Here is a 72,089-nt window from a genome sequence, read left to right on the forward strand (position 1 = left end):
CTACTTCATAACTGTAATTTTGCAGTGGGAGGAGTAGTGCCACATCATTGGTGTCAGTGGAAGGAGTAGTGCCCCATCACTGATGTCAGTGGGATGAATAGTGCCCCATCGTTGGTATCAGTGGGAGGAATAGTGCCCCATCACTGGTGTCAGTGGGAGGAATAGTGCCCCATCACTGGTGTCAGTGGGAGGAATAGTGCCCCATCACTGGTGTCAGTGGGAGGAATAGTGCCCCATCACTGGTGTCAGTGGGAGGAATAGTGCCCCATCACTGGTGTCAGTGGGAGGAATAGTGCCCCATCGTTGGTATCAGTGGGAGGAATAGTGCCCCATCGTTGGTGTCAGTGGGAGGAATAGTGCCCCATCGTTGGTGTCAGTGGGAGGAATTGTGCCCCATCGTTGGTATCAGTGGGAGGAATAGTGCCCCATCGTTGGTATCAGTGGGAGGAATAGTGCCCCATCGTTGGTATCAGTGGGAGGAATAGTGCCCCATCGTTGGTGTCAGTGGGAGGAATAGTGCCCCATCATTGGTGTCAGTGGGAGGAATAGTGCCCCATCATTGGTGTCAGTGGGAGGAATAGTGCCCCATCATTGCTGTCAGTGGGAGGAATAGTGCCCCATCATTGGTGTCAGTGGGGGGAGTAGTGCCCCATCATTGGTGTCAGTGGGGGGAGTAGTGCCCCATCATTGGTGTCAATGGGGGGAGTAGTGCCCCATCACTGGTGTCAGTGGGGGGAGTAGTGCCCCATCACTGGTGTCAGTGGGGGGAGTAGTGCCCCATCACTGGTGTCAGTGGGGGGAGTAGTGCCCCATCACTGGTGTCAGTGGGAGTAGTGCCCCATCACTGGTGTCAGTGGGAGGAATAGTGCCACATCATTGGTGTCAGTGGGAGGAATAGTGCCCCATCATTGGTGTCAGTGGGAGGAATAGTGCCCCATCATTGGTGTCAGTGGGAGGAATAGTGTCCCATCATTGGTGTCAGTGGGAGGAATAGTGCCCCATCATTGATGTCAGTGTGGTGGAGGGGAGAATAGTGCCCCATCATTGGGGTCAGGGGGGGGGGAAATAGTGTCCCATCGTTGGTGTCAGTGGGGGGAGGAATAGTGCCCCATCATTGGTGTCAGTGGGGGGAGGAATATTGCCCCATCATTGATGTCAGTGTGGTGGAGGGGAGAATAGTGCCCCATCATTGGGGTCGGGGGGGGGAAATAGTGTCCCATCGTTGGTGTCAGTGGGGGGAGGAATAGTGCCCCATCATTGGTGTCAGTGGGGGGAGGAATATTGCCCCATCATTGATGTCAGTGTGGTGGAGGGGAGAATAGTGCCCCATCATTGGGGTCAGGGGGGGGGGAAATAGTGTCCCATCGTTGGTGTCAGTGGGGGGAGGAATAGTGCCCCATCGTTGGTGTCAGTGGGGGGAGGAATAGTGCCCCATCGTTGGTGTCAGTGGGGGGAGGAATAGTGCCCCATCGTTGGTATCAGTGGGGGGAGGAATAGTGCCCCATCGTTGGTATTAGTGACAGCCTGGGCTCGCTCTCTCACTTACCTGTCAGCTGTCTTCCTTCTCTGGCCGCTCTCCTCTTCACTCGCTCCGGCAGCTCCCTCGATCTTCTTTGATGTACGCGCGCTGCCGCTCGGCTCCTCCTCTCCAAGCTCCACCTCCTCGCCGGTGATTGGCCGCCTGTGTGCCTCTCCTGAGCTACAGTTCCGGTGGCCAATCAGCGGCGAGGAGGCGGAGCTGCTGAGCGATCCCGGCGGTGTGGCCAGGTGAAAGGAGCAGCGTATCATCCCGCCCACACATCGCCGGAGAGAGGAGCGGTGTCTCGGTTCCTAAGACCATCGGAAATATGTGTTTTCCGATGGTCTTAGGCGACCCCTGGGAAATGGTCGTTCGACCCCCAAAGGGGTCGCGACCCCCAGGTTGAGAACCGCTGCCGTACAGGGACCCATGACAGACTCTGGACTTGGCAGCAGCATGAGGAGGCGGTATATAGGGGCCCATGGCAGATTAGGGGCCTGGCAGCAGCTATGGGAGGCCCGTAATCTGTCAGCACCCTATGTCAAAAAATTCAACACACCAGCAGTGTGTGAGGAGACCTGAAAGTGGCACATGGCATGAGACACTGTGGACCTGGCAGCAGCATGAGGAGGCGGTACAGGGGCCCATGGCAGATTAGGGGCCTGGCAGCAGCTATGGGAGGCCCGTAATCTGCCAGCACCCTATGTCAAAAAATTCAACACACCAGCAGTGTGAGGAGACCTGAAAGTGGCACATGGCAGAGTGTGGCGATGGAGACAGCAGCAATGGGAGGCCGTACAGGGACCCATGACAGACTCTGGACTTGGCAGCAGCATGAGGAGGCGGTATATAGGGGCCCATGGCAGATTAGGGGCCTGGCAGCAGCTATGGGAGGCCCGTAATCTGCCAGCACCCTATGTCAAAAAATTCAACACACCAGCAGTGTGTGAGGAGACCTGAAAGTGGCACATGGCAGAGTGTGGCGATGGAGACAGCAGCAATGGGAGGCCGTACAGGGACCCATGACAGACTCTGGACTTGGCAGCAGCATGAGGAGGCGGTATATAGGGGCCCATGGCAGATTAGGGGCCTGGCAGCAGCTATGGGAGGCCCGTAATCTGCCAGCACCCTATGTCCAAAAATTCAACACTCCAGCAGTGTGAGGAGACCTGAAAGTGGCACATGGCAGAGTGTGGCGATGGAGACAGCAGCAATGGGAGGCCGTACAGGGACCCATGACAGACTCTGGACTTGGCAGCAGCATGAGGAGGCGGTATATAGGGGCCCATGGCAGATTAGGGGCCTGGCAGCAGCTATGGGAGGCCCGTAATCTGCCAGCACCCTATGTCAAAAAATTCAACACACCAGCAGTGTGAGGAGACCTGAAAGTGGCACATGGCATGAGAGACTGTGGACCTTGCAGCAGCATGAGGAGGCGGTATAGGGGCCCATGGCAGATTAGGGGCCTGGCAGCAGTTATGGGAGGCCCGTAATCTGCCAGCACCCTATGTCAAAAAATTGAACACACCAGCAGTGTGTGAGGAGACCTGAAAGTGGCACATGGCAGAGTGTGGCGATGGAGACAGCAGCAATGGGAGGCCGTACAGGAACCCATGACAGACTCTGGACCTGGCAGCAGCATGAGGAGGCGGTATATAGGGGCCCATGGCAGATTAGGGGCCTGGCAGCAGCTATGGGAGGCCCGTAATCTGCCAGCACCCTATGTCAAAAAATTCAACACACCAGCAGTGTGTGAGGAGACCTGAAAGTGGCACATGGCAGAGTGTGGCGATGGAGACAACCCACCGACTGTTTTGCTCGCTGCCAAGCTGCCACCCTCTTCTCCTGATGATGCGGAAGCAATAGCCTGATGACGACGAGGCTGCCAAGTGCGATCAGCCTCATCATCATCAATTAGGGTCTCCGCCTCACTACTAGCCCCCTCGGCTGCGTGTGGGTCAGGAGACAGACCTGTCTCTACACCGGCTACCGAGCCACTCTCCTTGCCACTACTTCTTCGCCTGGCTGCTGAAGAGGCGGATGTCTCCCCCCCTTCCTGACCGCCCTCTGTTAGCTCTTCTTCACTGTACTGGATGACACCGGGAGCACTAGCCTCTGGCTGCGAATAGTGCTGCCTCGACCCCTTCCTCTGCTGCCTCGTCTGCTCGCTCCTAAAACATTGCCTCCTCTGCCACTCCTCTGCATGTTGTCTGACATACTCTTTAATTAAACGATTCTGTGTCCCTGAGTAACAATTCTGTGTCCCTGAGTAACGTTTCTGTGGCCCTAAGTAACAGTTCTGTGGCCCTAAGTAACAGTTCTGTGGCCCTCAGTAACAATTCTGTGTCCCTCAGTAATAATTCTGTGTCCCTCAGTAACAATTCTGTGTCCCTCAGTAACAATTCTGTGTCCCTCAGTAACAATTCTGTGTCTGTCCCTGAGTAACAATTCTGTGTCTGTCCCTGAGTAACAATTCTGTGTCCCTGAGTAACGTTTCTGTGGCCCTAAGTAACATTTCTGTGGCCCTCAGTAACAATTCTGTCTGTCCCTGAGTAACAATTCTGTGTCTGTCCCTGAGTAACAATTCTGTGTCCCTCAGTAACAATTCTGTGTCCCTCAGTAACAATTCTGTGTCCCTGAGTAACAATTCTGTGTCCCTCAGTAACAATTCTGTGTCCCTCAGTAACAATTCTGTGTCCCTCAGTAACAATTCTGTGTCTGTCCCTGAGTAACAATTCTGTGTCCCTCAGTAACAATTCTGTGTCTGTCCCTGAGTAACAATTCTGTGTCCCTCAGTAACAATTCTGTGTCCCTCAGTAACAATTCTGTGTCCCTGAGTAACAATTCTGTGTCCCTCAGTAACAATTCTGTGTCCCTCAGTAACAATTCTGTGTCTGTCCCTGAGTAACAATTCTGTGTCTGTCCCTGAGTAACGTTTCTGTGGCCCTAAGTAACGGTTCTGTGGCCCTCAGTAACAATTCTGTGTCCCTCAGTAACAATTCTGTGTCTGTCCCTGAGTAACAATTCTGTGTCTGTCCCTGAGTAACAATTCTGTGTCCCTGAGTAACGTTTCTGTGGCCCTAAGTAACATTTCTGTGGCCCTCAGTAACAATTCTGTCTGTCCCTGAGTAACAATTCTGTGTCCCTCAGTAACAATTCTGTGTCCCTCAGCCACAATTATGTGTCCCTGAGTAACAATTCTGTGTCCCTCAGTAACAATTCTGTGTCCCTCAGTAACAATTCTGTGTCCCTGAGTAACAATTCTGTGTCTGTCCCTGAGTAACGTTTCTGTGGCCCTAAGTAACGGTTCTGTGGCCCTCAGTAACAATTCTGTGTCCCTGAGTAACAATTCTGTGTCTGTCCCTGAGTAACAATTCTGTGGCCCTAAGTAACGGTTCTGTGGCCCTCAGTAACAATTCTGTGTCCCTGAGTAACAATTCTGTGGCCCTAAGTAACGGTTCTGTGGCCCTCAGTAACAATTCTGTGTCCCTCAGTAACAATTCTGTGTCTGTCCCTGAGTAACAATTCTGTGGCCCTAAGTAACGGTTCTGTGGCCCTCAGTAACAATTCTGTGTCCCTGAGTAACGTTTCTGTGGCCCTAAGTAACGGTTCTGTGGCCCTCAGTAACAATTCTGTGTCCCTCAGTAACAATTCTGTGTCTGTCCCTGAGTAACAATTCTGTGGCCCTAAGTAACGGTTCTGTGGCCCTCAGTAACAATTCTGTGTCCCTCAGTAACAATTCTGTGTCTGTCCCTGAGTAACAATTCTGTGGCCCTAAGTAACAATTCTGTGTCCCTGAGTAACAATTCTGTGGCCCTAAGTAACAGTTCTGTGGCCCTCAGTAACAATTCTGTGTCCCTGAGTAACAATTCTGTGTCTGTCCCTGAGTAACAATTCTGTGGCCCTAAGTAACGGTTCTGTGGCCCTCAGTAACAATTCTGTGTCCCTGAGTAACAATTCTGTGGCCCTAAGTAACGGTTCTGTGGCCCTCAGTAACAATTCTGTGTCCCTCAGTAACAATTCTGTGTCTGTCCCTGAGTAACAATTCTGTGGCCCTAAGTAACGGTTCTGTGACCCTCAGTAACAATTCTGTGTCCCTGAGTAACGTTTCTGTGGCCCTAAGTAACGGTACTGTGGCCCTCAGTAACAATTCTGTGTCCCTGAGTAACAATTCTGTGTCTGTCCCTGAGTAACAATTCTGTGGCCATAAGTAACGGTTCTGTGGCCCTCAGTAACAATTCTGTGTCCCTCAGTAACAATTCTGTGTCTGTCCCTGAGTAACAATTCTGTGGCCCTCAGTAACAATTCTGTGTCCCTGAGTAACAATTCTGTGGCCCTAAGTAACAGTTCTGTGGCCCTCAGTAACAATTCTGTGTCCCTCAGTAACAATTCTGTGTCTGTCCCTGAGTAACAATTCTGTGGCCCTAACTAACGTTTCTGTGGCCCTAAGTAACAGTTCTGTGGCCCTCAGTAACAATTCTGTGTCCCTGAGTAACGTTTCTGTGGCCCTAAGTAGCAATTCTGTGGCCCTCAGTAACAATTCTGTGTCTGTCCCTGAGTAACAATTCTGTGGCCCTAAGTAACGGTTCTGTGGCCCTCAATAACAATTCTGTGTCCCTGAGTAACGTTTCTGTGGCCCTAAGTAACAATTCTGTGGCCCTCAGTAACAATTCTGTGTCTGTCCCTGAGTAACAATTCTGTGGCCCTAAGTAACGGTTCTGTGGCCCTCAGTAACAATTCTGTGTCCCTCAGTAACAATTCTGTGTCCCTCAGTAACAATTCTGTTGCCCTCAGTAACAATTCTGTGTCTGTCCCTGAGTAACAATTCTGTGGCCCTAAGTAACGGTTCTGTGGCCCTCAGTAACAATTCTGTGTCCCTCAGTAACAATTCTGTGGCCCTAAGTAACGGTTCTGTGGCCCTCAGTAACAATTCTGTGTATCTGAGTAACAATTCTGTGGCCCTAAGTAACAGTTCTGTGGCCCTCAGTAACAATTCTGTGTCCCTCAGTAACAATTCTGTGTCTGTCCGAGTAACAATTCTGTGGCCCTAACTAACGTTTCTGTGGCCCTAAGTAACAGTTCTGTGGCCCTCAGTAACAATTCTGTGTCCCTGAGTAACGTTTCTGTGGCCCTAAGTAACAATTCTGTGGCCCTCAGTAACAATTCTGTGTCTGTCCCTGAGTAACAATTCTGTGGCCCTAACTAACGTTTCTGTGGCCCTAAGTAACAGTTCTGTGGCCCTCAGTAACAATTCTGTGTCTGTCCCTGAGTATCAATTCTGTGGCCCTAACTAACATTTCTGTGGCCCTAAGTAACAATTCTCTGGCACTCAGTAACAATTCTGTCTGTCCCTGAGTAACAATTCTGTGGCCCTAACTAACGTTTCTGTGGCCCTAAGTAACAGTTCTGTGGCCCTCAGTAACAATTCTGTGTCTGTCCCTGAGTAACAATTCTGTGGCCCTAACTAACGTTTCTGTGGCCCTAAGTAACAATTCTCTGGCACTCAGTAACAATTCTGTCTGTCCCTGAGTAACAATTCTGTGGCCCTAACTAACGTTTCTGTGGCCCTAAGTAACAGTTCTCTGGCCCTCAGTAACAATTCTGTGTCTGTCCCTGAGTAACAATTCTGTGGCCCTAACTAACGTTTCTGTGGCCCTAAGTAACAATTCTCTGGCACTCAGTAACAATTCTGTCTGTCCCTGAGTAACAATTCTGTGGCCCTAATAACGTTTCTGTGGCCCTAAGTAACAGTTCTGTGGCCCTCAGTAACAATTCTGTGTCTGTCCCTGAGTAACAATTCTGTGGCCCTAACTAACGTTTCTGTGGCCCTAAGTAACAATTCTCTGGCACTCAGTAACAATTCTGTCTGTCCCTGAGTAACAATTCTGTGGCCCTAATAACGTTTCTGTGGCCCTAAGTAACAGTTCTCTGGCCCTCAGTAACAATTCTGTGTCTGTCCCTGAGTAACAATTCTGTGGCCCTAACTAACGTTTCTGTGGCCCTAAGTAACAATTCTCTGGCACTCAGTAACAATTCTGTCTGTCCCTGAGTAACAATTCTGTGGCCCTAATAACGTTTCTGTGGCCCTAAGTAACAGTTCTGTGGCCCTCAGTAACAATTCTGTGTCTGTCCCTGAGTAACAATTCTGTGGCCCTAACTAACGTTTCTGTGGCCCTAAGTAACAATTCTCTGGCACTCAGTAACAATTCTGTCTGTCCCTGAGTAACAATTCTGTGGCCCTAACTAGCGTTTCTTTGGCCCTAAGTAACGATTCTTTAGCCCTCATTAACAATTCTGTGTCCCTGAGTAATGCTTCTCTGTCCCTAAGTAACGTTTCTCTGTCCCCAAGTAACGTTTCTGTGGCCCTAACTCTGTCCCTAATACAGAGCGGTCTGCCTCTCTTGAATGACTGGAGGCAAATGAAGAATTCTAAAATGGCCGCTATTTATAGCTCGACCATTACACAGTGCTGGCTGGCTGGCTGCTGATTGGCTAATGCGATCACATGTCATTAAGGAATGCATTATGGGTCAGCGCGCCTTGTCTGCGCGCCTTCCCAGACATCCCCGCTCCGTCGCCGCACATGTCCGCCGCCATTTTAGGAAAAATTTTCCAATATTCGACTCGAATTCCACTTCGCCTACTTCGATTCGCTCATCTCTAATTGCTATCAATGGAAAAAAGAGGGCCTTGTTGGTGTCAGTGGGATAAATAGTACCCCATGATTGATAACAGTGGGAGGAATAGTGCCCTGTCATTGATCCTAGTGGGAGGAATAGTACCCCATCATTGGTATCAGTGGGAGGAATAGTGCCTCTTTGTAGGTATCAGCGGGATAAATAGCACCCTATCATTGATAATAATGGGAGGAATAGTGCCCTGTCATTGATACTAGTGGGAGGAATAGTGCCCATCATTGGTGTCAAAGTAAGTAGTGCCTCGTTGTAGGTATTAGTGAGAGGGATAGTGCCTCGTCATTGATACTAGTGGGAGAAATAGTGCCCCATCATTGGTGTCAGAGTAAGAAATAGTGCCTTGTTGTTGGTGTTAGTGGGAGGAACAGTGCCCCCTGTCATTGATACTAGTGGGAGAAATAGTGCCCCATCATTGGTTTTAGTGGAAGGAATAGTGCCCTATCATTGGTATTAGTGGGAGGAATAGTGCCCTGTCATTGAAACTAGTGGGAGGAATAGTGCCCCATCATTGGTTTAGCGGAAGGAGTAGTGCCTCATTGTTGGTATTATTGGGAGGAATAGTGCCCTATCATTGGTATTAGTGGGAGGAATAGTGCCCCATCATTGGTATTAGTTGGAGGAATAATGCCCCATCATTAGTGTCAGTGGCAGGAATTATTGCCCACTATTGGTGGAAGTGGAAGGAATAGTGCCCGAAGGGCTGGATTAAGGCTAGCAAAGGGCCCCATCTGGCCCCCGGGCAACAGTGTGGGGACCACTGCCTTAAATTATCTATTTAAAATCAGGTGTATAACTAGAATATATTCTTTTTATGGGTAAAGTGAAGCTTGAACACATTTTTTCTGCTTTGAAGAAAAGAAGAAAGGCTAGAACCTAGAATGTTAGGCTGAAGAGGGGATAACCTGTGTAAAGGTAAGCCAGTAAGGAAGGAGTTGCAATAATCAAAGCAGGATATAGCCAAGGCATGGATAAGTAGTTTGGTGGTGTCGTTAGTCAGGAAGGAGCAAATTCTAGAAATGTTGCGGAGGTCGAGGCAGCAGTGTAGCACCACCCCTTGAGGGCTGCTGGATTTGAATTTGATCCCTCTATGCTCTGCACGGCCAGGTAACACGCGTTTTCCACATCTTACACACTGGAGCCAATATACAGTCTTTGAGCTTGGCTGTATGATTTTATTAAGGTGTTAAACTTGGTTGGGGTATATGGGATGCCTGAGGTACTGCAGAACTTGAGGACAACTCCTTAGCAACCTTGTACAAAAAAAATGCAGATAACAACAGTCTCTTCTTTGAAGAGCACTGAAGGCTCCTTGGTGTACCTCATCAGACCCCGGATGATTCCTCCTTTTCACCCAGCTGCCTGAAGGTATACCTTGTCAAGGGGGCCCAAGAGCTGCCAATTTAGAACAGTCTCAGATAAGGAGGTAGTTGAGTCTTGCACCTGACTTCCCTCTCCCCTTATCTGGCCCAGGGTGTGCAAGGCAAGAGTATTCACACTGTCCTTTCCTGTCAGCTCTGTGGGTTTATGGCTGCCTTCAGGCCTTTCAGTGGGCTGACTCCTTTCCTGCTGCTCAGGATGTCCCCCCAAGGAGATGGTGGCACAGTGTAGGTCCTCTTTTCCAGTGACCTGCCTGTAGGTAGGCCCCCTCCATGGAGCCCCCTTCCAGACTCCACACTCCAACCAACTTCAATCCATCTTCCACCCGACACTAACTACTACCCTCTAAGCTCTGTGATATTTGAAGGTTGCCTTGGTCACCATGCACAGCCTCCTGCCAGAGGATTGGCCAAGGTCCCTCAAACATGCAGATCTGGTCCTCCTCCCTTCCTCTCCCCTATTTCAGAAAGTTCTCAAGTTTCTAGAAAGGTTGGAGGGCTCCAGAAGCCCTGATCTGTTAGAACCTCCCAGCCTTTCCTGAGGTGACCTCACTACCTCACTCTCAGGCTGACTCATCCTAGGCTGCTACTCAGCCTCTATCTAAAAAAAAATAAAACAACAAACCCATCTAGCTTACAGCAGGATTTAGCCAGTGATTGGATGTAGGGCCCTAAATGCCAGATCACGTACATGTACATGATCTGGCACAGAAGAGCCACCAGCCCACAGTATGTCTGCATTGGCCAGTCGACAACTTATTTAATATTATTAATACCTTTTTCATTTTATAATTTTCTATAACTGTCAAAAAATTCAATGTAATATGGCAACTGGAGTCATTCTGCACTTTGGTGTTGTGTGTAATGCCCTCAGAAATGTAATTTTCTACATCTATGATCGGTCCACTAATTTTCTCAGATGTCTGCACTAGAATACAAGTAAAGTTCTTGGCATCTACTGCAACAGAAATGTCATATTTAGTGAGCTACTCCCTAAGGCTTTGTTTACTAAAGGGTAGCAGGCACTGAGGCTTTCCTCATTAGGGACACCAAGAGTGATAAGGTGGTGATTTTTTTTTAATTTAAATATTTATTCATTTTCCATATAAAATACATGTTCCATCATTACTCTCATATAACATACAAAACCATCATTTATATCCCTTTCTATCATTATTCCCATTACCCCCCCCCCCTATTTAATACCTCCACCCACCCTGAAACCTGCCCCTCCCCCCCCCAAAAAAAGAAATAATAAAACCACCCACTCTGCATTTCTCCATTACATCTTTTCCTAAATAAGGGGTACTTTCACATATCCCACTCTACTGCTTCATGTATTTCACCTTGGGAACAAAATCTTCCCATTTTCCCCACCTCCTATAATATAACCCAATCTTGTCTTCTTGCATATAATACAGTTTCTCCATTCTACATATCTGATTTACTCTTTCCGCCCAATCCTCTTCTCTCGGCACCTCTGAGCTATGCCAAAATTTAGGTATCAGACCCTTTGCCGCATTTAGGTAATACCATATACCCGAGTCCTTGTATTTGTTCACTGATAGCTCTGTACTATGTAATAGACACAACTCCGGATCCATTCCTATCTTTATCCCAGAGATTATCCCAATTAAGCGAACCATTGTCTCCCAAAAACCTTGAATCTTTGGGCACTCCCACCATATGTGATATAACGTACCTATCTTTCCACACCCTCGCCAACACTCTAGTGTATTCCCACCACTCATTTTGTATTCTATGTTCGGTGAAATGTGCCATCTTGTTAAACACTTATAATTTACCTCCACCTCTCTCATGCTTACGTTCTCGTGTGTTAATCTATATATTTTTCTCTGTTTGTCTTCATCTATCTCTATTCCCAAATCTCTTTCCCATTTTGTTATATACATTGGCTTTGTGTGTGTGTCTAACTCAGTGAGAATCTTATAAACTCTTGCCGTGCCCCGTTTCCCATCTCCACGTGATTCCAACAACCTCTCAAACATATTCCAATCCTTTCTCAATCTCAAAGGTTTCGGAAGACTCCCAACAAAGTGTTTTAATTTGTGATATCTCCACTCATCTATCTTAATAAAAAGTTCCCTTTTGTCGTTTTTCAAGTCCTTAAGTGCTCTCAATTCCTGCCCTTCCATAATATCCCTCAGTTGAATATCCTCCTTTTTAAACCATTTTCCTGTGCTCTCCTCCCTACCTGGAGGAAAATACTCCGTGTTCCTCAGTGACATTAATTGTGAATTAAAATCCCACTTCATAAGCTTGTGCAAATTATCCCAAATCCTTAAAACATTTAATGTATAAACACTCGTGATATCTTTTAATCCTCTATATTGTGCTGGTGCCCATATGATTTTACTCAAGTTAACTCCGCTTAATTCATTTTCAATTTTAACCCACCTTTTCCCCTCTGGATTGTGTGTCCAGTCATAAATTCTTGCAAGAACTGCTGCTCTATAATACCTCTTGATATCTGGCACTCCCAATCCTCCCTTCTCTTTATTTCTACTCAGCAAATCATAAGATATTCTAGGTTTTTTATTTTTCCATATATATCTTGTTAACATCTTTTTAATTACCTTAAAAAAACCTCCGGAAGTTTAATTGGGATCATCTGGAATTTATACAGGATTTTAGGAACAATTACCATTTTTATCAGATTTATGCGCCCTATCCAAGACGGGTTACCTCCTCCCAATTTCTTTAATACCTCCTTAATCTCATTTAAAAGTGAGATATAATTTAACTTATACAAGTTCGTATATGAAGCAGTGAGTTTAACCCCTAAATATTTTATCTCTCTATCTTTCCATATAAAAGGGAATTCTTTTTGTATCTTTTCTTTTTCACTATTTGGAAGATTTACATTTAAAATCTCAGTTTTTGTTGGGTTAATTTTCAAATTTGATAACTCCCCATAATCCTTTAAGCTCTTCATTAAATTTGGGAGTGTTATCCTAGGATTTCCCACATAGAACAACAGATCGTCCGCAAAAGCAGCCACTTTATATTCAATTCCTCCTATCTGTATTCCTTTTATGTCCATATTTTTCCTTATTGTTGCCAGTAAAGGTTCCAATGACAATACATACAACAATGGGAACAGTGGACATCCCTGTCTTGTTCCATTTGACATCCCAATAGGTTCCGACTTCTCTCCGTTAACCAAAATAACCGCGGAGGGCTCTCTATACAATTTTCCTACCCACTCTCTCATTCTAACTCCCAATCCTAGAGTCTCCAGAGTGTGCATCATAAAGCTCCAATCTACTCTATCGAATGCCTTTTCAGCGTTGATTGAAAGCACCACCGCCGGAGTTTTCCCCTTCCTAGCTTTCTGGATAAGCAACAAAGTTCTCAACCCATTGTCTCTACCCTCCCTCCCTGGTACAAATCCCACCTGGTCCCCCTGGAACCATTCTGGCATTAAATCTTTCAACCTATTTGCTAAAACCTTTGCATATAACTTAGTGTCTATGTTCAAAAGTGAGATTGGTCTATAGCTAGAGCACTGAGAAGCATCCTTCCCTTCCTTTTGAATAAGCACCACATGGGCCTGTAAAGATTCTCGCTTCATCTCCATCTCCCCACCTAGAGCGTTCATATATTTCTTCAATTTCGGTATTAACAATTCACTATATTTTTTATAGTACCTTACAGTATAACCATCTGGGCCTGGGCTTTTTCCTGTCATGGTACTTTTTAATGCTATTTTTATTTCCTCCTGCGTAATTTCTAAATCGAGGGAATTCAGTTGATCTTCACTTAACTTCGATAGTCCAACGTTTTTAGATATATCCTTCTTTTTTCTCTACTTGCATTTCCACTTTTGTTTATTGAATCCTGGGAAGTAATATTATACAGCTTGATATAATATTCCTTAAACACTTTGGCTATCTCTTTAGTAGAATGAACAGTTTCTCCCTTGGGGTTTCTTATTTTTTCTATATAATTCCTGTTTTCTTTTTCCTCAAGGCTCTCATTAAATATTTTCCTGGTCTATCTCCCCATCTATACCTCTCACTAGCCACTTTATTAAAAACTCTTCTCCTCTCCTCTCCTCTTCCATCAGTATCTTTAGTTCTTCTTTCTTTTTTGTTATCTTCTGTCTTATCTCTTTTGTTATTCTATTTTTATGTATCTGCTCCAGGTCAAATATTTCTTTTAACAGCCCAGTAAGTTTCTCTGTTCTTTCCCTTTTCTTTTTTGCCCCGGACGCAATCAGTATACCTCTTATGTAGGCCTTGCGGGACTCCCATACTGTGGCCACCAACACTTCCCCTGTTTCATTCTCCTGAAAAAATCTTTCAATCTCTTCCCTAATCTTCTGATCGATCTCCTGATCCAGGAGAAGAGCCTCATTCAACTTCCATTCAATACCACCTGTCCGCCGCCTCCCCCACCCTAATTTCAATGTAACAGGGGCATGGTCTGAGAGAGACATTGCCTCTAACTCTACTTTAGCCACCATCTCAATAAGTTGATGGTCCACCAATATATAGTCCAATCTCGAGTACATCTCGTGTGCATTAGAGAAGTATAGTCTCTCTCCTTTCCATGTATTATTCTCCAAATATCCACCAGTTGGCACTCGTGCATCACCTTCTTTAAAGTTCTCAGAGACCTACCTCCCTCTCGCTGCACAGGAGAGGTCGTATCCATTTGTGGATCCATACAAAAATTCAAGTCCCCTGCCACTATCAAGCACCCCTTTTTAAAGGCCATCCATTTTCTCAAAACACCTTTCAAATATAACTCCGGTCTCTTATTTGGGCAATAAATATTCGCAATTGTACATTCCATTTCTTGCAACCTACCTCTCAAAAACAAACATCTCCCCTCAGGATCTATTACTCTTTCCTCCAGCTCAAGCCTTATGTTTTTTGCAAACCCTATTGCTACTCCCTTTGCTCTCTTAATTGGGGAATCTGCGTGAAACCATGTTGGATAGTTTCTAGAATTCAACTTAATATTTGACTTAATCTCGAGATGTGTCTCCTGCAAAAAGACCACAGAAGCTTCTCTATGTTGCAACTCCTTGAATAGCTTAAATCTTTTCCCAGGACAATTCAACCCATTTATATTAAATGTTATAAACTGTAGCTCTTCCATATTTCTTGTATCTCTTTTTTTCTCCTCAATTTCCTCTTTTCCACCCTCAATTCCCTTATACTTCCCTTCCTTATGCAGAGTGTTAATTTTAATACCCCCTCCCCATTCCCTCCTACCCACCCTCCACTATTACTCCCTTCCCACCCACCCAATACCCCCCATTTTGCTACCCAACCCATTTTTAGGCCTCTAAGTTGCCTATTAATCTTTTGTGGGTCTATACCCACCATTGATTTAAACCTTGGGGTTGAACTCCTCCCATGAATGGCTCTCCCTCCCTTCAACCCCCCCCCCCCCAATTACCCTCCATCTATCTGTTTATTTCTATTAACTTTGACTTTCACGGTGCATTTGAGAAGAAAAAAAAACACTCCCCTCTATCTCCTCCCTACCTCCCCCCTCCAACAGTCTGCCAATCCTCCTTTCCCCCCAATACCTATTTCTCCCTCTTCTTCCCCCCCGGTAATCACTGTTCTATGCAATTCCAGTCTATTACACAAGTCTCTCAAGTCCTCTGGAAATCTCAAATAAGCTGTGACACCATTCTTCCATCCGATTAAACACTCTGGGTTACCCCATCTATAGTGTACATTCCGTTCTCTCATCTGCTCTAACAGGGGTTTCAAGGATCTCCTTCTCCACAGAGTTTCATACGATAAGTCCGAAAAAATGTGAATGTTTATTTCTCCATACTTAATAATTGTTCTTCCTTTAATCCTTCTCCAAATCTTTTCCTTATCCCCATACTTGTACAACTGAGCAACCACATCTCTTGGTTTTTCCTTCTCATTTCCTTGGTGAAGCTTTCCTGTTCTATATTCTCCATCCAGTTTGACTAACTCTGTTTCAGGTCTGTCCATAAAAATTTCTTCAGGACAGAGTAAGGTAGGAAGCATCAACCAAGTTTGTTACAATTCTTGCAATGTACGAGAGGGGTATGTTGTTCCCTCAACAAAAGTGGAGTTATATTTTAAGCTTTCAGTTGATCTGGTTGCACTGTGCTAAGGATTTGTTCCCCAGTATGACAGTTCCGGAATCTTGCGACTTACCATGCAGGAACCCAGTGTTGTATTGTAGGAGTCACATATTTTCCCATACTTGGACGAGTGGGGAAATTCACTTGCCTCTGGTGTTGTTCTTTAACAGTATCAACTTCTCTTTCCTTAGTATGTGAAGATCTCCAAGAGAAATTCACACTCTTGCTTGGACAACTAAAAGAGCTGCAAACAGGTGAGAAGAAATAAAGTGGAAAAAATTTTGATGGGCACCTTTAGAACCCGATGTACCAAACAGTTTTTTAAGAACTTAATTTTCCCCCTCAGGAACCAATCAGATTTGAGTCTGAGCTGAGATACTGAATCTGAGTTGGACCATGAAGACGTCTTGTACTTAGTAAAATATTTTGATACGTCGAGCTCTTCATGTTTGGATGACTTTAATTTTGTTGCATATAACCATTTTACTTCTCATGGGAATTTCAGATTAATCCGTAAGTGAAGTCTTAAATAGGTACAGGCATCACTGGATACGTCAGATTGTAGTATGTAGTAATGTGTTGGGCAATGGCTTGACTAAAAGCAAGGTATAGCAACAGATTGACTTAGGTACCAGCCCGTTACCATGTTATATTTTGCTCACAATGAAGACACTTGTATGTGGCGGACCTCCTGGGCCCCCGGCTGAGTGCCTCCACCAAACAGTGCCTCCTGCCCTCCAAACCCTTTCTAGCTGACTGATAACTAATACCCCAAGCATCATACACAGACAAGATGAGGTGAAAACCAAAGTTCCAACTTTATTGAACAGAAATACAGGTTTTTATACACTTCACAACTAGTGGCAGTCCCCACATGAACAATAAAAACAAATATTACACATGAGGTAAACATCCCACAATGGTTAGGTAATGAGGTAATGTTGACACAAGACTAATCACATCTGGTAGGAACCTCCAGGAGGCCTAGCAAACAGACAGAAACAATAGGTGACTCACCATGGGAATTCACACCTAGGAGGCACACAATGGGGAAATTACACAATGGGAAAAAACACTTCACACTTCACAATCTTAAAACAGATTACACATAACAGCAGGAGACCCTGGCATCAGGTGGTTTGAGCTGATTATAATCTTCTGCTTGGAGTCTCTGAGTCTAGGAGGGGTTGAAGCAATCAATGCTGGTTTTGGGCACAAAGGCCCCAAATCTGTATCCAGGTCCTCCAGTTCTTAGAGTCAGTATATCTTGGGGAGACATGGGCTTGATTCCAAAGTTATTTACTCCAAAGGTTTCCCAAGGCACACACCTCTCAAAGAATAGAGCCCCTAAAGCCAGGGCCCATAGTCAGCAGGCAAGAGGCTATCCTGCTATCCCCTCCAAAAGCCCCTGTCCTGTTTGGGTCTGTCACATCGTACTTCATAGTAGGCCTTGTGATTACAATTTTTTTTTTCTCTTCTCTTTCTATTGCAGCATTTGTATTTTTCAAAGGAAGAGCAAAAAGCGGTGACAAAATCTTCCTTTCAGATGGTGGTCTAGGCAAATTCCACGATGCTAAAGCAAGGTGCACAAATGCAGGAGGTCACATGGCCAAAGAACGCTGATGAAAATGAAGCCGTACGGTCCATCAGAAACCAATACGATGTTGATGCTTTTCTCGGAATAAATGAACTTGAGGAAAAGGGGATTTACAAATATCCATCCGGTGGGGCGACCTCCTACACCAACTGGAAAGAAAATGAACCCAATAATAATCAAGGCACCCCGGAGAGCTGTGTAGAGCTGCAAGATACAGGAAAATGGAATGACATTGTCTGTAAATCTACACGTCTTCTTATCTGCGAGTTTTCTTCACTGGACATTAAATAACTTCCTTCCTCACTTTAATTTTAAAGGGAGTTTTGAGGTCTTAAAGAAGACCATCATTAAAAAAAAAAAAAAAGAAAAAAAGCTGAAGCATATCTAAACATACAATTAAAGTGTAATCATCAGAAGAAAATAAAGAAAAAAAAATTAAAATGAGAAAATGAATGCAGCCATCACACGTCAGCAGTCTATCAATCATCAATAAACCCTGCCTTCTGATTATAAAGTATAAAAAAAACATACGTTACGTAAAAAAAATAAACAAACACACATACTATATACTGTATAGTATTATGTATTTCCATATTATAAAAAAGTGCAAAGGGAAGTGGTAAACCTTCATAACAAAGCATATTTCACTATTCTAAATGAATTTTAGATTAACAGAGTGATTTTTTTTGTATTGCATTTTAATGCACAATAAAATGTAACTTCAGCAACAACTTTTTTTTTTACATAAATTCTTTCTTTTCATAAGTTTCCGCATAGGCACATATAGTTAGATAAATAATGCACATTTTCATCAGTAACAACTCTATTTTAAACTTTGGTTAGAGTAGGGAAAGGTTGGAAATTCACATTTATAATCCATGTCCACATTGGAGGGATTTTTCTCTGACTTCTAGTTCTGGTGGCCACATGCCAAGGGAAACAATCTCCCCAATACCCTCCCAAAATTTCCAAAACACTTTGGCCAGAGTTGGGCTTCAACACCTTCCACCACCAACACCATCTTTCTTTATCTTTATTTTAGGCATTGGGCAGAGTAGGGAAGGGTAGGAAATTCATGTCCTTAATCAATGTCCAAATTTAAGAGATTTTTTTCACTCACTTCTTGCTCTGGTGGCCACATGCCAAGAGAGACAATCTCCCCAATACCCTCCTAAAATCTCAAACATTTTGGCCAGAGTTGGGCTTCAACACCTTCCACCACCAACACCAACACCAACTTTTTTGTCTTTATTTTAGGCATTGGGTAGAGTAGGGAAGGGTTGGAAATTCATGTTCTTAATCAATGTCCAAACTGAAGAGATTTTTTCCCTCACTTCTTGCTCTGGTGGCCACATGCCAAGGGAAACAATCTCCCCATTATCCTCCTAAAATTTCCAAAACATTTTGGCCAGAATTGGGCTTTAACATCTTCCATCAACAGCACCATCTTTCTTTATCTTTATTTTAGGCATTGGCTAGAGTAGGAAAAGGTTGTAAATTCATGTTTTAATCCATGTACACATTGAAGGGATTTTTCTCTGACTTCTTGTTCTGGTGGACACGTGCCAAAGAAGACAATCTCCCCCTTACCCTCCTAAAATTTTCAAAAATTTTTGGCCAGAGTTGGGCTTCAACACCTTCCACCACCAACACCAACTTTTGTGTCTTTATTTTAGGCATTGGGTAGAGTAGGGAAGGGTTGGACATTCATGTTCTTAATCCATGTACACATTGAAGGGATTTTCCCTCACTTCTTCCTCTGGTGGCCGCATGCTAAGGGAGACAATCTCCCCATTACCCTCCTAAAATTTCCAAAACATTTTGGCCAGAGTTGGGCTTCAACACCTTCCACCACCAACACCATCTTTCTTTATCTTTATTTTAGGCATTGCGTAGAATAGAGAAGGGGTGGAAATTCATGTTCTTAATCCGTGTCTAAATTGGAGGGATTTTTGCCTCACTTCTTGCTCTGGTGGCCACATACCAAGGGAGAAAATGTCCCCATTACCCTCCTAAAATTTCCAAAACATTGTGTGTTTTTTTAACAAATCTTCAGGCCTAAAATGATTTTTTAAACATGTATACAAAAAAAAAAGTTCCTGGCAGCAAAATGGTCCTAAAATGAAGGCCACTCAAAAAGGTCCTGAAACGATGCTGCTTCTCATTCTTGATTCTATGTGTTGTGGGTGCCAATTCAAATCCCCATCTGTTCTCCTTTGTAAACACAAACGTGGGTTTCTAGAGTATTATTGGACCCAAGATCTTTGCATCAAAGGACAGTTTTTTTTAACTCTTTGAATCAATGGGGCTTGTGATTTCTCCTTAAAATATAACTAAAGGCAAAACCTTTTTTATTTTTTGGAGTTTTGGATAGAGTGAAGAGGGATGGGTTTTTATTGCTGTCTATGCCTGGTTAGGAAGATCCACCCTCTATTTGTCTTGTTTACTTTTTTCATTGAAGTTGAAAGTAAAAAAAAATTCCAAATTTGGGGTTGTCCCCAGAAAACTAATAGAGAGGAAATCTTCCAATGGGGTCACTAGTTCTAGTGACCTGAGGGCCCCCCAAGAGATTCCTTTCACTTCCTGTTTTGGCTATGGGACAGGAGGTGAAGGTAAATCTCCCCAATGGGACAAATATGGCAAAAAAAAAAAACACCTTATAGTGGTTATAAAACTCCCTAACTCTCAGGTAAATGGATGCCTCCTTCTAATGTTTGCTAGTAGCCCCAGTCCAGATCCACCATGAGAGAGTCCACCAGTCAGCTTCCAGGCTTCTCAACTAGACCAGCTGAGGCCTCACAAACAGCAAGCACATGGCAGGCTAGCCTAGGAGGGCAGCGTGCCCTCCTGGCTGAACTTCTCCCATCCAGGACAAGATTGCTCCAGAGTGTAGTTATACCCTTACCCAGCAGCCATCTGTGCAAGGGCCCACAAGATTGGCTAAGGCAGTATAAATATTCATGCTATCCATTTACATTACTCTACATCTATGTTCCAGAACTATCTAGGTCACCCTGGAGATACAGAGTGAGAGTAAATAAATCTGCAGCCTGTGGGTCACGGAGCAGAACCTAAACAATCATATGCAGCTGCACTGCCACAGTGAGACGAAGCTAAATTTACATAACACAGAAATACAGCTTCACTGACTACAGTGAGCAAACTAAATCCATCTACTACTAGCACCCATCTAGGAGGGTGCTACATACAGTATATATTTAGGGAATATATACGGCGCGTGATGAATATATTTATATGTGATTAATATGAGATATGAGCAAAAGTATGCATGCCACAAGGGGGGAACCGTTCTGTGTATACCTATTCTACCAAGAAATCAAAGGATTTTCTGTTGCCAACTTTTTTTTAGTATTCTAAAGCCAAATGTTATGCATTATAATCAGGATCTCTCCTTTGTCTCCGAGGGTTGGTGAACTGGTGGGGTCAGTTAATAGGCTAGTGTTGTCTCCATGAGGTCAACAGAATGTTGTCTCCATGAGGCTAATAGAGCTTTGAGGTTCAACAGAATGTTGTCTCCGTGAGGCCAATAGAGCTTTGAGGTTCAATAGAATGTTGTCTCCGTGAGGCCAATAGAGCTTTGAGGTCAACAGAATGTTGTCTAAGTGAGGCCAATAGAGCTTTGAGGCCAACAGAATGTTGTCTCCGTGAGGCCAATAGAGCTTTGAGGTTAACAGAATGTTGTCTCCGTGAGGTCAATAGAGCTTTGAGGTCAATAGAATGTTGTCTCTGTGAGGCCAATAGAACTTTGAGGTCAACAGAATGTTGTCTCTGTGAGGCCAATAGAGCTTTGAGGTATTCTATTCTATTACTTTATTTTCTATTCTATTTTGATATATTCTTTTATTCTCTATTCCTTTATTTTCTATTCTATTTTATTATAGTCTTTTATTTTCTATTCTATTCTGTTTTACTCTATTCTATTCTATTATTTTCTATTCTATTCCCTTATTTTCTATTCTATTCCTTTATTTTCTATTCTATTCTGTTCTGTTATACTATATTCTTTTCTATTTTATTCCTTTATTTTCTATTCTATTTTATTTTAATAATAAAAATAATACTAATAAAAAATATTTCCTATTCTGTTCTGTTCTGTTTTACTCTAATATTTTATATTCCATTATTTTCTTTTGTATTAAATTCTATTACTTTATTTTCTATTCTATTTCATTCTATTCTTGTTTTCACAGTTGATTTCGTTTCTGAATTTAATTCAAATTTCAGATAAAGTTTTGTTTTGTTATTTCGGATTTGTTTAAATTAAATTTGTTATTTTGGATTTGTTTGTATATATGTCTACTTAAAAGCTTGAAGCAGTTTGTTTAATCACCCAACAAACAAACCAATCTATCCGATGTACAGATCCTCTAATGCCTTTCACTTGATCAGGAGCTTACCTCTAGAGTAGCACGCAGGGGCAGACACTTGGGGGACAATTGGGGGTAGGCTCATGGGGGCAACTTAAAAGAAAGGGATCAGCCAGTATTCAATCCCCTGGGATAGGTGATATGCGATATGCTTGTTGACTAGTTATCACCTGTCCGATATACAGTATGTTGCTAAAAGTATTATCCCCGCCCTCTAAATCATTGGATTCAGGTGTTCCAATCCCCTCCATGGCCACAGGTGTATACAATCAAGCCCCTAGGCATGCAGAATGCTTCTACAAACATTGTTGAAAGAATGGTTCGCCCTCAGGAGCTCAGTGACTCCAAGCGTGGTCCCGTGATAGGTTGTCACCTGTGCAATAAGTCCATCCGTGACATTTCCTGGCTACTAAATATTCCACGCTCATCTGTTAGTGGGATTATAACAAAGTGGAAGCAACTGGGAACAACAGCAACTCAGCCAACAAATGGTAGGCGGCGTAACATGACGGAGCGGGGTCAGCGCATGCTGAAGTGCACAGTGCGCAGAAGTCGCCAACTGTCTGCAGAGTCAATAGCAAAAGACCTCCAAACTTGGTGTGGCCTTCAGATGAGCACAACAACAGTGCGTAGAGATCTTCATGGAATGGGTTTCCATGACCGAGCAGCTGCATCCAAGCCTTACATCACCAAGAGCAATGCAAAGCATCAGATGCCGTGGTGTAAAGCACGCCACCACTGGACTCTAGAGCAGTGGAGACGTGTTCTCTGGAGTGACCAATCACACTTCTCTATCTGGCAACCCGATGGATGTGTCCGGGTTTGGCAGTTGCCAGGAGAACGGTACTTGCTTGACTGCATTGTGCCAAGTGTAAAGTTTGGTGGAGGGGGGATTATAGTGTGGGGTTGTTTTTCAGGGGTTGGGCTTGGCCCCCTAGTTCCAGTGAAGAGAACTCTTAAGTCGGCAGCATAGCAGACATTTTGGACAATTTCATGCTCCCAACTTTGTGGGAAGAGTTTGGGGATGGCCCCTTCCTGTTCCAACATGACTGCGCACCAGTGCACAAAGCAAAGTCCATAAAGACGTGGATGAGTGAGTTTGGGGTGGAGGAACTTGACTGTTCTGCACAGAGTCCTGACCTCAACTCAAAGAACACCTTTGGGATGAATTAAAGCGGAGACTGCGAGCCAGGCCTCTTCCCCCGACATCAGTGACTGACCTGACAAATGTGCTTCTGGAAGAATGGTCAATCCTTCCCATAGACACCTCCTAAACCTTGTGGACGGCCTTCCCAGAAGAGTTGAAGCTGTTATAGCTGCAAAGGGCGGGCCAACTCAATATTGAACCCTACGGACTAAGACTGGGAGGCCATTAAAGGTCATGTGCGTGTTTTGCATATTTTCATGCTCCCAACTTTGTGGGAACAGTTTGGGGATGGCCCCTTCCTATTAGTGCACAAAGTAAGGTCCATAAAAACAAAAATGTGTCCTCAGATATTCAATAGAGTTGAAGTCTTTGTTGGGTCAAAAGGCCGTTATCTTTATTGTTTATTGACACGGGTTATAGTGCTTATAACTCTGGATCTGACCTGAGCTCACTCCCCATTATGTCATTTTACGTAACTTCCATTATTACAATTCCACCTTTGTTATCTGTTGGGCATGTAATCAATTGTCCGATCTTATGTAAAGAAATGTTGGCTCGTTTCTCAGTTTGATTGAAATTTTCAAAATGATTTAGATTATTCACATTCATTTCCCATAATTCATGTACAACAGGTTCCCAAAATGGCAATGTACTCCCACTCCCTTTATTACTTAGATTGAACTTGGAGTTGGCTCTCAGGGAAGTCTGAGGACATTGCTGCCTCAATTGAGGACAATTTCTGTTGCCTCGTATAGTTGTCATAATGCCCTTTAGGCCTCTTGCACATGATACTGATGTCTGAACATCTGTTTTTTTTTAATGTAATTAAGACATTTGTTTTTACGCGTATTTATGCACACACAATATATTCTTAGGCCTCTTGCACACTAGTAAAGGTATCTCGTTTTGCCTACAGCAACCGCCTGTCTACAGTACATTACGTCACCGAGTAGTTAAAAAAGAACTTCAGGAATCATTTCATTTAAGTACTTTACTGCACCTTAGATAAAGTGATTTCTCCATAACCCGTATGTGACATACTCTGGGCTGCCTCCCACTGTACAATAGGTTGCATCGCTCTGTATACTGTGCTGTATATGACATACTCTGGGCTGCCTCCCACTGTACAATAGGTTGCCTCGCTCTGTATACTGTGCTTTATATGACATAATCTGGGCTGCCTCCCTCTGCACAATGGGTTGCCTCGCTCTTTACACTGTGCTGTATATGACATACTCTGGGCTGCCTCCCACTGTACAATGGGTTGCCTCGCTTTATACACTGTGCTGTACATGACATACTCTGGGCTGCCTCCCACTGTACAATGGGTTGCCTCATTCTGTATACTGTGCTGTATATGACATAATCTGGGCTGCCTCCCACTGTACAATGGGTTGCCTTGCTCTGTACACTGTGCTGTACATGACATACTCTGGGCTGCCTCCCACTGTACAATGGGTTGCCTCGCTCTGTATACTGTGCTTTATTTGACATAATCTGGGCTGCCTCCCACTGTACAATGGGTTGCTTCGCTCTGTACACTGTGCTGTATGTGATAAACTATGGGCTGCGTGCTCCTGTACACTGTTTTGCATGTGACATACTCTGGGCTGCCTGCCTCGGTACGCTGTACTATATGTGACAAATTCAGGGCAGCTTCCCTCTGACACTGTGCCATATAAACAAACTTTGGGCTGCCTCCCTCTATACACTTTACATTATATGACATACTCTGTCCTGCCTCCCAGTGTACACTGTGTTGTATATGACATACTCTGGGCTGCCTCCCCCTGTACACTGTACTGTATATGACATACTCTGTCCTGCCTCCTACTGTACACTATTTTGTATGTGACATACCTCCCACTGTATTGTATATGACATGCTCTGTCCTGCCTTCCCCTGTACACTGTGTTGTATGTGACATACTCTGTCCTGCCCTCCCCCCCCCCTTTACACTGTATGCGACAAACTCAGGACTGCCTCCCTCTGTACATTGTACTTATTTTAAATGCTCACTTTCTTCCTTCTGTATAATGTGGTGCATGTCCCAAACTCTGAGTTGCCTTCCTCTGTACAATGTGCTGTATGTGATAAGCTCTGGACTGCCTTCTTTTGTACACTGTGCTGTATGTGACAAACTCTGGACTGCCTCCCACTTTACACCATGTGACAAACTTGGTGCTGTCTCTCTTAGAACACTGTAAAGCATATGACATACTCTGGGATGCCTCCCTCTGTACATTGTGCGGTAAGTGCCATACTCTGGGATGCCTCCCTCTGTACATTGTGCGGTAAGTGCCATACTCTGGGATGCCCCTCTTTGTACACTGTACTGTGTGACAAATTCAGGCATGCTTCTCTCTGTTCAGTGTGTTGAATGTGACAAACTCGGAGCTGCCTCTCTCGGTATACTGCACTGTATTGACATATTCTGGACTGCCATAGTCTATACATTGTGCTAAGTGTGAAATATTCTCCGCTTTGTCCCTCTAATGTAATTTAAGACATTTGTTTTGACGTGTATTTATGTGCTCACAATATATTCTTAGGCCTCTTGCACACTAGTAAAGGTACCTCGCTTTGCCTACAGCGACCGTCTGTCTGTAGTACATTGCGTGTCATGGTCAGACACTGTGGACATAGAAGTAGACGTCATCAGAGACTGTGGACATAGTAGTAGACGTCATCAGAGACTGTGGACATAGTAGAAGAGCTGGCTAGACACTGTGGACATAGTAGAAGAGGTGGTCAGACACTGTGGACATAGTAGTAGAGGTGGTCAGAGACTGTGGACATAGTAGAAGAGGTAATCAGAGACTGTGGACATAGTAGAAGAGGTAATCAGAGACTGTGGACATAGTAGAAGAGGTAATCGGAGACTGTGGACATAGTAGAAGAGGTGGTCAGAGACTGTGGACATAGTAGAAGAGGTGGTCAGAGACTGTGGGCGTAGTAGAGAGGTCGTCAGAGACTGTGGACATAGTAGAAGAGGTCATTAGAGACTGTGGACATAGTAGAAGAGGTCGTCAGAGATTGTGGACATAGTAGTAGAGGTTGTCAGAGACTGTGGACATAGTAGAAGAGGTAATCAGACACTGTGGACATAGTAGAAGAGGTCATCAGAGACTGTGGACATAGTAAAAGAGGTGGTCAGACACTGTGGACATAGTCGAAGAGGTGGTCAGACACTGTGGACATAGTAGAAGAAGTAATCAGAGACTGTGGACATAGTAAAAGAGGTAAACAGAGACTGTGGACATAGTAGGAGAGGTAATCGGAGACTGTGGACATAGTAGTAGACGTCATCAGAGACTTTGACATAGTAGAATAGGTTGTCAGAGACTGTGGACATAGTAGAAGAGGTGGTAAGAGACTTTGGACATAGTAGTAGACGTCATCAGAGACTGTGGACATAGTAGTAGCGGTCGTCAGAGACTGTGGACATAGTAGAGGAGGTGGTCAGAGACTGTGGACATAGTAGAAGAAGTAATCAGAGACTGTGGACATAGCAGAAGAGGCGGTCAGTGACTGTGGACATAGTAGAAGAGGTAATCAGACACTGTGGACATAGTAGAAGTATTCAGAGACTGTGGACATAGTAGAAGAGGTAATCATTCACTGTGGACATAATAGAAGAGGTAATCAGAGACTGTGGACATAGTAGAAGAGGTGGTCAGACACTGTGGACATAGAAGAAGAGTTGGTCAGAGACTGTGGACATAGTAGAAGAGGTAATCAGAGACTATGGACATAGCAGAAGAAGAGGTAATCAGAGACTGTGGACATAGTAGATGATGTGGTCAGAGACTCTGGACATAGTAGAAGAGGTAATCATAGACTGTGGACATAGTAGAAGAGGCGGTAAGAGACTGTGGGCATAATAGAAGAGGTGGTCTGAGACTGTGGACATGGTAGAAGAGATGGTCAGAGACTGTGGACATAGTAGAAGAGGTGGTCAGAGACTGTGTACATAGTAGAAGAGGTGGTCAGAGACTGTGTACATAGTTGAAGAGGTGGTCAGAGACTGTGGACATAGTAGAAGAGGTGGTCAGAGACTGTGGACATAGTAGAAGAGGTGGTCAGTGACTGTGGACATAGTAGTAGACGTCATCAGAGACTGTGGACATTGTAGAAGATATGGTCAGAGACTGTGGACATAGTAGAAGAGGTGGTCAGAGACTGTGGACATAGTAGTAGACGTCATCAGAGACTGTGGACACAGTAGTAGCGGTCGCCAGAGACTGTGGACATAGCAGAGGAGGTGGTCAGAGACTGTGGAAATAGTAGAAGAAGTAATCAGAGACTGTGGACATAGTAGAAGAGGTGGTCAGTGACTGTGGACATAATAGAAGGTAATCAGACACTGTGGACATAGTAGAAGAAATGTTCAGAGACTGTGGACATAGTAGATGTAATCAGTCACTGTGGACATAATAGAAGAGGTAATCAGAGACTGTGGACATAGAATAGGTGGTCAGACACTGTGGACATAGTAAAAGAGTTGGTCAGAGACTGTGGACATAGTAGACGAGGTAATCAGAGACTGTGGACATAGTAGAAGAAGAGGTAATCAGAGACTCTGGACATAGTAGACGAGGTAATCATAGACTGTGGACATAGTAGAAGAGGTAACCATAGACTGTGGACATAGTAGAAGAGGTGGTAAGAGACTGTGGACACAATGGAAGAGGTGGTCAGAGACTGTGGATATGGTAGAAGAGATGGTCAGAGACTGTGTACATAGTAGAAGAGGTGGTCAGAGACTGTGGACATAATAGTAGATGTTATCAGAGACTGTGGACATAGTAGTAGCGGTCGTCAGAGACTGTGGACATAGTAGGGGAGGTGGTCAGAGACTGTGGACATAGTAGAAGAAGTAATCAGAGACTGTGGACATAGCAGAAGAGGCGGTCAGTGACTGTGGACATAGTAGAAGAGGTAATCAGACACTGTGGACATAGTAGAAAAAGTGTTCAGAGACTGTGGACATAGTAGAAGAGGTAATCAGTCACTGTGGACATAATAGAAGAGGTAATCAGAGACTGTGGACATAGTATAAGAGGTGGTCAGACACTGTGGACATAGTAAAAGAGTTGGTCAGAGACTGTGGACATAGTAGAAGAGGTAATCATAGACTGTGGACATAATAGAAGAGGTGGTCAGAGACTGTGGACATAGTAGAAGAGGTGGTCAGAGACTGTGGACATAGTAGAAGAGGTGGTCAGTGACTGTGGACATAGTAGTAGACGTCATCAGAGACTGTGGACATTGTAGAAGATATGGTCAGAGACTGTGGACATAGTAGAAGAGGTGGTCAGAGACTGTGGACATAGTAGTAGACGTCATCAGAGACTGTGGACACAGTAGTAGCGGTCGCCAGAGACTGTGGACATAGCAGAGGAGGTGGTCAGAGACTGTGGAAATAGTAGAAGAAGTAATCAGAGACTGTGGACATAGTAGAAGAGGTGGTCAGTGACTGTGGACATAATAGAAGGTAATCAGACACTGTGGACATAGTAGAAGAAATGTTCAGAGACTGTGGACATAGTAGATGTAATCAGTCACTGTGGACATAATAGAAGAGGTAATCAGAGACTGTGGACATAGAATAGGTGGTCAGACACTGTGGACATAGTAAAAGAGTTGGTCAGAGACTGTGGACATAGTAGACGAGGTAATCAGAGACTGTGGACATAGTAGAAGAAGAGGTAATCAGAGACTCTGGACATAGTAGACGAGGTAATCATAGACTGTGGACATAGTAGAAGAGGTAACCATAGACTGTGGACATAGTAGAAGAGGTGGTAAGAGACTGTGGACACAATGGAAGAGGTGGTCAGAGACTGTGGATATGGTAGAAGAGATGGTCAGAGACTGTGTACATAGTAGAAGAGGTGGTCAGAGACTGTGGACATAATAGTAGATGTTATCAGAGACTGTGGACATAGTAGTAGCGGTCGTCAGAGACTGTGGACATAGTAGGGGAGGTGGTCAGAGACTGTGGACATAGTAGAAGAAGTAATCAGAGACTGTGGACATAGCAGAAGAGGCGGTCAGTGACTGTGGACATAGTAGAAGAGGTAATCAGACACTGTGGACATAGTAGAAAAAGTGTTCAGAGACTGTGGACATAGTAGAAGAGGTAATCAGTCACTGTGGACATAATAGAAGAGGTAATCAGAGACTGTGGACATAGTATAAGAGGTGGTCAGACACTGTGGACATAGTAAAAGAGTTGGTCAGAGACTGTGGACATAGTAGAAGAGGTAATCATAGACTGTGGACATAATAGAAGAGGTGGTCAGAGACTGTGGACATAATAGAAGAGATGGTCAGAGACTGTGGACATAGTAGAAGAGGTGGTCAGAGACTGAGTACATAGTAGAAGAGGTGGTCAGAGACTGTGGACATAGTAGAAGAGGTGGTCAGAGACTGTGGACATAGTAGAAGAGATGGTCAGAGACTGTGGACATGCTAGAGAAAATGGTCAGAGAATGTAGACAAATGACAGTACAAGAGATGGTCATAAACTTCAGACATGCTTCAGGAGTTGAAGTCTGGGGAAATGCTGCAGGAGACAGTCATGGACTGGAGTCACATTACACGAGACTGCTAGAGATCACTGTTATTACAGTCCCTTTACAAAGCAATACTTCCACATGTGTGCATCATACAGTCCACATTACAGTCTCTGATATCACATTTGACATTTCGCACAGCAAGGTCCATTATAAAAGATGAGAGGAAGAAAAGCATTAAAAAGAGATGGACAGGCCGGTGACTCTGCCTAGGCTCAGATGATGTCATCAGTCTGCTGTGATTACTGTGAGGGGTAATAAATACCTGGAAGTATTGCACTGGTGCACTACTTCTGTGGACATAGATAAAAATAAATCTGATGACAGGTCCACTTTAACTCCTCGCCTACAGGGCACTTCTACCCCCTTCCTGCCCAGGCCAATTTTCAGATTTCAGCGCTGTAGCACTTTGAATGACAATTGCGTGGTCATGGAACGCTGTACCCATATGAAATTTTTTATCATTTTTTTCAAACACATAGAGCTTTCTTTTGGTGGTATTTAATCTCTTCTGGGTGTTTTATTTTTTGTGCTATAAACAAAAAAAGAGCAAAAAATTTGAAAAAAAAGTTATTCCTTGTTTCTATTATAAAATTTTGCAAGCAAGTCATTTTTCTCCTTCAATGATGTGTGTTGATGAGGCTGCACTGATAGGCAGCACTGATGGGCACTGATAGGCGGCACTGATAGGCAGCACTGATGGGCACTGATGGGCACTGATAGGCACTGATAGGCGGCACTGATAGGCGGCACTGATGGGCACTGATAGGTGGCAGTGATTGGCGGCACTGATGGGCACTGATAGGCAGCACTGATGGGCACTGATAGGCGTCACTGATAGGCAGCACTGATGGGCATTGATAGGCGACACTGATAGGCAGCACTGGTGGGCACTGATAGGCAGCACTGATAGGCAGCACTGGTGGGCACTGATAGGCAGCACTGATAGGCAGCTCTGATGGGCATTGATAGGCAGCACTGATAGGATGCACCGATAAAGTGGCACAGATAGGCAGCACTGATAGGAGGCACTGACAGGTGGCACTGATAGGTGGAACTGATGAGCTGGCAATGATGGGCACTGATGGGAGGCACTGACAGGCAGCACTGACAGACAGTACTGATGGGCACTGATAGGCAGCACTGATAGGAGGCACTGATGAGGTGGCACAGATAGGCAGCACTGATGGGCACTGATAGGAGGCACTGACAGGTGGCACTGATAGGAGGCACTGACAGGCGGCACTGATGGACACTGATAGGCGGCACGGATGGACACTGATAGGCAGCATTGATGAGCACTGCTGGACAGCACTGACTGACGGCACTGCTGGACAGCACTGATGGGTGGCACTGCTGGACACAAGTAGGTGGCATTGTTAGGCACTGCTGGGCACAGGTGGGTGACACTGCTGGGCAGAGGTGGGTGGCACTGCTGGGCACAGGTGGGTGACACTGATGGGCATAGGTGGGTGGCACTGACGGGCACAGGTGGGTGGCACTGATGGGTATAGGTGGGTGGCACTGCAGGGCACAGGTGGGTGGCACTGATGGGCACAGGTGGGTGGCACTGATGGGTACAGGTGGGTGGGCAATGTACATGGAGACTAATCATACATGATTAGTAAAATCTTGGGTGTCAAGTTTGCTGTATGCAATTTTAAGGCCTGAAAATATTGGGTATCTAATACTTGGCACAAACTCTTCTTTTATATTTTATCAAAATTAACTTTAGTGTATTTTTTACTGTGCTAATATTGTGTGAGAGTAAAACATTGGCAGCTACTTCATATATACACTCTTTCCCTCTTTCTCTACGGTCTATGTTCCGATGACAGTTGATGTATGGATACTGGGTTTGGTAAACCCATCAGCATTTACCTGAGCTACCAGTATATAAAAGCTTCAAGTAGTTACAAAACAGAGCCTTTGGACATTCCCCGGCTCTTTATAAAGCATCTTAGCTCTCCTGAGGTTGTCCTAAAAAGTGTAATAAAGTTTGGGATCTGTGGGTCAACTACTACAGCTGGGACCTCCGTTGACTTTACTCGCTGCTGCCAGAGGGGAACACTTTCATCGTTCATGGTGGAACGAGGTGCTCCAGATTACTCCTGGCCATAATGTATGGAGCTGTAGTCGGGTTTTGTGTCTCCTGCTTTCCCTCCTTATCTTGTGAGCGTTTGTGGATGGTAATCTAAGCAGTAGAGTTGTGACCTGTGTACAATGTACTCTGTATTATTTATTGAGCCGCGGAATGTCCAAAGGCTCTGTTTTGTAACTACCTGAAGCTTTTATATACTAATAAAAAGAATTGAAAAAAAATTAAAATTGTCACTACTGCCATTTTATTCCCTGAACTCTCTGCTTTAAGAACCTATATACTGTTTTAGGAGATTTAAGTAAAAATGAAGACATTTTCAATTGGATGGCGTGATTATTTTGTGCAATACTCTTACGTTAATTAAGTTTAAATAAAATGAAATACAATTTTAAAAAAGTTAAATATCTTGAAGTCTATTTCTCCTTTACTGACCTCAATTTAACAAAAGAGTTAGGTACACAAAAATGTTGTAATGTAGATTTACTGGAAACTGTTACGGTAGACCATTACTGTAACTCTGGAAACTGAACTTTTAGCAGCCAGAAATGTTAACCTCTGTGGAGTCCAAGTTTGTATTAGTTGTCTTTGGTTTGTATTTAGTTTGAAGTTAAATATATGCACAGAGTCAGATAACATATTAGTATGTATAGTTGTCACAGGTCTGCAGCTTTGTTGCAGATCTGTCTCCTCTATTCACAAAGATCAGCAGGCATGCTGGTCTATGTAGTTCAATCACTTATTCTGCTGTTACCTGTTATTGAATAAGACTTAAGGCTGGTTGACTATCTGTTGGTAATTCAGTTAGCTGCACGCTCAGCCCAGTCAGGCCATCTCCCTTTCTATTTAAGCTGGGCTCATTCTCTCAGACTTTTCCTGAGCAACAACTAGTGTTCCTAGTGCCAGGTACCCCCTGTGGTCCAAGTAGTTTTCTAGTGTCCCCTCTCTTTCCTGGGGGAGAAGATTATTAGTGTACCCCCATTCCTAGAAGAGAAGATTCTTAGTGCACCCCCATTCCTAGCAGAGAAGATTCATAGTGTACCCCCATTCCTAGATGAGAGGATCCCTAGTGCCCCCTATTCCTAGTGGAGAAAATTCCTAGTGTACCCCCATTCCTAGCTGAGAAGATTCTTAGGGCACCCCCATTCCTAGTGGAGAAGATCTCTAGTGTACCCCCATTCCTAGAAGAGAAGATTCAAAGTGTACCCCCATTCCTAGAAGAGAAGATTCTTAGTGCACCTCCATTCCTAGCAGAGAAGATTCATAGTGTACCCCCATTCCTAGAAGAGAAGATTCTTAGGGCACCCCCATTCCTAGCAGAGAAGATTCTTAGTGCACCCCCATTCCTAGTAGAGAAGATTCATAGTGTACCCCCATTCCTAGCAGAGAAGATTCTTAGGGCACCCCTATTCCTAGTGGAGAAGATCCCTAGTGTACCCCCATTCCTAGAAGAGAAGATTCTTAGTGCACCCCCATTCATAGCAGAGAAGATTCATAGTGTACCCCCATTCCTAGCTGAGAAGATCCCTAGTGCCCCCTATTCCTAGTGGAGAAAATTCCTAGTGTACCCCCATTCCCAGCTGAGAAGATTCTTAGGGCACCCCCATTCCTAGAAGAGAAGATTCTTAGTGTACAACCATTCCTAAAAGAGAAGATTCTTAGTGCACCCCCATTCCTAGCAGAGAAGATTCTTAGTGCACCCCCATTCCTAGTAGAGAAGATTCATAGTGTACCCACATTCCTAGCAGAGAAGATTCTTAGTGTACCCCCATTCCTAGTATAGAAGATTCATAGTGTACCCCCATTCCTAGAAGAGAAGATTCTTAGTGTACCCCCATTCCTAAAAGAGAAGATTCTTAGTGCACCCCCATTCCTAGTAGAGAAGATTCATAGTGTACCCCCATTCCTAGAAGAGAAGATTCTTAGTGTACCCCCATTCCTAAAAGAGAAGACTCTTAGTGCACCCCCATTCCTAGCAGAGAAGATTCATAGTGTACCCCCATTCCTACAAGAGAAGATTCTTAGTGTACAACCATTCCTAAAAGAGAAGATTTTTAGTGCACCCCCATTCCTAGCAGAGAAGATTCTTAGTGCACCCCCATTCCTAGTGGAGAAGATTCATAGTGTACCCCCATTCCTATCAGAGAAGATTCATAGTGTACCCCCATTCCTAGCAGAGAAGATTCTTAGGGCACCCCTATTCCTAGTGGAGAAGATCCCTAGTGTACCCCCATTCCTAGAAGAGAAAATTCTTAGTGTACCCCCATTCCTAGCAGAGAAGATTCCTAGTTCACCCCCATTCCTAGCAGAGAAGATTCCTAGTGTACCCCCATTCCTAGCAGAGAAGATTCATAGTGTACCCCCATTCCTAGCAGAGAAGATTCTTAGTGTACCCCATTCCTAGAAGAGAAGATTCTTAGTGCACCCCCATTCCTAGCAGAGAAGATTCTTAGTGCACCCCCATTCCTAGCAGAGACAATTCTTTGTGCACCCCATTCCTAGCAGAGAAGATTCATAGTGTACCCCCATTCCTAGAAGAGAATATTCTTAGTGCACCCCCATTCCTAGAAGAGAAGATTCTTAGTGCACCCCCATTCCTAGCAGAGAAAATTCTTAGTGCACCCCCATTCCTAGCTGAGAGGATCCCTATTACCCACTATTCCTAGTGGAGAAAATTCCTAGAGTATCCCGATTCCTAGCTGCGAAGATTATTAGGGCACCCCTATTCTTGGTGGAGAATATCCCTAGTGCACCCCCATCATAGTGGAGAAGATTCCTATTCAGAAGAGAAGATTCACCAGAGCAGCCAATCACCAGCAAAGTCTAGCTCAGTCCATCCATCTGGGTCAGGGTACAACAGCGTCCAGCATACAAGCAGCTCAACTGCTTCTTCCATTCCCAGCAAGGCATAGCACAGCAAATCACCTCTTCCTCTGCAGCGGCTCTCTGGTTGGTACTCTCCCCAATTACCCTGCACCTCCACCACATTACACACTGTGACACGTATACAGCGTTGTTAATGAAATTTCTCCTTAAGCTTCCACTCCCCTGCAAACACAGGTGGGAGAAGGATCTGGATTTTTTCTCTGAGGAGCTCTGAAAAGATATACAACAATACACCCAACTGGTTTTGCTCTCCCCTGGTCACAGCTTTTCATCCTTAATAGAGTGCATCATACAGCTGACTCTCTCTTAGAGAGAATTCAGTGTGCTCGGTGTAACCACCCAAAGGGTAGCCTTTTACATTGATTATGCAGAATGACAAAACTTAGTAGGTATTGGGACGGGGTCATCACAACTTTAAGTTGCCTTTATGGTATTAACCTGAATCCTGAACCTCTACACAGGGGTCTCCAAACTTTCTAAACAAAGGGCCAGTTTACTGTCCCTCAGACTTTAGGGTGGGCCAGACTATGGCCATTGGAAGTAGAAAATTTCCTGGCATCAGTGGGAGTAAACAATGCCCCTATTCAGTGTAAGGAACTGTGTCCCACCATTGGTGTCATTGAGTGGAAAGAATCATGCCCCATTGTTGGTGTAATTGGAAAAACTGTGCCATGTCATTGGTGTTATTGGGAGGAACTGTGCCCCATCATTGGTAAGGAATTGTGCCTCTACGTTGGTGACAGTGGGGGGAATTATGCTCCATTGTTGGTGACAGAGAATGAAATATTGCACCAAGGGCCAGATAAAAGCAAGCAAAGGGTCTTGGTTTAGAGACCAATGCTCTAACATGTAACCTAGGCCATGTTGACTCCACTGTGTTGGATGATAACTTAACCTTAGTGGTTTCAAGATCACTTTTATAAGTCAGAAAATGCTAGCTCTAAAAGGGGTATCTGCTATTCCACCAACTGTAGAATTGGTGTGAATTAAATCGATGTATTTCATTTGAAAAGCATATACACCTCCCTTGCAATACAATGTGCAAATTTGATGCAATATGATCCAGATGGATACATGTAATGAACCTCTCAATTGATCATTGTTAAGTATCTCACATTCAATGCTAACTGCAGTTAAACTGAATGTTTATACAATTCCACCAAGGTTTTCTGATGATGCATCCATATAGAAGGGACCTTGTGTGCTCAGGGCTGTATTTTGGTTCTATCTTACTTCTCTTTTCATTGTCTGTCTTTCCTGTGTGACTAGGTTACTATGTAAATGGAAAGATTTTCTATCTTTAAATAAAATCTAATTTAAAAAATTTGATTATTTGCAAAACTGTACATAAAAGTTAGACAGTGCCAAGTTTCCTGAAGTCTCATTTGCTTTCCTCAATGTAAAAAAATATTATGTACACTGTAGTTTAATCATTATAGATCTGCGACCATTGCATGGTAAGCTAAAACATGTCTCTGTAAACAATGAAAATCTACTTTCTGGATAAGATTTGGGGTCAAAGTTTGTGTTTAATGTTTTTGATTTACATTGTTTGCAAGTAGAAATATGCACGTAGTCAGATAACATATCAGTATATATAGATGACCACTTTGGATCTTCTTGTTTCTACCCTGGACAGGTCCCTTGTGTCTACCTTGGACAAGCCCCTTGTGTCTACCTTGGTGAGTACCATTGTACGATCAAGTATGATTTAATTGGGCAACTTACTTATATTTCTAAGTTAATTTATTTCTGTGTATTGGTAGGTCCAGCTGCCAGAATTACTTCAGATCTTTTTTTCAATTCACCTATTTTTAGATGGTGAGAATATTTTTCAATTTTCGATGGGAAAATTGAATTCAATGGAAAATCATTTTTAGTTTTAGATAGAGTCAGGATTGGTGAAATCCTCGGTCATGTGTGATTGTATTGTATTCCCGCTGGGAAGATTTACTCTATTTGCCATGGTGGCCTTCATCTTCAGAACATAAATTGATACTGTATGAGATCCAAAACACGAAAGATCCTCCAGTAGGGATACCTGTTTGCCAACAACTAAGAAGGGATTTCCCATCACATTAGGAGGTTTTCTAGTTTATCTCCAGGAAGGGAAGTAGAAAAAAACTCCTCAGCTGGTCAATGATTTAGAAATTGCTATTGCAATATAATTCTCATGATGGCAAGGCAAGTAATGTTTTTTGAGATCAGCAGGGGGCAAGTTGAGTTAATAATGAGGTGGGGGCATCCGTATCATTTTAATAAAAAATGTATTTCTTTCCTTCCTCTGTAGATCAGCTGTGTTTAAAATATGAAAGCTCTGCAGGTTTTTGGTCTACTTTTTTTTCTCCACGTGGCTTTTGTGACTCCTGAAAAGAGCAAAGGTCCTGGAAAAGATGGAGTGAAGGAAGATCAAGGTATAAGTATATCTTAAAAAGAATCTGGAATAGTTTTGGGTCATTTTTTGCATCAATATGGTTTTATACTTTTTAAAATCATTTATACTTTTTGTAAAAATAATGTGTTTATAGGGGGATTTACTAAAACTGGAGCGTGCAAAATCTGGTGCATCTGTGCATAAAAACCAATCAGCTTCCAGGTTTTTAATTTCAAAGCTTAACTGAACAAGAAGTCAGAAACTGATTTGCTACACCAAATTCTGGATACTTCAGTTTTAGTAAATATCTTCCTATGTGTGTGAATGTATATATATATATATATATATATATATATATATATATATATATATATATATATATATAAACACATATAAAAACAATCATCTTCACAAAAAAAATAAAAATGATTTAAAGTAATTGTAAAGTCATTTATAAAAATAACAAACTTGTCATAGTTGCCTGCTCTGTACAATGAAATTGGACAGAGCATCCCCCATCCTTCTCCCATTGGATCTCCTGCTGGCATTACTGGCTTCTCCTCTTTGACAAAAGCCCCCCATAAAAAGTTGTTTCCTATGGGGTACTCATGTGGCCTAACCCTATGCCTGTGTCCATGGACATAGATAGCGTGGCTCGGTCCCGCCGCCTGCTCCTCATCACAGGTTTTGACTGACAGCTTCCTCTGCTCTTAGTCTGTCCTTTGAGAGTGGGGAGAGGAGAGAGAGCCACTGCAGACAGGGATAATGCTGGATTGAGTATAAGGTGTGTGTGGGGAATACCAATACCTAAACATGTTTTACTTTAATGGAGGGAATGCGTTAAAGTGATACCAAAGATCTTTTTTTTTTTCGTTTAAATAATAATCATATCATACTTATCCACTCTGTGTAATGGCTTTGGACATAACAGCCCTGATCCTCCTCTTCTCAGGTCCCCTGCTGGCGCTATGGGCTTCCCCCCCTGCTGAGTGCCCCCATAGTAATCCACATGTGCATGCTCGCTCATGAGCCCCGCTCGTTGTGTCCATTGACACAAAGAATGAGGCTCAGCCCTACCCACGGCTCCCTCCTCACTGACTGTGATTGACAGCAGCGAGAGCCAATGTTACTGCTGCTGTGTCTGGGGCCAATGAGGAGGGAGAGAGCCAGGCGAGAAGTTGCTCTTGTGCACATCACTGGATCGAGATCAGGCTCAGATAACTATTGGGGGGCTGGGGGGGGCAGCACACTGATGGTTTTTTACCTTTGTGCATAGAATGCATATATTATAATAATAATGTAATATATATATATATATATATATATATATACATACATACGCACACGCACACACATATTCATAGGTCATGGTAGCTGGTTGGGGGAGTGGAATCCCCCAGAAATATCATTTTCTATTTCTGTAATTGTTTTACTAATTTTCCCAGAAGTCTGCAGTAATATAGGTAAATTTTTTTGCATCCCCTAAAATAGGAATTTCATATTTGGTGAGATACGAGATACTCCTAAGATTTGTCTACTAAAGAGATGTGGGCACTGAAGCTTTCCTCACAGGTGGTGATAATGCAAGTAGACCCTCCCATTCAGAAATCAGTCTGGAAAGGATACAATGAAACAATCAGCTATTTCTTTAGGAGATTGTCACAACCCTTGCAATGTACATTGGTCACCCAGAGGGAAATGTTTTTTCTTCAACCAAAGTTTAAAACGGAACTTCACCCAAGAGGGGGATTTTTTTGGGGGGAGGGGATATCTAGTTTTGACAGATACCGACTCCAACTTCCTCTCGGATCACTTAGGCAGAGTGGACATCCTCCTTCCCCCCCTTCCTCCCTGCAAACCACTCGTGTGGCTCGTGAATGTGCTGTGAGAAACTGGCAGTGAAGCCAAATGCAGCATACCCGGCTGCCAAAGTTAAGATGCCAACATCGGGAACCTGAAGGTTAATGAAGAACTAGCCTGGGTGAGGACGGCACTAGATTCCTAGACAGGTAAATATCCTTTTATTAAAAATCAGCAACTACAGAATTTGTAGCTGCTAACTTTTAATTTTCTATCTTTGAGGTCTCGGTCTGGTTGCATGGTGCTAAGGACATGTTGTCCAATATGACAGCTCTGAGATCTTGTCAAAGTCTCATGCTTTCCTATACTTGGATGGGGTTTTCAGTTGGGGCTTTTCTGGAGCAGATTTAATGTAAGCAAGGTGGTGGGGGGCTAAGTGAACCTGTTACTTTCCCTGTATGGGTATAGCACAGGTTCCTTTCAGGTTAATATCATTAGAAACCATTTTTACAGCATTCTGTAGACATAATGTGATGCAGAGCCACATTGCTGAGACATAATGAAATTGAGTTGTGATGGAAAAAAGTTGATAGGTGGATAATTTAAGAGGGGCACCCAGAATTTTGAAAAAGGACGAATTCTTAAATTACATAAACCCAACAAATAAATATTTTCAGTAGGCATAGAAAATGATTAATTTCCCTTACTATGAATCCTTCAATAGTATCATATTCTCTTTCCTCAGTGCGTGTAGATCTCCAAAAGAAATTCAAAGCCTTGGATGAAAAAGTAAATGATCTGCAAACAGGTAAGAAGAGACTTAGAATAACTGGAAAAAATGTAGATGGTCTCCTAGAATGGCTAGAGCCCAAAGTACCAAACTGTTCTACTAAGACAGGGGTGTCCAAACTTTTTTCAAAGAGGGCCAGATTGGATGAAGTGAACATGGTGGAGGGCCGAACATTTTTCCGAACATTCTTTGAACCATTACAATTAAATGCAAATAAATTATTTTATGCCAAGTTAATTGCAAACGACATACTTTTCATTTCATAACATTAAGATCAACTGACAGCTGAGTTTTCACAATGTATTGAAAATAAATTTTAAAAAAACTTACCTGCACTAATGTGAAGGGTGAAAAAGGTAGCTGGAGCTGAAGTCTCTGCTCGGCAGCCGGGAGGGGAACAGAAACACACTTCACGCTGGAAGCCCGGCCCTGACGTCACCGCCCTCTGTCGCTCCCAGCTCGGCGCAGTCACGCATGCGCACTGCTCTCAAGCAGAAGACTGTCTGCCACAGAAGAGAGGGCCGTGCGACAGCCGCATTTACACAGACCAGGGAGAACGCACCGCAGTCAGGCATGCGCACTGCCCTCTGCTCTCAAGCAGAAGACTGTCTGCCATAGAAGGGAGGGCCATGGGAGGGCCACATTACACAGAGCAGGGAGGGCTGTTGGAGGGCCATATTAAACCGACCCCCGGGCCGTAAATGGCCCGCGGGCCGGACTTTGGACATGCCTGTACTAAGATCATACTTTCTTCCATAAAGTTTATTAATAAACTCAGAGCATACAATAAGTACAGGTAATACAAGGTATGAGTCGGAAATACAATAGGAGGTAATACTACTTTCTCCCTCAGGAATCAGATTTGAATCTGAGCCAAGAGACTGAATCTGAGTTGGACTATGGAGACATATCTCGTTCTTAGTAAGAATATGTTGATACGTCGGGTTCTTGCTTTGAAGACCTTTTCTGTATACAACCATTATACAACTCATGGGAATGTCGTGCAGATTATAGCAGTTATTAGTAATGTAAAATAAAGCAAAAAAAGCAGCGCTTGAGTGTATAGTAAGGAGAATTTACATATGCACAACAGAAATAGAAGGAAATACATTAGAGGTATGACATGCACCAGGTTTAACGTACATAAATTAATGTAAACAGTGGTCGGGTAAGTAATAAAGATTCATCTGACCAATCGAAGTGCATATAGTGATAGGGATGTTAAAGTCATTAGATCTAGGGGTACATCCGAGTGCCAATCAAATCCGTGACTTCTGTGATAGGAGAATAGCTGTAAAATGCACTAACCAGATAGCGCAAGCCAAAGCGCATTGGAGTATAATGACCTACTCCTGGTCACAGCCAAATGGTCATCAGCGTACAGCCCTCAGGAACACCAGTACACCACTCTTGCCGTCTCCTACCACCAGGGGGAGTGCGCCTCTTTACAGTAACACGAATTTGCCTTATATCATCTATCACCAGGGGTGGTGTGCTTTCATATCAGGAGATCACCTTAGGGACTCAGCAATAAGACCCAAAAGAGAGAAATCTTGATAGTGTAGTATTTTTATTCAAGAGATTGGTAAAAACAGGTAGCACACTTACATAGTAATATCCAAAGAAGCTGATTCACAGAATCCAAAAAGATGGCCGACAGTCAGATGCATGGACCATGTAGGTAACAAGTGGTATGAGAGGTATCCTTATCTCTAACGCGTTTCGTGGCAAGAGCACATTATCAAAGGGGATCCTTTATTTTATTTTCTATGAAGAGGTTATACGAGGTTTACCTTTATGCTAGCGACTTGAAGCTTTCAGATCCAGCGCTCGTTTTTATCCTATTTACCACAGTTATTAGTAATGTGTTGGCCCATGGCTTTTTTTTTCATTTTGGTATTTAGGACACAAAATACAGGTGAGTATGTGAAAGATAAACAAAAGGTACTGGGTTGTCCTCAAGACCCCAAGCTGAATTTCTTAGACAGAGCACAAGAGGAATTCAACCAATACACAATGCTCTGTTCCATCCATGCGTTATGGAACCAACTCCTGTACAGATAAATAAAACAGCCTTACCTTAACCAGTGTCCAAGGAGGGGGGGGGCAACATGTTCTGGCAGTCTGTGTGTTGGCAGGTGACAGGCCATAGCAAGCAGCTGAGAAAGTCCCCAACGTAACTGACCCTCTGGGCAAAATATGATACCCTTGTCTTGCATGGGTGGTACCCTCCTGGCTGTGCGGCTTCTCCCCCTCACTCCAAGGAGTTCCAAATTTACTTGCCTTACCTTTCTCAGGTCCAACAACCAAGAAACATCAATAGAACACTCACACTCTATTCAGAGCAACCGAATAACTTCATTGTGACCGAATACGGCACATTGAGGCTGGGTGTAGTTAAGTCTTTTTCTGAAGAACCTCCTAGAATGGCTATCTCCTCTTCCCCCAACATTTAGGGAGTGGGGCACACAGGTTAGTTTTACGCTTCTTAGAGAGCATCATATCTTTTAACAAAGGGGTACCCCTCACAGATTTTAAAAGCTATGGGTTCCATGGTTCCTGGAATGAGTTTGCTATTATGTGTAAACAAAACTGTCCTTTTGATCTGGGCAGGGGTAAATGTAGTTTGCATGCCAGATTCCAATTTTCTGCTAAACAGTTACACATAATCCTTTGGTGAAGCCATGAAGAGTTTATAAATTAAAGACAGAAAATGAGGGGTATATTGCGTGGAATCGTGTTGGGCCATGGCTTGGCTAAATACAGGAAAAAGCAAAAGCTTGACTTAGGATGCCTTAATCTTTATGAGCATATTACATGTTACATCCATATTTAGGGTGTAACATCTCACATGCTCCTATTCTATTCCTATTCCCCCGCCTCCCATTGCCAAAGCCCCTCTCCCTGTGCTAGTGGGTATGGACTCTTCCCGCACCCGTTGTCACATTTTGAAAATGGTTGCGCCATTTATTTACAGAGATCTGTGAATGAGAAAACTACAAAAGCTGCAAGTCCCATCTACCACCTCGGCAGATGGCTTGTAGGTCTCAATAAACTGCAAGGGTGCTGATGAACACCCTTGTAGTTCATTCACAAGTCCTGCAGCTTTCAGACTGACAGTCTGTACAGAGGTATGTGCAGGCCAGGACTGAGGAAAAAAATAGGTCTGGGCATTTTGGACTGAGTACCCTAAAGCCAGGGGACCCTTTCCTCAGAGCCCGGTGGTGGAACGCCAGGGCCCGGTCGCAAGAGTAAGAGAAGGAAGGAAGGAAGAAAAAGGCTGGTGGGTAGTGTGACAGACACAGGAGGAGAGGGTGGGAGGAGGAGGGGCAGCTTTCTTTCTCCTCCCTCATCTCTGGTGGGTGGGCACTGTCAGCACTGGAGGGACAGAATATGCTGACAGATGCTCCGCAACAACTACAAGGAGGGGGGGAACCCGATGGGAGAGGAGGGGGGCAGCAGCAGGGGAGCATACAGGAGCCCACAGCAGCAGGAGATGGATAGGAGGGGTGGCACATATAGGAACCTGAGAAATGCACAGTCCGGTTCCTCTATGTACCGCATGGCCGCCCCTCCTATTCAGGCGGCACTGGCCCACCAGGCAAATGCCCTATGTCCAGGGCCTTGGTATGGGAAAAATTCTGTAGGGCTTCTCTGCAGGAGCCTGATCCACTCATTGTGGGTGCAATGCTCTACAGGCTCCTGTGAAAAAAATAAAAAATGCTCATTTTTTTCAGCAAAAAGATGCACATTTATTCTTTTTTTTTTCCAAAAAGATGAACTTATCCTTTAAGTGCCAGCCCACCACCACCAAGTGATTTGTGTCTCTCAGTGAAGATACTGGTACATCATAGTAGGTCTTGTTTTAATATAATTTTTTTTCTCTTCTCTTTCCATTGCAGCATTTTTATTTTTCAAAGGAAGAGCTGTAAGTGGTGGCAAAATATACCTATCAGATGGTGGTCTAGGCGATTTCAGCAATTCTACAAAAAGGTGCACAAATGCAGGAGGTCAAATCGCCTCTCCAAAGAATGCTGATGAGAATGAAGCAGTGGTGTCCATCACCAAGCATTATGATGTCATTTCTTATCTTGGAATAAATAAACTTGAGTCAAATGGGATTTACAGATCTCCATCGGGTGACGCAATCACCTACACCAACTGGAAAAATAATGCACCCAATACTGATCAAGGCACACAGGACAACTGTGTGGAGCTGCAAAGAACAGGAAAATGGAATGACATTTCTTGTAAATATAAACGTCTTATCATCTGCGAGTTTTCTAACACTAGAAATTAAATAATTACTTCTTTTGTTACTAATTAATTCTTAAGACCTACTCATTATCAGTGGTTACTACTGCCTTCTGTATACTGTACACCACTATGTATTACTGCTATTACTCTGTAGGCTCTCTGAAAACTCAATAAAAACTTCTGAATGAAAAAAATAAATATCACATTATTAAAAAACGAAAAAATAATGAACATACCATAGTATATTGTGAGATGGGGAAACAGCTCTCATTGTTTGAACACTGTTTGTGTGCAGTAAATTATTGTGTGGAGTGACATTCTGCGGTTTAGCAACAAGATGCCACTGTTTTCCTAACACAGCCTCAGACTGCATAGATAATAGATATTTCTATATTCATGAAAAGGTGGGGTTTTCACACAGAGTTTTAGAGAACAGGAAGGAGAGACAGTAGCCATGTTTAGAAGATGGTGAATGCAGGAGCCGTGTGAGCAGAGAATCTGATGGCATCCAGGTGTGAGAGCATCCCTCAGTAACCAGAGCTGCAGCTAGGTGAAGCTGATCGTGTCCAAGACCCTGATCCTGTTCAGAGAAAGGAAGATTGCTGCCAGGAATGCTGATGAGAGCAGAGGAACAAAGCAACATACACTGCGATACTGCATGCTTGTTGGAGAGACATTTGTTCTGTTCAGAGTCACCAGTGGATGCAAAGCAGACCCAGGTCGGTAAGATCGTGCACGCACCTCATTTCAGTGTTGGCGCCTAGAGACTGAGTCCAGGCCTATAGTTAGTTAGTTATGGTCTCTGTTTGTGTCAGGCCACAAGTGTTATTACTGATCATTGGAAGGACTCCATAACTTAAAGTGACATTTCACATTGGAGAGCTCATAATATCCCACAAACTCAAGCCAGACTGGCGTTTTGTTCAGGAAAAATACTCAGGCATGTGCTACAGGACCAGTTATGGAAGGGGGAATACTGTAGATTTGTGTAAGATTGTAAACTGTTGTGCTGCACCGCAGGCTAGCCCATACCGTACACCCATACACTGATTCCTGCTCTTTTAGGATAATAACGGGTAAGGTGTGGCAGCTTAGTTGTGCCCACTAGTAGGTAAATTACTACACCTTCTACCTTCATCCATCAGGAGGCGTCATGCTGTGCAGAACAAGGGTCTCAGCCTTTGGGCTGGGTGTATGTAAATTTATTGTATGTTCTCAGCATTTGTGGTTGTGTTTATTTGCCACGTCTAAGTAAAATTCTGTTGTGGCAAAAGCTGGTGTTGGGGTTGCTTTCCTCGTTCGTGACTTCACTGTATCCTAGGGAGCCCACCCTGGTACACGGCTTACGATATCATTATGTATTTCCATATTATAAAAAAGCACAAAGGGGATTAATGCCAAGAGAGAAGTGGTAAACCTACATAGCAAAGCAGATTTTACTATTCCAAAGGAGGTTTAGATGAGTACCTCATGGTCAGGTAAATTAATGGAATGCACCTTGTATAAACAAGAAATTGTAAAGAATGGGTTTCCATACAAGGAGCAGTATGAAATTATCAGCGTACATTCATAAAACTTACTACGGAGGAGGCTCAAAGGGGTATGTCATTCTATATGCAACACCAACCTGCAGTGCGTGAAACCAGAAAACAAGTGTGCCTTGATTAGAACCACCAAGGCAGTACACATATTTGGACCAACATCAAGATCAAGTGTGTAAGCATCTGACCTGGAAACAGAATTTGAGGATAAAAAACACGCAGAAGTGGCAAATATAGGAAAAAGGCAGCAGGGAAGTAAAACTGACGGAAAGAGGGAGGGAATGAGTGGGAGGATAGGGAACTGCATCAGATGGGAAAGAGTCCTTGGTGAATAGTTGTACTAAGACCCAATAATCTTTAGAAAGTCAAGAGGGTTTGGTGAGATATTAATACAGGGATCTGTGAAGGCGTACCAACCATTATTTGTTTGTACTCAGCACAGCAGGAAAAGTCCAACCAATAAAACGTTTTATGAGTTTATTGGAAATCCCTTTAAGAGAGCTAGTCAAGTCGTCCATTCGCCTGATGTCCTCAATGCTGCAAAACCACTGTTGAATCATAGGCAGTGAAAGGGAATTTCACAGGGCCGAGATACAAGAGTGTGCTGCGTTGACCATGTGGATGATGACTGATTTTTTAAGTGACTTAACTGAAAAGTCATAGTGATGGAGAAGGAAAAAACCTGGTTTAATGTATGTACCTGGGTCCAAAAATTATCTAGTCTGGTGCAGCACCAGAATATGTGGAGAATATTGGAGGTCTGCCTGAGGTCACATCACCAACACGTGTCAGGGGTTGATGGGTGAATGAAGTGTAGCAATTTGGGTGTATAATATCATCTAGATGCCACACTGTAGCCTGTCTCTGGGCACTTGTTACTAATTGAAGAACGGAAAGATAAAGTGAGAATTTTGGTCCTAAAAATTCACATTTTAATCCATGTCCACAACACAGAGATTCTTCCCTCACTTCTTCTGTGGCCACATGGGTAGGCAATCTCTCCATCCCCTTGTGGGAAGGTGCAGCAAAACTTAGAACTTAAGTATTAAACAGAATTTCAACATTACAGACACCTTGGCAGGAGAGCACCGCTAGGGAAACAACTCACAGTCTAATGTAGTCAAAAGTGCAGGAGGAGAGGTGTTGACAGCATCTGTTTTGGAGGGTGAAGCACAGCCTGGTCGGTCTGGGAGGCTCCACTTCAGAATAGCAAGTCCCTATTCTTTCCCTGCTCATCAGGAACCTTTCCCTGACACTAGTTACTTTCCTTAACAAGCAAAGTCTCTTTCCCTACACTAACCACACTCCAGAAGCACACCAAAACCCGGGTTCAGGGGCTTAAATAGGCCCTGTTGACCCAAGATGGTCGTCAAGGTCACATGGGAGCAGCGTAGCCAACCAGAACGCTACTCCATTGACCCTGGAAACCATAGAGAAACATTGTTTTTACTCCATTCCTCTCCAGGCTATGGTTCCATTCATATGAGTGTCACCCGCAGTGGAAACCACACCTGCCTACACCCTTCCCAAAATTCCAAAATATTTTGCCAAAAGTGGGGCTTCAACACCTTCCTATGGTCCACTGCAAGACACTCACAGATAAAAAAATGCTAGGTCTTCAGCAAAAAATTTTATATTTTATTTATAACAAATGTATTCACTTTACCAATGCATAAACCTGGTTACCCTTGGTCATCACAACTTTTCAAGATAAAAGGGTTTTTATTAACTGTCCTGATCCTCCTGTACCTAGAACAGGGAAATTATAGCTGGTCTAAACCACAGATGCTCAGCTAGCGATATACAATATGGCCAAAGATTAGTGTATGCTCCACCATCACACCTGTTAATATGGTGTTGTCCTCCTCCATGGTGAAAAGACCCCACTCACCTGCAAAGGCTTTTCACAAGATTTCAGAGGATGTCTGTGGGAATTTATGGAATTTAGCACAAGCGTATTTATTTTATGTATATCACTAAAGTAGAACTGATATCATTCACTGGTTTTCTGTAAGTTTTAGTCATAATTTGCAAAACCATTATAAAGATCTAAGAAAGTTAATTTCTTCAAAACTCTACATAGGAATACAAACAAAAAAACATGATTAAAATGATAAAATTAATCATAGGCAAAAATGCATCTCAATCTGTTTGGGAACTGTCAAGAGAACCAGAGAGCACACAGAGACAGATTGCACGGAACCCAACGTGCAGCGTTTATTGGGGAGGCTTTTGGGGCACAGACAACAGTTCCTTTAGTCCACAGATCCACACCAGACACAGCAACACAGTACAGTTCTCTGGAAGGCAATATGGAACAACAGGGGTATGGTAATCCACAGGGTTCAGTCTTTTGGTCAGCACGGGGTTAGTCCACTTCCTGGATGCGGGGAGCTGGACACAGAGGGTTACAGTCCACACAGGCAGCTCCAGGCAGGGAAGGGTTAAGTCCGTCCGGCTCACGGGCAACAAAGAGTTAAATCCAGCCAGGGAAGATGTCCAGCCCACAGGCTCACAGGGAACAAGAGGTAAGTCCAGCCAGGAAAGAGATTCCAGGCAGCAGAGAGTTCACCCCACACAGGAGAGGATCCAGCAGCAGACGGACAGTCCGGTCAGCCAGGGAGAGGAGAAGGGGGACGGGGGATGGTCGTATGAGAGAAGCTGGCGGTCAGCACATGGAAAAAGTATGTACTGTATGTATGCCACCCAAGGTGTGAACAGGTCTGTTTATCACTCATCTCCCAAGAAATGAAAGGATTTCCTGTTGTCCACTTTTTTTTCTAAAGCCAATTGTTGAGAATTATAAATGAGATCTCCTCTTTGTCTCCAAGGGTAGTCAAACTGGTATATTCAGTTAATAGACCAGTGTTGTCTCCATGACATCATAGTGCTTTGGTATGCTAAACTGGCCAATGGATTGTACAAAAGTCCATGTGTGATTTCAGAAGATAAACACTTAATGAATGTAGTTTCTAAAGAGGCTCCAAAGAAATTAAAAAAATGAACCACTGGCAATCTTAAAAGTGTTGGAAGTGTTTATGGAATCATTCAACAATCAGACTAATCCATTTGATGTACAGACCAATTAACACATTTTATTTGATCAGGAGTTTACTCATAGGGTAATCAGACAGGAGTAGACACTAGGGAGGGACACTTGGAAGTAGGCACATGGGAGAATCCAACAGAGAGACCAGCCATTATTCAAACCCTTGGGATTGGTAGTATGTGATATGTTTGTTGACTAGTTATCACCTATCCAATATATGATTTCTGGAATATATTAATATATCCTTTAGGTATGTATTCAATTGTGTAGAGGTTTTACTGAGTAACTAAGCTGTCTATGTATAATCCCTTCATTGTTGGGGCCCATAGATGTTGTTGGACACTTATAGGCCAGTAATTATTACTATTATTATTACAGGTACTTTTATAGAGCTGTCAATTTATGCAGCACTTTACATATATATTTTGTACATCTACATCAGTCCCTAAACCTCAAGGAGCGTACAATCTAAGGTCCAATTTAAGATAATATGGCCAGTTTAGACAGTAATGTTAGGCAGATGAACAAATGGAGTGCTAAGAGCGAAGGTTTCTCTGTAGTTAAAGTATAAAGATGTCTGCATGCAGTGTCTCTAAACACTTGAGTGGCAGAAAGAAGATGGGCATCCACCTCCGTGGACACAAGATGTTGTCACGTACCTGATAGGAGACTGAATTGACGAGGTCGGCCTCACTTGTGCCACTAGCCCTGACCCCGCTGAGGTTGGAACAGAGGGAGTCTAGGGACCAGGGGGACAAAAGCGCCAGTGGTTGTTGCTTGAGGCTCTTGCAGATGATGGCCTTGGTAGGCAGAGTATCCCTTGATTTGGGTACCGTAGTAGCAGACAGAGCAGGTTCTGGGTAATGCCCGATGTGCAGCAGAGGAATGTAGGTAGCCAGGAAACAGGACAGGAGCAGGGTCATAGGATAGCCAGGGTCATCAACAGTCAGGCAGCGTGGTACAGAATCAGCAGGAAAAGCCAAAGTCAGGAGCAGAGCCGAAGTCAGGAACCAGGAGCAGGAGAGTAAATCGGAGTCGGGTCAGGAACAAGCCAGGTCAGCAACAAAGGAATCGTACAGGAGTAAGCAGGGCATAGGGGGGAGCTGACCAGTCAGCACTGAACCAGAGCAGAGACCCTCTTTAAATAGCCCATCTGGAGCCAATCTGCGCCGGGCGTGTGCACGTGTGCGTGCATGTGCATGATCATGCATTCCTGTGAGCATGCGCATAACTGGCAGCTCTTCTGCGGAATCTCTTTTGCGCATGCGCGTTCCCGATCGCGATTCTCTTTGCCGGAAATCTCTTACAGATGTGCTATGCAGGCTCTTGCGTCTCAGCTGAGAGGTGAAGGATGGTCACCCAGCAGGCTTTCAGCACAGTGAAAATGGCAGCAGAAACATGGAGATAGACTGTGAGGGTTCTGGAATGAAGATGACACAGTCAAATGATCTGCCACACAGCAGTAATCACTCGAAGTCCAGTTAAAAAATAATACAACATGTATTGCAATAAAGGCTAAAAGTTACAATGGCCCAGCAGAAGAAACCCAACTGGGAACACTCAAAGTTCTGTGTAAAGCAGAGCAGATTTTGATGCACTAACAGCATCTACCTCAGAGATGCTGGCCTGGTGAGTCCATGGCCAATTTGAAGGATTCCTGTAAAGGATAACATGTTCCTGATCTATCCCTATGCATCCAGATCCTTTCCATACCGCTATGATTGGTCCCTATCATGTGGGTATCCTGTCCCTAAACAAACCGCTCTCAAAAATGCGAGCCAAGCACAGGAGCCAGGGTTCTTAGTAGACTCTGCCTAATCCAAGATGGCCACCAGAGTCACATGGGACTGCAGCATCCAACTGTATTGCTTCCCTAGTGACCCAGGAAACAATAAAGGAGTAAGTTCCTCCTTACTTCCTCTCCCTCTGCAATTCCTCTACAATTTTAGCTCCATATGGTTTTGCTCTCCCCTACCCACAAAGTGATACAACTCTTCAACCTTCATATAGTGCATTGTGACTTTCTCTATAGAATTGATCCCAGTTAGCACAGTTTAACCACCCTCAGGGGAACTTTATACATTTATTATGGAGATGTCCAAAACTTAGGAGGCATTGGGATGGCATCGTCACAACCTTAAGTTGTCTTTATGGTGTTACCCTGAATCCTGATCCTCTAACACAGGGTTGCCAAACCGATGGCCTTCCAGCTGTTTCTAAACTGCAAGTCCCATCAGGCATTGCAAAATTGACAGTTACAAGCATAACTCCCAAAGGTAGAGGCATGATGAGATTTGTAGCTTCGCAACAGCTGGAGGGCCGCCAGTTTGACACCCCTGCTCTAACATGTATCCTAGGCCATGTTGACTCCACTGTGTTGGATGATAACATAACCTTAGTGGTTTCAAGACCACTTTTTTTTCAAATTTACATTTAATAACAGAAGGCAGTATCCGTTACAGACAATATGTAAAATTCCAAATAGTAAGGCAGGATTCAGTCCCACAAACGGGTACAAGAAGTAGTAACATGAATAAACAGATCAAATATTCACATTTAGAATTTCCATAGCGGAAAAAAAAAAAGAAAACAATTAAGTACAATGTACAAAAGATGTCACTAAGAGGGTTCAAAAATGTGTACCCTGGTCACCATAACTCCGGATCCACAGAATAGCTGACTGTAATTACCCTAACGTGGAGAAGGGTACCACCCATGAGAGTTTTAATTTCATATTACATAAAAACCAGGTGCCATAATATAGCAGAAAGAGCGAATGAGAAGCAAAAAAGAGACACAGAAGGGAAGAAAAAAAAGGGGGGGGGGGGGGATATAAAAATGGGGGAAAAAACCCTGGTTCAATCCAAAGGCCGATAGAGAGTGCTTACCTACTCAGCTCAAAGAGAGCTTTGCCTTTCTCAGAATAGATAAACATATTCCACAGACTCCACGTTTTAGAATATACTTCTCATTTGTGTTGAGAAGTCAGGACTAAGTCTTACATCTGATTCAAATCCTCCACTTTCATGAGCCACTGTCTGATGGATGGAGGTTGTGTACTATTCCATGTAAGAGGAATACAAGATTTAGTAGCGTTAAGCAAATGTTTGAGAATGGACTTTTTAGATACTTTGGCGGGTATGGTGGAGACAAGGAGAAGAAAAAAGTCTGGATCATCCGGCACCACATAATCAGTACATTTTTGAGTCAACCTACGGACCTCTTGCCAGAAACCAGTCAATTTGGGACATGCCCAGAAAGTATGCAACAATATTCCTTGCTCCCTTTGGCATTGCCAGCATTAATCAGAGGTATTCGGAAAAAGTGTATGTAAAAGGGCAGGGGTGTAATACCATCTAGAGAGAATACTGAAATTTCATGCAGATTGAAGATTTCAAGGCAAAATGTATTATGTTTGTCCTCTGAGTTTCATGAAAAAGGCCAAGTTAAGTCTACTTCCCACCTGTCAAAGAAGGGTGGGCAATAGTCTGCAGTGGTGCTATCAGGAGAGCATACATTTTAGGAAAAATATGAGGTAAAAGTGCCCCATTCAGCACATATGTTTTCAAAAGGAGTCATGTCACGTTTGAAGACAGATGGAGGGGGTAAGGAACCTGCCCTCCAGAAAACCAAGAGGAAAGATCTTCCCGGATCCATGAAACTTGAAATAGAAGGCCATTCTCCAGCCACTATGAAGTGAGAGGCCTGGAATCTGCCAGTAGAAGACAACAATCTGAAAATGCGGTCTTGTTGGCCTGACACAAAGGCTGGGTTACCCAGGATGGGGAATAACGGAGAATGCACAGAGGACAGGTTACTTGACATAAACACCTGAAAACAGATACGTGCAGTGGTTCCCACCAACGGAAGGTCTCTATAGCACCACGGCATGTGGCAGAGCAGTGAACAGCTTTGAGCCTGTTCTAGACACGGCCAAATTTTAATCTCTATCAAGATCACTTTTATGGCACAGAAAATGCTAGCTCTAAAATCGATACCTACTAATCCACCAATCGTAGGAGAATGGAAATCTGAATTGAATGGATGCATTTCAATTGAAAAGCATACGTACTTCCTTTGCAAAATAGTGTGCAAATATGATGCAATACGATTCAGATGAATAGATGTAATGAACCCCTCAATTGCTTATTGTTACATATCTTGATTTCAGTGCTTTTTGTGGCTGAGCTGAATGTTTATAGAAATTTTCGTGGTGATGCATATAAATATGCATTTATAGAAAGGACTTTATGTGCTTACTGCTGTATTTTGATCCTATCTTCCTTGTTTTGTTTTTCATGTCTATCTGTCCTGCGTGGCAGTTTGTTTCTATGTTACTATGTAAATGAAAAACTTTTCTATCTTTATATAAAATCTGATTTAGAAATGATTATTTGTGCAATACTGTAAATTAAATTTGGACAATGCCAAGTTTTCTGATGTCCATTTCTCATTTATTGCCCTCACTGTAAGGTACGGTTATGTACACAGAAGTTTAATAATTGTAGATCTGCTACCATTTCATGGTAAATCCAAAACATGTCTATGGAAATACTGAACTTTTACTTTTTGCTGTTTTTGATTTTCTCAGTTTGCAGCTAGAAATAGGCACGTAGACAGATAACATATTAGTATACAGTTGCAAGAAAAAGTATGTGAACCCCTTGGGATTACGTGGAGTTTTGCATGAATTGGGCATAAAATGTGCTCTGAACGTCATCTAAGTCACAACAATAGAAGAACACAGTCTGCTGAGCATAATACTACACAAACATTAGATGTTGCCATGGTTTAATTGCACATAACATCTAAACATTCACAGTGCAGAGAGGAAAAAGTATGTGAGGCCCTAGCTTAATGACTTCTCCCAGAGCTAATTGGAGCCAGGAGTGAGCCAACCTTGACTCCAATCAGTGTGATGATATTGGATGTGTAGCTGACAGCTGTCCTGCCCTTAAAAAACACACACCTGTTTTGGGTTTACTGGTTTCAAGAAGCACTGTCTGATGTGAACCATGCCTCGCAGAAAAGAGCTCTCAGAAGACCTACGATCAAGAATTGTTGACTTGCATGAAGCTGGAAAGGGTTACAAAAGTATCTCCAAAAGCCTTGATGTTCATGTGTCCACAGTAAGACAGACTGTCTACAAATGGAGAAAGTTTAGCACTGTTGCTACTCTCCCTAGGCGTGGTCGTCCTGTAAAAATGACTGCAAGAGCACAGCGCAGAATGCTGCATGAGGTAAAGAAGAATCCCAGAGTGTCAGCTAAAGACCTACAGAAATCTCTGGCACATGCTAACAGTTTTGTTGACACATCTACAATAAGGAAAACATTAAACAAGAATGGAGTACATGGTAGGACACCACGGAGGAAGCCATTGCTGTCCAAAAAGAATATTGCAGCACGTTTGAAGTTTGCAAAAGAGCACCTGGATGTTCCACAGCACTACTGGCAAAATATACTGTGGACAGATGAAACCAAGATTGAGTTGTTTGGGAAGAACACACAACACTATGTGTGGAGAAAAAAAGGCACAACACACCAACATCAAAACCTCATCCCCACTGTAAAACATGGCGGAGGGAGCATCATGGTTTGGGGCTGCTTTGCTGCCTCAGGGCCTGGATGGATTGTTGTCATTGATGGGAAAATGAATTCCAGAGTTTATCAAGACATTTTGCAGGAAAACGTATGACCATCTGTCCGCCAACTGAAGCTCCGCAGAGGATGGGTTATGCAACAGGACAATGACCCAAAGCATACAAGTAATTCAACAAAACAATGGCTGCAACAGCACAGAATATGCCTTCTGGAGTGGCCCAGTCAGAGTCCTGACCTCAACCCGATTGAAATGCTGTGGCATGACCTTAAGAGAGCGATTCACACCAGACATCCCAAGAATATTGCTACACTGAAACAGTTTTGTGAAGAGGAGTGGTCCAAAATTACTCCAGATCGTTGTGCAGGTCTGATCTGCAACTACAGGAAACGTTTGGTTGAGGTTATTGCTGCCAAAGGAGGGTCCACCAGTTATTAAGTCCAAAGGTTCACATACTTTTTCCTCCCTGCACTGTGAATGTTTACATGTTATGTGCAATTAAACCATGGCAACATCTAATGTTTGTGTAGTATTATGTTCAGCAGACTGTGTTCTTCTATTGTTGTGACTTAGATGACGTTCAGAGCACATTTTATGCCCAATTCATGCAAAACTCCACGTGATCCCAAGAGGTTCACATACTTTTTCTTGCAACTGTATATGTAGATGACCACCTTGGGTCTTCTGCCTCATCTGCTCCAGGTCCCTTGTGCCTACCTTGGTCAGGTCTCCTGTGTCTATCTTGGTCCAGTCTATTGTGTCCACCTTGGTGAGTACCATTGTACGATCAAGTACCATGGGAATGGGCATCTTACTTATATTTCTTAATTTATTTCTATGTATTCTTAAGTCCAGCTGTCAAAATTTATTCAAATCTTTTTTTTTCAGTTCACCAGTTTTTAGATGGCGGGAATATGCTTAATTTTTCTACATTTTTTTTCTTTTTTTTTTTTAGTTTTGGATAGAGCCATGAAGGGTGAAAACCTCTGTCATGTTTTATTGCTGTATTTCCACTGGAGAGTTTGACTCTATTATCCACGGTGACCATCATTACCAGGACATAAAGTGATGTGAGATCCGAAACAAAAAAGATATTCCAGTGGAGACACCTGTTACATCAACAGCTAAGACACCAACTGGTCAATGACTTAGAACACATCCTTCCTATTGAATTCTCATGATGGCAATTCAAGTAGTACTTTATGGGAATGGCAAGGGCATTTGATAAAGAGGTGGGTGTACAGTGGGGATCGAAAGTTTGGGCACCCCAGCTAAAAATTTGTATTAATGTGCATAAAGAAGCCAAGGAAAGATGGAAAAATCTCCAAAAGGCATCAAATTACAGATTAGACATTCTTATAATATGTCAACAAAAGTTAGATTTTATTTCCATCATTTACACTTTCAAAATAACAGAAAACAAAAAAATGGCATCTGCAAAAGTTTGGGCACCCTGCAGAGTTAATATCTTGTACTGCCCCCTTTGGCAAGTATCACAGCTTGTAAACGCTTTTTGTAGCCAGCCAAGAGTCTTTCCATTCTTGTTTGAGGTATCTTTGCCCATTCTTCCTTAAAAAGTCTTCCAGTTCTTTGAGATTTCTGGGCTGTCTGTCACGCACTGCTCTTTTAAGGTCTATCCATAGATTTTCAATGATGTTGAGGTCAGGAGATTGTGAAGGCCATGGCAAAACCTTCAGTTTACGCCTCTTGATGTAATCCCCCGTGGATTTCGAGGTGTGTTTAGGATCATTATCCATTTGTAGAAGCCATCCTCTCTTTAACGTCACCTTTTTCACAGATGGCATCAAGTTACCATCCAAAATTTGCTGAAATTTTATTGAATCCATTTTTTCTTCTACTCGTGAGATGTTCCCTGTGCCACTGGCTGCAACACAACCCCAAAGCATGATTGATCCAACCCCATGCTTAACAGTTGGACAGAGGTTCTTTTCATTAAATTCTGTGCCCCTTCTTCTCCAAACGTACCTTTGCTCATTCCGGCCAAAAAGTTCAATTTTAACCTCATCGGTCCACAGAACTTGTTTCCAAAATGCATCAGGCTTGTCTATATGTTCATTTGCAAAGTTCAAACGATGATTTTTGTGGTGAGGATGTAGAAGAGGTTTTCTTCTGATGACTCTTCCATGAAGACCATATTTGTACAAGTATCTCTTTATAGTGGAATAGTGTACCACAACTCCAGTGTCTGCCAGATCTTTCTGGAGGGATCGTGCAGTCAAACGTGGGTTTTCAATTGTTTTTCTCACAATCCTGCGAGCTGTTCTGTCTGATATTTTTCTTGGTCTTCCAGATGTTGCTTTAACTTCCACTGTTCCTGATGACTGCCATTTCTTAATTACATTCTGAACAGAGGATACTGACATCTGAAAACACTTTGCTATCTTCTTATAGCCTTCTCCAGCTTTGTGAGCGTCAACTATTTTCAGTTTCAGTTTTCTAGACAACTGCTTAGAAGAACCCATGGTGCTGATTGTTGAGGCAAGGTCAGATGAGTCTGGGCATTTAAAACCTTTGAGATTGACATCACCTGGTCTTCCCAGACGATGATTGAGAACAATCCATGACACTGGCAGGTCTCAGCTTGGCAAAGGGGGCAGTGCATGCTATAAATTCTGCAGGGTGTCCAAACTTTTGCAGACGCCATTTTTTTGTTTTCTGTTATTTTGAAAGTGTAAATGATGGAAATAAAATCTAACTTTTGTTGACATATTATAAGAATGTCTAATCTGTAATTTGATGCCTTTTGGAGATTTTTCCATCTTTCCTTGTCTTTTTATGCACATTAATACAAATTTTTAGCTGGGGTGCCCAAACTTTTGATCCCCACTGTATGTGCACAGGGCCATGTATGAGGGGGTACCACCAGTCCTCCTGTACTGGACCAAGGCCAGTGAAAGTGGGGGGACTTGGGGGGGGAGGGACTTGGCAGCTAGTTGAATCAAATGTTGGCAGAATAGGTGTTTTTTTTTCTCCTCTTCCTCTGGCTTTCAGCTGCTGCAGAGAGAGAGCCATACAGAGGCTCGGTTCCAGTAATTGCCCCCCTGACCACACCCATCACCCTCCCTGTGCACCATACATTTCCCCCTGCTGCCCAGGCTCCCTTGTGTGCCTCCACCCCCTCAGTGCTTCCGGCTTCCCTTTTCTCCTTTCCACCAGCATCTGCAAGCACACAATAGATAGGATCCTACAGGATGGAGAGTGGGGGAAGGGTCTGATAAATATGTCATATTTACCAGCACCTTCCTTTCTTGAATGAACACAATGAATGATTGGTAACAAGCACTCTGTTCATTCATAACTGAAGCTTTTTTTTATTTTTGTGGAGGGGCCCTGTCAGGTTTGTTGTGTGGGGCCCCGTGGTTTCTAACAGCAGCCCTGTATGTGCATAAATTTAATAATAGTGATTTTTTTTTTCTCCTCTAGATAAGTTGTATTTGGAAAATGAAAGAGCTGCAGGTTTTTGGCCTACTTTTACTCCACATGGTTTTAGTGACACTAAGCATGCAGATAGGTTCAGAAGTGGAAGCGTTTAGTGCCGAGCACACCCAGGACAGGGAAATAAGCAAATGATCGACCAGTAGGTATAGAGCTGCTGGAAAAGATGGAGAGATAGGAGAACAGGGTATAAATGCATACATCGTAAAGGGACTGTGGAATAGTTTGGATTAATTTTTTTTACATCAAAATGGTTTTATATTTATATATTATATGCTCTTTACATAAAATGCAGGGGTGAACCTACAGGGGTCGCAATTGCAACCTGGTCCCATATTCCAGGGGGCCTGTTCGGCCCCCATGTACACCTGGACAGGAGCGACGGCATGTAGAGGAACAGATGCCCTCCATATTCCTCCTGCAAACGCTGAAAACGGAGGGGATGGGTTCCTCTACATGCCACCCCCACCGCCCCTCCTATCTAGGTCCTGCTACCCAGGGCCCCTGTGATCATCTGGTCACCCCCTCACCCTCCACAGTGCTGCCAGTTCCCCCTTCCCTTCTCATGCCAGCTGCTGCAGGGGATGCTGTCAGGATGGAGTCAAGGAAGGGGCCGGTAAACATGTCATTTACTGGCCCCTTCCTTGTCTGAAGGATCTGTATCGATCACAGACTCTGCCCAATTAAAACAGAAGCATGGTAAACTGTGTTTACTATGCTTCAGTATGTGACTGAATGGAAAGCTGTGTACAGAGCTATTCCTGTTCATTCATTCTGTGCAGTTGAGGCTGCAGAGATGGAGATTGAGGACTGTGTCCTCAACCTCCTTTCTCTGTCTCAAAGATGGAACACCAGAGGTCTGTGTAGACCTCTGATATCTCACCAAAACCCCCAAATGGGGCTTCTAACAAAAAAAATGTAAAAAAATAATAAAGAATAAAATTGTAAGAAAAAAAAAAATCAAATACAAATGGTATAAAATAATTAAAAAACTACTGGAACCAGTGGCCGAACCGTCAGGGTTGAAAATGTCGCACTTGAGACCGAGCCCTGGAGTTCTGCCACCGTGCGGGGTGGCCCAAGTCGGCAGGATGAGGGCCCACTGTGGAACATGTGAAAGACTCCTGCTACAGGATAGTAAAAAAGGCCCCCCTCGATGGGGGTAATGGGGGGCCAGGGGAGCCCTTCATGGTTTCTTACGTCAAAGAGGATGAATGATGTGATTGTATCTGGATGGATTTTGAGGGTTGGGCAGCCTGAAGGTTTTTTACCTTCATGTATTGTATGCATGCAGGTAAAAAAAACTTCAGTGTGCAGCTCAGCCTACAGCCCCCCTTATACTTACCTAAGCCCAATCTCGATCCAGTGATGTGCACTAGAGAAGTGGCTCTAGCGGCTCTCTCACTCCTCATTGGCTCAGACACTGCCAGTTAGGAGGGAGGGAGTGATGCTGAGCCCCGCTCTGCGGGTCAATGGACACACAAGTCCCCACATAGCAAAAGGTTTGCTCTGGGGGCACTCAGCAAGGAGGAGAGGCCAGGAGTGCTGGCAATGAACCTGAGAAGAGGAGGATCAGGGCTGCTCTGTGCAAAATAATAGGACAGAGTGGGAAAGTGTGACATGTTTGTTATTTTTGAAAAATAAAAAGTAAGACTTTAATATCACTTAAAATTAATGGAGAGCTCCAAAGGGGATGGTTGTAGGGGCGATAATGGGGGGGCAAGTGAGTCTAGACTTTAAAAAAGGATGCCTAGGGTCACATCACTTTCATACTGTGCTAAATTGTATTCTATAATTAAACAAGAACGATTGGACTCATTAAATTACCAGGTACACGAAGATGACGAGGAATCCCGGGACTACCAGGAGAATGCATATACTCAAGTAGGAAGCACTTTGTTCAAGAATTTTTGCTTTAAATTATATATTTAAAATCTGGTCTCTAACTAGTATATGATTTTAATGATTAAATTGAAGCTCAACAGCTTTTCTTTTTATGAGGAGGTGAGCAAAACCTTGGACAGAGTGGTGGTGGTATACTTGGACAGAGGGGTGGCGGTGCACGTGGTATACTTGAACAGAGGGGTGGTGATGGAGGTGGTATACTTGGACAGAGGGGTGGCAATGGACGTAGTATACTTGGACAGAGGGGTGGCGGTGGACGTGGTATACTTGGACAGAGGGGTGGCTGTGGACGTGGTATACTTGGACAGAGGGGTGGCTGTGGACGTGGTATACTTGGACAGAGGGGTGGCTGTGGACGTGGTATAGTTGGACAGAGGGGTGGCGGTGGACATGGTATACTTGGACAGAGGGGTGGCAGTGGACGTGGTATACTTGGACAGAGGGGTGGCGGTGGACGTGGTATACTTGGACAGAGGGGTGGCGGGATATGATCTCCATGTATAATACATAAGGGGGGATATGATCTCCATGTATAATACATAAGGGGGGATATGATCTCCATGTATAATACATAAGGGGGGATATGATCACCATGTTTAATACATAAGGGGGGATATAATCTCTATGTATAATACATAAGGGGGGATATGATCACCATGTTTAATACAAAAGGGGGGATATGATCACCATGTATAATACATAGGGGATATGATCTTCATGTATAATACAGAAGGGGGGATATGACAACCATGTATAATACATAAGGGGGATATGAGCACCATGTATAATACATAAGGGGATATGATCACCATGTTTAATACATAAGGGAGGATATGATTACCATGTTTAATACATAAGGGGGGGGATACAATCTCCATATATAATACATAAGGGGGGGATATGATCACCATGTATGATAAATAAGGGGGGATATGATCACCATGTACAATACATAAGGGGAGATATGATCACCATGTATAATACATAAGGGGGTATTTGATCACCATGTATAATACATAAGGGGGGATATGATCTCCATGTACAATACATAAGGGGGGATATGATCTCCATGTATAATACATAAGGGGGGATATGATCACCATGTATAAATACATAAGGGGGATATGATCACCATGTATAATACATAAGGGGGGATATGATCTCCATGTATAATACATAAGGGGGGGGGGTATGATCTTCATGTATAATACATAAGGGGGGATATGATCTCCATGTATAATACATAAGGGGGGATATGATCTTCATGTATAATACATAAGGGGGGATATGATCTCCATGTATAATACATAAGAGGGGTATGATCTCCATGTATAATACATAAGGGGGGATATGATCTCCATGTATAATACATAAGGGGGATATGATCTCCATGTATAATACATAAGGGAGGATATGATCACCATGCTTAATACATAAGGGGGGGATACAATCTCCATATATAATACATAAGGGGGGGGGGATATGATCACCATGTATAATACATAAGGGGGATATGATCTCTGTGTATAATACATAAGGGGGGATATGATCTTCATGTATAATATATAAGGGGGGATATGATCACCATGTATAATACATAAGGGGGGGTATGATCACCATGTATAATACATAAGGGGGGATATGATCTCCATGTATAATACATAAGGGGGGATATGATCTCCATGTATAATACATAAGGGGGGATATGATCTCCATGTGTAATACATAAGGGAGGATATGATCACCATGTATAATACATAAGGGGGATATGATCACCATGTATAATACATAAGGGGGGATATGATCACCATGTATAATACATAAGGGGGATATGATCACCATGTATAATACATAAGGGGGGATATGATCACCATGTATAATACATAAGGGGGATATGATCACCATGTATAATACATAAGGGCGGTATGAACTCCATGTATAATACATAAGGGGGGATATGATCACCATGTATAATACATAAGGGGGGATATGATCACCATGTATAATACATAAGGGGGGGTATGATCACCATGTATAATACATAAGGGGGATATGATCTCCATGTATAATACATAAGGGGGGACATGATCACCATGTATAATACAAGGGGGATATGATCTCCATGTATAATACATAAGGGGGGATATGATCACCATGTATAATACATAAGGGGAGATATGATCACCATGTATATTACATAAGGGGGGATATGACCACCATGTATAATATATAAGGGGGGATATGACCACCATGTATAATACATAAGGGCGATATGATCACCATGTATAATACATAAGGGGGGATATGATCTCCATGTATAATACATAAGGGGGGATATGATCTCCATGTATAATACATAAGGGGGGGGATATGATCACCATGTATAATACATAAGGGGGGATATGATCACCATTAGAGATGAGCGAATCGAAGCATCCGAAGTGGAATTCGAGTCGAATATCGGAAAAATTTCGATTCGTGCCGAATCCGAAAAACAGCCTAATTCGGACGCGCGAATCGAAATTTTTCCGAAAATGGCGGCTGACATGTGCGGCGACGGAGCGGGGATGTCGGGGAAGGCGCGCAGACAAGGCGCGCTGCCCCATAATGCATTCCTCAACGACATGTGATCGCATCAGCCAATCAGCAGCCAGCCAGCCAGCACTGTGTAATGGTCGAGGTATATATAGCGGCCATTTTGGAAATCTTCATTTGCCTGCAGTCATTGAACAGAGGCAGACCGCTCTGTACTAGGGACAGGGACAGAGTTAGGGCCACAGAAACGAGAATTGGGGACAGAGAGAAGTTACTTAGGGACAGAGAACCATTACTCAGGGACACAGACTTGTTAATGAGGGCCACAGAATCGTTATTTAGGGACAAAGAAACGCTAGTTAGGGCCACAGAATTCATACTCAGGGACAGACAGAATTGTTACTCAGTGCCAGAGAATTGTTACTTAGGGCCACAGAAACGTTATTAGGGCCACAGAATTTTTACTCAGGGACAGACAGAATTGTTACTGAGTGCCAGAGAATTGTTACTCAGGGACAGACAGAATTGTTACTGAGTGCCAGAGAATTCTTACTCAGGGCCACAGAATTCATTCTCAGGGACAGACAGAATTGTTACTCAGGGACAGACAGAATTGTTACTGAGTGCCAGAGAATTGTTACTCAGGGACAGACAGAATTGTTACTGAGTGCCAGAGAATTGTTACTCAGGGACAGACAGAATTGTTACTGAGTGCCAGAGAATTGTTACTCAGGGACAGACAGAATTGTTACTGAGTGCCAGAGAATTGTTACTCAGGGACAGACAGAATTGTTACTGAGTGCCAGAGAATTGTTACTCAGGGACAGACAGAATTGTTACTGAGTGCCAGAGAATTGTTACTCAGGGACAGACAGAATTGTTACTGAGTGCCAGAGAATTGTTACTCAGGGACAGACAGAATTGTTACTGAGTGCCAGAGAATTGTTACTCGCACAGACACAAAATTGTTACTTGCACAGACACAGAATTGTTACTCGCACAGACACAGAATTGTTACTCAGGGCCACAGAATTCATACTCAGGGACAGACAGAATTGTTACTGAGTGCCAGAGAATTGTTACTCAGGGACAGACAGAATTGTTACTGAGTGCCAGAGAATTGTTACTCAGGGACAGACAGAATTGTTACTGAGTGCCAGAGAATTGTTACTCGCACAGACACAAAATTGTTACTTGCACAGACACAGAATTGTTACTCGCACAGACACAGAATTGTTACTCAGGGCCACAGAATTCATACTCAGGGACAGACAGAATTGTTACTGAGTGCCAGAGAATTGTTACTCAGGGACAGACAGAATTGTTACTGAGTGCCAGAGAATTGTTACTCAGGGACAGACAGAATTGTTACTGAGTGCCAGAGAATTGTTACTCGCACAGACACAAAATTGTTACTTGCACAGACACAGAATTGTTACTCGCACAGACACAGAATTGTTACTCAGGGCCACAGAATTCATACTCAGGGACAGACAGAATTGTTACTGAGTGCCAGAGAATTGTTACTCAGGGACAGACAGAATTGTTACTGAGTGCCAGAGAATTGTTACTCAGGGACAGACAGAATTGTTACTGAGTGCCAGAGAATTGTTACTCGCACAGACACAAAATTGTTACTTGCACAGACACAGAATTGTTACTCGCACAGACACAGAATTGTTACTCAGGGCCACAGAATTCATACTCAGGGATAGACAGAATTGTTACTGAGTGCCAGAGAATTGTTACTCAGGGACAGACAGAATTGTTACTGAGTGCCAGAGAATTGTTACTCAGGGACAGACAGAATTGTTACTGAGTGCCAGAGAATTGTTACTCAGGGACAGACAGAATTGTTACTGAGTGCCAGAGAATTGTTACTCGCACAGACACAAAATTGTTACTTGCACAGACACAGAATTGTTACTCGCACAGACACAGAATTGTTACTCAGGGCCACAGAATTCATACTCAGGGACAGACAGAATTGTTACTGAGTGCCAGAGAATTGTTACTCAGGGACAGACAGAATTGTTACTGAGTGCCAGAGAATTGTTACTCAGGGACAGACAGAATTGTTACTGAGTGCCAGAGAATTGTTACTCGCACAGACACAAAATTGTTACTTGCACAGACACAGAATTGTTACTCGCACAGACACAGAATTGTTACTCAGGGCCACAGAATTCATACTCAGGGACAGACAGAATTGTTACTGAGTGCCAGAGAATTGTTACTCAGGGACAGACAGAATTGTTACTGAGTGCCAGAGAATTGTTACTCAGGGACAGACAGAATTGTTACTGAGTGCCAGAGAATTGTTACTCGCACAGACACAAAATTGTTACTTGCACAGACACAGAATTGTTACTCGCACAGACACAGAATTGTTACTCAGGGCCACAGAATTCATACTCAGGGATAGACAGAATTGTTACTGAGTGCCAGAGAATTGTTACTCAGGGACAGACAGAATTGTTACTGAGTGCCAGAGAATTGTTACTCAGGGACAGACAGAATTGTTACTGAGTGCCAGAGAATTGTTACTCAGGGACAGACAGAATTGTTACTGAGTGCCAGAGAATTGTTACTCAGGGACAGACAGAATTGTTACTGAGTGCCAGAGAATTGTTACTCGCACAGACACAAAATTGTTACTTGCACAGACACAGAATTGTTACTCGCACAGACACAGAATTGTTACTCAGGGCCACAGAATTCATACTCAGGGATAGACAGAATTGTTACTGAGTGCCAGAGAATTGTTACTCAGGGACAGACAGAATTGTTACTGAGTGCCAGAGAATTGTTACTCAGGGACAGACAGAATTGTTACTGAGTGCCAGAGAATTGTTACTCGCACAGACACAAAATTGTTACTTGCACAGACACAGAATTGTTACTCGCACAGACACAGAATTGTTACTCAGGGCCACAGAATTCATACTCAGGGACAGACAGAATTGTTACTGAGTGCCAGAGAATTGTTACTCAGGGACAGACAGAATTGTTACTGAGTGCCAGAGAATTGTTACTCAGGGACAGACAGAATTGTTACTGAGTGCCAGAGAATTGTTACTCGCACAGACACAAAATTGTTACTTGCACAGACACAGAATTGTTACTCGCACAGACACAGAATTGTTACTCAGGGCCACAGAATTCATACTCAGGGATAGACAGAATTGTTACTGAGTGCCAGAGAATTGTTACTCAGGGACAGACAGAATTGTTACTGAGTGCCAGAGAATTGTTACTCAGGGACAGACAGAATTGTTACTGAGTGCCAGAGAATTGTTACTCGCACAGACACAAAATTGTTACTTGCACAGACACAGAATTGTTACTCGCACAGACACAGAATTGTTACTCAGGGCCACAGAATTCATACTCAGGGACAGACAGAATTGTTACTGAGTGCCAGAGAATTGTTACTCAGGGACAGACAGAATTGTTACTGAGTGCCAGAGAATTGTTACTCAGGGACAGACAGAATTGTTACTGAGTGCCAGAGAATTGTTACTCGCACAGACACAAAATTGTTACTTGCACAGACACAGAATTGTTACTCGCACAGACACAGAATTGTTACTCAGGGCCACAGAATTCATACTCAGGGATAGACAGAATTGTTACTGAGTGCCAGAGAATTGTTACTCAGGGACAGACAGAATTGTTACTGAGTGCCAGAGAATTGTTACTCAGGGACAGACAGAATTGTTACTGAGTGCCAGAGAATTGTTACTCGCACAGACACAAAATTGTTACTTGCACAGACACAGAATTGTTACTCGCACAGACACAGAATTGTTACTCAGGGCCACAGAATTCATACTCAGGGACAGACAGAATTGTTACTGAGTGCCAGAGAATTGTTACTCAGGGACAGACAGAATTGTTACTGAGTGCCAGAGAATTGTTACTCAGGGACAGACAGAATTGTTACTGAGTGCCAGAGAATTGTTACTCGCACAGACACAAAATTGTTACTTGCACAGACACAGAATTGTTACTCGCACAGACACAGAATTGTTACTCAGGGCCACAGAATTCATACTCAGGGATAGACAGAATTGTTACTGAGTGCCAGAGAATTGTTACTCAGGGACAGACAGAATTGTTACTGAGTGCCAGAGAATTGTTACTCAGGGACAGACAGAATTGTTACTGAGTGCCAGAGAATTGTTACTCGCACAGACACAAAATTGTTACTTGCACAGACACAGAATTGTTACTCGCACAGACACAGAATTGTTACTCAGGGCAACAGAATTCATACTCAGGGACAGACAGAATTGTTACTGAGTGCCAGAGAATTGTTACTCAGGGACAGACAGAATTGTTACTGAGTGCCAGAGAATTGTTACTCAGGGACAGACAGAATTGTTACTGAGTGCCAGAGAATTGTTACTCGCACAGACACAAAATTGTTACTTGCACAGACACAGAATTGTTACTCGCACAGACACAGAATTGTTACTCAGGGCCACAGAATTCATACTCAGGGATAGACAGAATTGTTACTGAGTGCCAGAGAATTGTTACTCAGGGACAGACAGAATTGTTACTGAGTGCCAGAGAATTGTTACTCAGGGACAGACAGAATTGTTACTGAGTGCCAGAGAATTGTTACTCGCACAGACACAAAATTGTTACTTGCACAGACACAGAATTGTTACTCGCACAGACACAGAATTGTTACTCAGGGCCACAGAATTCATACTCAGGGACAGACAGAATTGTTACTGAGTGCCAGAGAATTGTTACTCAGGGACAGACAGAATTGTTACTGAGTGCCAGAGAATTGTTACTCGCACAGACACAAAATTGTTACTTGCACAGACACAGAATTGTTACTCGCACAGACACAGAATTGTTACTCAGGGCCACAGAATTCATACTCAGGGACAGACAGAATTGTTACTGAGTGCCAGAGAATTGTTACTCAGGGACAGACAGAATTGTTACTGAGTGCCAGAGAATTGTTACTCGCACAGACACAAAATTGTTACTTGCACAGACACAGAATTGTTACTCGCACAGACACAGAATTGTTACTCGCACAGACACATAATTGTTACTCAGGGCCACAGAATTCATACTCAGGGACAGACAGAATTGTTACTGAGTGCCAGAGAATTGTTACTCAGGGACAGACAGAATTGTTACTGAGTGCCAGAGAATTGTTACTCAGGGACAGACAGAATTGTTACTGAGTGCCAGAGAATTGTTACTCAGGGACAGACAGAATTGTTACTGAGTGCCAGAGAATTGTTACTCAGGGACAGACAGAATTGTTACTGAGTGCCAGAGAATTGTTACTCGCACAGACACAAAATTGTTACTTGCACAGACACAGAATTGTTACTCGCACAGACACAGAATTGTTACTCAGGGCCACAGAATTCATACTCAGGGATAGACAGAATTGTTACTGAGTGCCAGAGAATTGTTACTCAGGGACAGACAGAATTGTTACTGAGTGCCAGAGAATTGTTACTCAGGGACAGACAGAATTGTTACTGAGTGCCAGAGAATTGTTACTCGCACAGACACAAAATTGTTACTTGCACAGACACAGAATTGTTACTCGCACAGACACAGAATTGTTACTCAGGGCCACAGAATTCATACTCAGGGACAGACAGAATTGTTACTGAGTGCCAGAGAATTGTTACTCAGGGACAGACAGAATTGTTACTGAGTGCCAGAGAATTGTTACTCAGGGACAGACAGAATTGTTACTGAGTGCCAGAGAATTGTTACTCGCACAGACACAAAATTGTTACTTGCACAGACACAGAATTGTTACTCGCACAGACACAGAATTGTTACTCAGGGCCACAGAATTCATACTCAGGGATAGACAGAATTGTTACTGAGTGCCAGAGAATTGTTACTCAGGGACAGACAGAATTGTTACTGAGTGCCAGAGAATTGTTACTCAGGGACAGACAGAATTGTTACTGAGTGCCAGAGAATTGTTACTCGCACAGACACAAAATTGTTACTTGCACAGACACAGAATTGTTACTCGCACAGACACAGAATTGTTACTCAGGGCCACAGAATTCATACTCAGGGACAGACAGAATTGTTACTGAGTGCCAGAGAATTGTTACTCAGGGACAGACAGAATTGTTACTGAGTGCCAGAGAATTGTTACTCAGGGACAGACAGAATTGTTACTGAGTGCCAGAGAATTGTTACTCGCACAGACACAAAATTGTTACTTGCACAGACACAGAATTGTTACTCGCACAGACACAGAATTGTTACTCAGGGCCACAGAATTCATACTCAGGGATAGACAGAATTGTTACTGAGTGCCAGAGAATTGTTACTCAGGGACAGACAGAATTGTTACTGAGTGCCAGAGAATTGTTACTCAGGGACAGACAGAATTGTTACTGAGTGCCAGAGAATTGTTACTCGCACAGACACAAAATTGTTACTTGCACAGACACAGAATTGTTACTCGCACAGACACAGAATTGTTACTCAGGGCCACAGAATTCATACTCAGGGACAGACAGAATTGTTACTGAGTGCCAGAGAATTGTTACTCAGGGACAGACAGAATTGTTACTGAGTGCCAGAGAATTGTTACTCAGGGACAGACAGAATTGTTACTGAGTGCCAGAGAATTGTTACTCGCACAGACACAAAATTGTTACTTGCACAGACACAGAATTGTTACTCGCACAGACACAGAATTGTTACTCAGGGCCACAGAATTCATACTCAGGGATAGACAGAATTGTTACTGAGTGCCAGAGAATTGTTACTCAGGGACAGACAGAATTGTTACTGAGTGCCAGAGAATTGTTACTCAGGGACAGACAGAATTGTTACTGAGTGCCAGAGAATTGTTACTCGCACAGACACAAAATTGTTACTTGCACAGACACAGAATTGTTACTCGCACAGACACAGAATTGTTACTCAGGGCCACAGAATTCATACTCAGGGATAGACAGAATTGTTACTGAGTGCCAGAGAATTGTTACTCAGGGACAGACAGAATTGTTACTGAGTGCCAGAGAATTGTTACTCAGGGACAGACAGAATTGTTACTGAGTGCCAGAGAATTGTTACTCGCACAGACACAAAATTGTTACTTGCACAGACACAGAATTGTTACTCGCACAGACACAGAATTGTTACTCAGGGCCACAGAATTCATACTCAGGGACAGACAGAATTGTTACTGAGTGCCAGAGAATTGTTACTCAGGGACAGACAGAATTGTTACTGAGTGCCAGAGAATTGTTACTCAGGGACAGACAGAATTGTTACTGAGTGCCAGAGAATTGTTACTCGCACAGACACAAAATTGTTACTTGCACAGACACAGAATTGTTACTCGCACAGACACAGAATTGTTACTCAGGGCCACAGAATTCATACTCAGGGATAGACAGAATTGTTACTGAGTGCCAGAGAATTGTTACTCAGGGACAGACAGAATTGTTACTGAGTGCCAGAGAATTGTTACTCAGGGACAGACAGAATTGTTACTGAGTGCCAGAGAATTGTTACTCGCACAGACACAAAATTGTTACTTGCACAGACACAGAATTGTTACTCGCACAGACACAGAATTGTTACTCGCACAGACACATAATTGTTACTCAGGGCCACAGAATTCATACTCAGGGACAGACAGAATTGTTACTGAGTGCCAGAGAATTGTTACTCAGGGACAGACAGAATTGTTACTGAGTGCCAGAGAATTGTTACTCAGGGACAGACAGAATTGTTACTGAGTGCCAGAGAATTGTTACTCAGGGACAGACAGAATTGTTACTGAGTGCCAGAGAATTGTTACTCAGGGACAGACAGAATTGTTACTGAGTGCCAGAGAATTGTTACTCGCACAGACACAAAATTGTTACTTGCACAGACACAGAATTGTTACTCGCACAGACACAGAATTGTTACTCAGGGCCACAGAATTCATACTCAGGGATAGACAGAATTGTTACTGAGTGCCAGAGAATTGTTACTCAGGGACAGACAGAATTGTTACTGAGTGCCAGAGAATTGTTACTCAGGGACAGACAGAATTGTTACTGAGTGCCAGAGAATTGTTACTCGCACAGACACAAAATTGTTACTTGCACAGACACAGAATTGTTACTCGCACAGACACAGAATTGTTACTCAGGGCCACAGAATTCATACTCAGGGACAGACAGAATTGTTACTGAGTGCCAGAGAATTGTTACTCAGGGACAGACAGAATTGTTACTGAGTGCCAGAGAATTGTTACTCAGGGACAGACAGAATTGTTACTGAGTGCCAGAGAATTGTTACTCGCACAGACACAAAATTGTTACTTGCACAGACACAGAATTGTTACTCGCACAGACACAGAATTGTTACTCAGGGCCACAGAATTCATACTCAGGGATAGACAGAATTGTTACTGAGTGCCAGAGAATTGTTACTCAGGGACAGACAGAATTGTTACTGAGTGCCAGAGAATTGTTACTCAGGGACAGACAGAATTGTTACTGAGTGCCAGAGAATTGTTACTCGCACAGACACAAAATTGTTACTTGCACAGACACAGAATTGTTACTCGCACAGACACAGAATTGTTACTCAGGGCCACAGAATTCATACTCAGGGACAGACAGAATTGTTACTGAGTGCCAGAGAATTGTTACTCAGGGACAGACAGAATTGTTACTGAGTGCCAGAGAATTGTTACTCAGGGACAGACAGAATTGTTACTGAGTGCCAGAGAATTGTTACTCGCACAGACACAAAATTGTTACTTGCACAGACACAGAATTGTTACTCGCACAGACACAGAATTGTTACTCAGGGCCACAGAATTCATACTCAGGGATAGACAGAATTGTTACTGAGTGCCAGAGAATTGTTACTCAGGGACAGACAGAATTGTTACTGAGTGCCAGAGAATTGTTACTCAGGGACAGACAGAATTGTTACTGAGTGCCAGAGAATTGTTACTCGCACAGACACAAAATTGTTACTTGCACAGACACAGAATTGTTACTCGCACAGACACAGAATTGTTACTCAGGGCCACAGAATTCATACTCAGGGACAGACAGAATTGTTACTGAGTGCCAGAGAATTGTTACTCAGGGACAGACAGAATTGTTACTGAGTGCCAGAGAATTGTTACTCAGGGACAGACAGAATTGTTACTGAGTGCCAGAGAATTGTTACTCGCACAGACACAAAATTGTTACTTGCACAGACACAGAATTGTTACTCGCACAGACACAGAATTGTTACTCAGGGCCACAGAATTCATACTCAGGGATAGACAGAATTGTTACTGAGTGCCAGAGAATTGTTACTCAGGGACAGACAGAATTGTTACTGAGTGCCAGAGAATTGTTACTCAGGGACAGACAGAATTGTTACTGAGTGCCAGAGAATTGTTACTCGCACAGACACAAAATTGTTACTTGCACAGACACAGAATTGTTACTCGCACAGACACAGAATTGTTACTCAGGGCCACAGAATTCATACTCAGGGACAGACAGAATTGTTACTGAGTGCCAGAGAATTGTTACTCAGGGACAGACAGAATTGTTACTGAGTGCCAGAGAATTGTTACTCGCACAGACACAAAATTGTTACTTGCACAGACACAGAATTGTTACTCGCACAGACACAGAATTGTTACTCGCACAGACACATAATTGTTACTCAGGGCCACAGAATTCATACTCAGGGACAGACAGAATTGTTACTGAGTGCCAGAGAATTGTTACTCAGGGACACCTAATCGTTGAATTAAATAGTATGTCAGACAACATGCAGAGGAGTGGCAGAGGAGGCAATGTTTTAGGAGCGAGCAGACGTGGCAGCAGAGGAAGGGGTCGAGGCAGCAGTATTCGCAGCCAGAGGCCAGTGCTCCCGGTGTCATCCAGCGGTCGTGTCTCCACCGACAACCCTGCCGTCATTGATTGGTTGGCTCGGTCGTCTTCCTCTTCCCAGGTCACCTCTGACACCTACAGCCAACGGTCGGTGGGTACGTCAGACACAACCGTTAGTTGGCATGGCCCGGGACCAAGCCCACTGAAATCACGTGTCCTCTACCTGCCCCTGTCCTTTGCTGTTCCCTCACCAAGCGAAGTATCGCATGCTGTGGGCTCAGCCCCACTGTACAGTGAGGAAGAGCTAACAGAGGGCGGTCAGGAACGGGGGGAGACATCGGCCTTTTCAGCAGCCAAGCGAACAAGTACTGGCGAGGAGAGTGGCTCGGTAGCCGGTCTAGAGACAGGTCTGTCTCCTGACCCAGACGCAGCCGAGGGGGCTAGTAGTGAGGCGGAGACCCTACTTGATGATGAGGAGGTTGATCGCACTTGGCAGCCTCGTCGTCATCAGGCAATTTCT

At 43.5% G+C, this 72,089-nt stretch overlaps 1 protein-coding gene across 1 annotated transcript; it reads left to right on the plus strand.

Annotated features, from left to right (window-relative positions):
* The first annotated feature begins 35,926 nt into the window (after positions 1-35,926).
* LOC149466239 (conglutinin-like) lies at positions 35,927-43,812 on the plus strand. The gene is made up of 4 exons (XM_089672686.1): positions 35,927-36,075; positions 36,684-36,807; positions 39,313-39,375; positions 43,260-43,812. The coding sequence occupies exons 2-4, from the start codon at positions 36,702-36,704 to the stop codon at positions 43,655-43,657; spliced, it is 567 nt and encodes a 188-aa protein (XP_089528812.1). The 5' UTR covers positions 35,927-36,075; positions 36,684-36,701; the 3' UTR covers positions 43,658-43,812.
* The last annotated feature ends 28,277 nt before the right edge of the window (positions 43,813-72,089 follow it).

The sequence above is a fragment of the Staurois parvus genome, unplaced genomic scaffold (assembly GCF_062004578.1).
Source record: "Staurois parvus isolate SC_StPar_1 unplaced genomic scaffold, SC_StPar_1.0 ptg000132l, whole genome shotgun sequence".
Lineage (NCBI taxonomy): Eukaryota > Metazoa > Chordata > Amphibia > Anura > Ranidae > Staurois > Staurois parvus.

What these genes read in the sequence shown, in the direction of transcription:
- LOC149466239 (XM_089672686.1), top strand. Translation starts at nt 36,702, where the DNA reads ATGAAAGCTCTGCAGGTTTTTGGTCTACTTTTTTTTCTCCACGTGGCT. An exon ending in TGGAGTGAAGGAAGATCAAG is followed by an intron (nt 36,808 to 39,312) that starts GTATAAGTATAT and finishes CTCTTTCCTCAG; the next exon opens with TGCGTGTAGATCTCCAAAAG. An exon ending in AGTAAATGATCTGCAAACAG is followed by an intron (nt 39,376 to 43,259) that starts GTAAGAAGAGAC and finishes TTTCCATTGCAG; the next exon opens with CATTTTTATTTTTCAAAGGA.